Here is a 72,089-nt window from a genome sequence, read left to right as displayed (position 1 = left end):
TAACCACGTTCACAACCGCATTCATAACCGCGTTCAAACGCACTCCACCCGTGTTCGAACGCGACTTACAGAAAACTTATTTTTTTAGAAATTAAACATTAAAACAAGAAACAAAGACACTCCTAAAGTGTATCCATGCTTGAGACGACATCGGTGAAGTCCGAATCGTATCACAGTGATCCAACGAATTGGATGTTTCAAGTGGAGCAATACTTTGATTATCAAGGGATAGAGGAGGACACAAAGGTCCAGATGGCAAGCTTTCACCTCCAAGGAACGGCATTGTATTGGTATAGATTAGTTATTCATAGTGGAGGATTTACCAGTTGGGCTAACTTTTGTAGGAGGATTACATACAGATTTGGGACAGCGGCATATGAAGATTTTGCTGCCACATTAAGCAAGGTGGTTCAAAGGACAACCGTATTGAAGTACTAAGCTGAATTTGAAAGAGTTAGTAGTCGTTGTGAGCCACCTTGGCCCAAACCGACATTGATGAGCACATTCATTTCAGGGCTACGAGATGAGATATAGACAGATGTTCGTACTCTTTGTCCTACCACTCTTGAAGAGGCATTTGAGAAGGTCGTTAGGATAGAGCAAAAGCATAAGGCTCTCAAGATGGTAGCAAAAATAAGTTGGGGCAATCGAGATGGATGGTATGCACGTAGAATGCCGATTGGAAATTCTACGAGTTCAAAGACAATAGCTGCGAGTTCTAGACCACAACCACTTTTGCGACCTTCTTTTGATGTTAGAGTTGGCACAAGACCCCACGTTCAAACTCTCACACCTGCCTAGGTGGACGAGTGAAGAGCGAAGGGCCTTTGCTTTCGATGCGATGAATATTTCACCCTCGGTCATCAATGTTCTAAACCGATAGGGAGTATGACTCTCATCAACGGTCTTGAGGAGGATGATGAGGTTGTTGATGATGGAGAGTCTTCAGAGGACGTCCATAAGGAGGCTTTGGAGGAGGGCACGGAGGAAGATATCCAAGCTACAATATCGATGTATGTATATTTGGGTATTTCCACTCCGAGGACACTACGAGTAGACGGACTCGTTAGAAAGCATTCCATGCACATCCTCATCAATTCCGGGAGTACACACAACTTTCTAGGCGAGAGGTTAGTGAGGAGATTGGGCTTGGATGCTGAGCCAACCGCGGGGAGCTTGTGTCGCTGGGTCGATATACAGGTGCAAGGACATGACATCATTGTGGACTTGTATATGTTGGGGCTGCGAGAAGTAGACATTGTCCTAGGCACATAGTGATTACAAAGGTTGGGTGATACACTTAGTTAGGATCTTTTCTTATTGCATTAGGTGTTTATTTTCATTAAAATAAAATTTATGTAGGTCGCGTTCGAACGCCCTTGTGAACTCTTGTGAACGCCTTGTGAACGCCTGTGTTGCATTCGCAAATCCAGAGAAGGGACTTTTTGAGTGCGTTCGAACACGATCGGGCGCATTCGAACACGATCGATAGGAATCCTCTAGAATTAGGATATTGTTTTAGGACTTGTTGGCTAGCCTCTATAAATATGTGGATGGCAACCAACTTTATTATGCTATTGGATTCTTGATTTGTTGCCTCCTATCTTCTCTCTAAACTCCTTCCTCCTCCCTCTTCACCATCCTTCCACCTCTACCGTTGGCAAGATTTCTCCTCGCTTCTAATCTCCCTCGACTGCCGAGCCACCCCTCTTCTTTAGGATCTCGACCACTTTGTTCCCTTCATTTACTTCCCTTAATCACTTCCACAATCCACCCTATGGAGAGCACACCGACAAGGGAGGACTCAATGCACGATGATCCTAACCGTAAGACCGATTCCTTTAGAGCGACAACGGCAGGACCGAGTCAAACAACGTCCATGGGTTTGAATATGGATGAACTTAGGGGCATGTCCAAACATTGTTGCATAGAGTTGACAACATGCAAAAGGATCACAATGAATTCAAGGAATATGTTGTAAATCGATTAGGTTCGTCATCTTCTTGACGACGAACGAAGTTTCAAGAAGGACCAGTGGTGGGACCCAATAGAACTAATACTCCACAGGTCTAGGTGCGTCATATGAGTGTCAATGATCCCCTCCTACCTATGTCTTCACATCATCCCCCATCTCTATTACAAAACCCAAGATCGGCGGTGGTGGAACCCAAGAGGCGTGCGGCACCGATCCGCTTCGTCAATGAGGAGGATTGGCACTATGAGGATGAGGTTGATCCCTATGGAGTTGGTGATGGACGTGCTCGAGGATTTAGAGAAGGTGATCAATATGCACAAAAGTTTAGGCCTGAACCAAGGATCTTTCGCAAACCTGACAACGCTATTCGGGGGGGAACCGTACATTTGGACTTTCCAAAATTCCAAGGCGGTGATCCAACGGATTGGGTATTTCAAGTTGAACAATATTTTGATTGTCAAGGTACAACGGAAGATGCCAAAGTCCAGATGACAAGCTTTCACCACTAAGGATCGGCATTGCATTGGTATAGATCGATAATTCATGCTGATGGATTTATCAGATGAGCTAGGTTTTATAGGAGGATTACATACAGATTTGGGACAGCGACATATGAAGATTTTGCTGCCACATTAAGCAAGATGGTTCAAAGGACTACCATATTGGAATACCAAGCTGAGTTTGAAAGAGTAAGTAGTCGTTGTGAGCCACTCTGGCCCGAATGTACATTGATGAGTACATTTATTTCAGAACTGCGAGAGAAGATACAAGCGGATGTTCATGCTCTATGTCCTACTACTCTTAAGGAGACCTTTGAGAAGGTCATGAGGATGGAACAAAAGCATAAGGCTCTAAAGATGGCAGCGAAAAGCAATTGGGGCACTTAGAAATGCGTGGTTTGCACTTAGAACGCCGGTTGGAAATTCTACGGTTTCAAAAACAGCGACTGTGAGTACTAGATCACAACCACCTTTGAGACCTCCTTCCAATGTTAGAGGAGGCACTAGACCCCCTGTTTATACTCTCACACCTGCCTAGGTGGAGGAGCGCAGAGCGAAGTGCCTTTACTTTTGATGTGATGAGCGTTTCACCCCCGGTCATTGGTGTTTATAATCGATTGGGAGTGTGATGCTTATCGATGGTCCTGAGAGGGATGATGAGGTAGTTGACGATGGAGAGTGTCTAGAGGAGACTGTTGAGGAGGGTGTGGAGGAAGATATCCAAGCTGAAATATCGATGCATGCTTATTTGGGTACATCCTCGTAGAGGACGTTACGGGTAGACAGACTCGTTAGAAAGTATTATGTGCACATCCTTATCAATTCGGGGAGTACACACAAATTTCTAGACGAGAGGCTAGTGAGGAGATTGGGTTTGGATGCCGAACTGACTACGGGGTTTGACGTTGCTATTGGTGACAGCACGAAGTTTTGGGCGGAGAGCTTGTGCCACCGAGTTGGTATACGGGTGCAAGAACACGACATCATTGTGGACTTGTATCCATTGGCGTTGCAAGGAGCGGACATTGTCCTTGGTGATCAGTGGTTACAAAGTTTGGGATCCGTCACATTTGATTTTCGGAGCATGTGGATCAAATATAAATAAGGAAACAAAGATATGCGGCTTGATAGTGTTCGGACTTCGCCGATTCCTACGATGTAGCCTATGGTGGAGCTGCTTGGTGCGTATGATTTGGCCTATCTTCTTCAGTTAGGACCAGCAGGAGATGAGCCTCAAACGAGTTCAGGTACTACCATTAAATTTTCTAATTTATTAGATAACTTTTCTGGACTGTTTGAGGAGCCACAGGAGTTGCCACCGAGGAGAGTGGCGGACCATCACATAGAGATTGTACCCGGGGCTACACCAGGAAACGTGAGGCCATATCAGTATCCACATGTGCAAAAAGAAGTTATCTCAAAGATGGTAGCCGAGATGTTGGAGCAAGGCCTTATACAACCAAGTCATATCTCATACTCATCCCCCGTGCTTTTGGTGCGAAAAAGGATAGGACATGGCATTTTTGTGTCGACTACTGAGCACTAAACGCTATTACCGTCAAGGACCGGTATCCTATTCCAGTTATCGAGGAGTTGCTGGACAAGCTTGCATGGGCAACTATATTTAGTAAGCTTAACTTGAGGGCCGGGTATCATCACATTAGAGTTCACCAAGCGGATGTGCACAAAACTGCATTTCGAACTCCGAACGGGCATTATGAGTTCCGAGTGATGTCTTTTGGTCTCACTAATGCTCCAGCTACCTTTCAAATCCTCATGAATAATATATTTTGCCCAGGTATGTCTTTGTATTTTTTTGAGGATATTTTGGTGTATAATAGGACTGAATTGGAGCATTGGCGGTATTTGGAGAACGTGCTGAATTTGTTGAACAAAACCAATTGAAGATCAAGAAGTCCAAGTGCCTATGTGGAGTACCAAATGTGGAGTACCAAAGGTGGAGTATTTAGGCCACATCATTTCAGCAGATGGTGTAGTGGCGGATCCTCAAAAAGTTGCATGTATGAACTACTACCATCGGATTGAGATGATTTTTTGGGCTGACTGGTTATTATCGTCGATTCATTATCAGATATGGCAAGATCATTGCTCCTCTCACTTCTTTATTGAAGAAGGATTCTTTTAGATGGACGGAGGAAGCCACTTCAGCATTTGAAAAACTAAAAATAGCAATGACGATGGCACCCGTTCTAGCGCTATCGGACTTCACCAAAGAATAAATTGTTGAATGTGATGCATTGGGTGTTGGCATAGGAGCAGTACTAATGCAAGAAGGACGTCCCATTGCCTATCTTAGCAAGGCTTATGGCAAAAATCTCAGCAATTATTGACTTATGAGAGAGAGATGTTGGCAATTCTGCATGTGATGACAAAGTGGAGGCCTTATTTGATTAGTAAACGATTCATTATTCGAACCGATCAAAAGAGCCTTCTATACTTTATGGGACGGTGCATACACACTTCGGCATAGTAGCGATAGGTCACAAAATTGCTGGGGTATGATTATGAAATTCAATACAAGAAGGGAACGAAAAATAGAGCGACGAATGCACTATTACGCCAACCCGATACCGCCGAGCTTGCAGCCTATTCATCTCCTACCTTTCCTTTCCTTTACGAACTGAGGTATGCATGTATATCTGACCTAGATATTTTGAGATTATTGCAGGAGGTGATGGATGATCCCGAGCACTATCCCGAGTTAGAGAATCAAGGCGGTTTGTTGTTGGACCGTGGATGTATTCGGGTGTTGGAGCGTATTGGTCCGGTTGCATATATCCAGTACGATAACAAGTCAATGCATAACAGGAATTTAGGTGGAATAGGAATCAAGAGCAAAATGATGTAATGCAAACTCCAACCATGTATCTAACACATGCATACTCATGCTAATCTATTATATGCATACTCATGATAGAAATCATCCCAACATAAAACTATAACAGTATAATCATCTCCAATCATTTCTATATATCACTAATGTACTCATATCCCAGATCAGTCTAATCAAATGCATGATAAAATATGCGTGACTGAAATCATCTCTATATAAAGTCATATAATCATGCTGGAAGCCAAATTATGCATGTACATAATATGTAATATATCCTAATTTGAGAAAGGGATCTAGGGGATAAGACTACTCACACTGATTAGAAGATACAAACCACGTATCCCTTACATCCGCCCATCAACCGTGTGACATTTCTCGCTAGCAAGGACAACGGGGTCTCAAATAAGGGGTTCGGGATCTGAAAATGTTTAAGTAACATAAAGTTAGTTGTTTATCCCATTATAATCCGTTCGAGTAAAATATGATGATTTATTATATTTTAGAATTTCTACTTATTTTTATGATTGGCTAGATTTTAATTATAAATAAAATATAAATATAGATAAAAACCTAATTATATGTAAATAATGATAATTTACAAATCTATCTATTAATCTAATAGATATGTAAATAAATAAATAAATAAATGTAAGTATTACATATATTTATACCTAATTGATCATTAATTATAAAAATTATCATTAATAAAATTATATTGAAGGATATATAATATTATTAAAATAGTTCATGTCTAAATAATCTATTTGCATTAATTAAGAAGAAAAATACCTAAATAAATAACATAAATAAACTAATTAATTAATAAATTAATCACATCTGCCATCAGTGCTGGGCCGAGCCCAACACTGTGCAGAAAGAAAGAGAAGGAGCTGAGGAAGAAGGAGAAAAAGAAAGAAAGAAAGAAAGAAGGAAAGAAAGAAGAAGAAGAAGAAGAGGAAGAAGAAGAAGAAGAAGAACAGAAGAGAAAGAGAAGAAAGAGAGGAGGTGAGGGAGGCGGTTGCGGACCCGGGCCGGCGGGGAGGGCACCGGCCGCTGCTGGCCAGCCAGCGGTCGGCCTCTTGCCAGTGGCTCGGCTCCGACGAGCCCACCCTCGAGCAAGAAAGAGAGAGAGAGAGAGAGAGAGAGAGAGAGAGACGAGCCCACCCTCGAGCAAGAATGAGAGAGAGAGAGAGAGAGAGAGGAGCTCACCAGCGCTCGTGGAGGTGGTGACGGCAATGACCGGCCTCAGTGAGAGAGAGAGAGAGATAGAGAGAGAGCATCGAGAGAGAGAGAGAGATTTAAAGAGAGAGAGGGAAGGCGGTAGAGGAGAAGTAGTGGCGGCGCCGGGACCCGCCGGGGCCCACCTCGGCCAGCTGGCCGTAGCTGGTTGGCTGCGGTAGCGGCCGCAGGCGCGTGGCGCCCCACCAAGCTGCATGAGCAGCTGGCATGGGCACGAGGCTGGCCACAGTGTGGCCGGTCGCGTCATGCCCATGAAATTTTTTTTTTTTGGATTTGGTTGTTACAGAACCCCTGTGTCGCGTTCGCAAATCCAGAGAAGGGTCTTTTTGAGTGCGTTCGAACGTGATCAGGCGCGTTCGAACGCGATCGACGGGAATCCTCTAGAATTAGGATTTCATATTATTTTAGGACTTGTTGGCTAGCCTCTATAAATATATGGATGGCAACCAACTTCATTATGGAATTGGATTCTTAATTTATTGCCTCCTATCTTCCCTCTAGACTCCTCCCTCCTCCCTCTTCACCATCCTTCCACCTCTACCGTTGGCAAGGTTTCTACTCGCTTATAATCTCTCTCGTATGTCGAGCCACCCCTCTTCTTTGGAAGCTCGACCACTTCAGTCTCTTCGTCTTCTTCCCTTAATCACTTTCACAATCTACCCTCATCTCGATACCTATCCATAACCCTAACATCCACTCCACCCGTCACCACCACCATCACCCATGTTATTCCATATTTCCGTCCCTTCTACAGTTCGAATCTACAAAGGGCATAAATACAACAGTTATATATCAGGAAGTTATAGATCCAATCCAATTAGTTTCATAATTTTATGACTACCATAGAATATCTGACAAATATTTTCCCACGGTTGCGCAGACTGCTTCCTACAATAAATTTAGATCTTAAGGAATTGTTCCGTAGCCGATCTTTTGATTCCAAATCCATCAAATTGGTATCAGAGCCTATCAATAGGTATCAGAGCTTATCAAAGAAATCAAGAATCCAATTCCATGAAATACTACCATTGAGTTGTCTAATTTATTAGACAAATTTGCTAAACTGTTTGAGGAACCAAAAGAGTTGCCACCAAGAAGAACGGCGAACCATTGCATAGAGATTGTGCCCGGGGCTGCATTGGCGAATGTGAGGCCATATCAATATCCACATGTGCAAAAGGAAGTTATCTCTAAGATGGTAGCCGAGATGTTGGAGTAAGGCCTCATTTAACCAAGTCATAGCTCTTACTCTTCGCCCGTGCTATTGGTGCAAAAGGACGGGGACATAGCATTTTTATGTCGATTATCGGGCACTAAAAGCTATTACTGTCAAGTATCGGTATCCTATTCTAATTATAGAGGAGCTGCTGAACGAGCTTGTAGGGGCGACAATATTCAGTAAGCTTGACTTGAGGGCTAGGTATCATCAAATTAGAGTTCACTCGGCGGTTGTGTATAAGACTACATTTCAGACTCCTGATGGGCATTACGAGTTCAGGGTGATGCCTTTTGGTCTCACCAATACTCCAGCTACGTTTCAAGGCCTCATGAATGATATATTTCGGCTTCTATTGCGAAGGTATGTTTTGGTATTCTTGACGACATTTTGGTGTATAGCAGGACTTAATTAGAGCATTGGTAGCATTTGGAGGATGTGCTGAATTTGTTGAAGCAAAAGCAGCTAAAGATCAAGAAGTCCAAGTGCCTATGGGCAGTACCACAAGTAGAGTATTTAGGCCACATCATCTCAGCAAAAGGTGTAGCGGCGGATCCTCAAAACATACCATGCATGACCACTTGACTTATTCCTACTACCACCATAGGATTGCGAGGATTTTTAGGGCTAACCGGATATTATCGCCGGGTATGGCAAGATCGCTGCTCCTCTCACTTCTTTGTTGAAGAATGACTTTTTTAGATGGATGGATGAAGCCACTGTAGTCTTTGAAAAACTGAAAATAGCAATAATGACGACACCCGTTTTAGTGCTACCGGACTTCACCAAAGAGTTTATTATGGAATGTGATGCGTCAGGAGTTGGCATAGGAGCTGTACTAATTCAAGGAGGACGTCCCATTGCCTTTCTTAGCAAAGCTTTATTACAAAAATCTCAACAGTTATCGACTTACGAGAGAGAGAGAGAGAGAGAGAGAGAGAGAGAGAGAGAGAAGATTGGTAATTCTGCGTGTGGTGATAAAGTGAAGGCCTTATTTGATCGGTAGGTGATTCATTATCTGAACCGATCAAAGGAGCTTTCCATACTTTATGCGACAGCGTATATACACTCCGACACAATAGAGATGGGCCACAAAATTGCTGGGGCATGATTATAAAATTCAATATAAGAAAGGAACGAAAAATAGAGCAACGGATGCATTATCACGCCAACCCGATACCACCGAGCTTGCAGCCTATTCTTCTCCCACTTTCCCTTTTCTTGATGAGCTAAGGTATGCATGTACATCTGACCCAAATATTTTGAGATTGTTACAGGAAGTGATGGATGATCTGGATGGCGCTTCGGATCATCCAGCACGTCCTGCAATAATCTCAAAACATCTGGGTCAAATGTACATGCATATACCTCAGCTCGTCAAAGAAAGGGAAAGGTAAGAGAAGAATAGGCTATAAGTTCGGAGGTATCGGGTTTTCGCGATAGTGCATCCGCTGTTCTATTTTTCGTTCTCTTCTTGTATTAGATTTCATAATCATACCCTAACAATTTTGTGGCACATCTCTGCTGTGCCGGAGTGTGTATACGCTATCCCATAAAGTATAGAAGGCTCCTTTGATCGGTTCATATAATAAATCATCTACCGATCAAATAAGCCCTCCACTTTGTCACCGTATGCAGAATTGCCAACATCTCTTTCTCATAAGTTGATAATTAGTGGGATTTTTGTGACAAAGCCCTACTAAGAAAGGCTATGAGACATCCTCCTTGCATTAGTATAGCTCCCATGCCAACTCCCGACGCATCACATTCCATAATGAACTCTTTAGTGAAGTCCGGTAGCACTAGAACGAGCGCCGTCATTATTGCTGTTTTAAGTTTTTCAAAGGCTATAGTGGCTTCATCCGTCCATCTAAAAGAGTCCTTCAACAAAGAAGTGAGATGAGCAACGATCTTGCCATATCCGACGATGAAGCAGCGATAATATCCGGTCAGCCCCAAAATCCCCTTAATCCGATAGTGGTTCTTGCATGCCGTGATAAGGTAGAGATCATATTTGATCAAGAGGCAATTTGTGATCCAGACTGATCAAAGGAGCTTACCTTATTTTATGGGGCAGTGAATTTATATGCCCGCACAGTAGAGGTGAGTCACCATGCTATTGGGATATGACTACGAGCTGTAATATAAGAAAGGAGCAGAGAACAAGGCAATGGACACACTATGCCAATAACCCAAACCAGCTGAACTGGCAACCCTGACCGTGCCTGTCTTTTCCTTCTTAGATAACATATGAGTCACAAGCACTACTGATCTAGATATCTTGAAAATCTTGTAGGAGATAGAGGACGACCCTATGAGTCATCCTAGGATTATGAGCAAAAGTGGATTGCTATTGGACCATGGGCGCAACAAAGAGTGATGGAGCATTTTCATTCCATCCCTGAGGTAGGACACGAGGGGCTCCTACGGACTCACAAGAGACTACTATAGTGTTGTAGTGGTCTAGAGTACGACAGGAGCTAAGGGCATTCGTGCGTGCTTGTGAGGTATGCCAATAGGGAAAGACTGACTCACTGAGGCCAGCTGAACTACTCCAATCCTTGCTCGAGCTGAAGAGGATTTGCGAGGACATCTCCATGGATTTTATTAAGAGCTTACCTTTTGTGAGGGGGTACTTAATCATATTCATCGTGGTAGACAAGCTGAGTAAGTATGCTTACTTCTTAGCCCTAGCGCACTCATATCATATTTAGCAAGGACGGTGGTAGAGGTATTCGTGTGCGACATTGCTAAGCTTCACAGCATGCAACATTCGATTGTATCCAACCAAGGCTGAGTCTTCATCAGTGGCTTTTGGACCAAGTACTTTGCACTCCAGGGTACCCCGTTGAACCTTAGTTCAGCCTATCATCCACAAATAGATGGCCAAACTGAGATGGTGAACCGAGGCATAGAGCAGTACCTCCGGTGCTTTGTGGGCGAGAGACTGAGGAGATAGCTCGATTACTTACCGTGGGCAGAGTGGTCCTATAATATTGCATTTCACAGCACCATCGAGATAACACCATTCGAGGCAATGTATGATAGACCAGCACCTACCCTGAGGACATACGACCCTGAGGCATCAGTAGAGAGGACGAAGATAGAGATAGAGCTGGCAGATCGGGATGTAGTTCTACTGAGGTTACGGGAGCACATGACAGGTATATGACCGCCGACATTTGGAGTTGGAGTTTGAGGTCAGGGATCTTGTATTCATGCGAGTTTAGCCATATCGACAAGTTACCCTACGTCTGGTATGCAATCCCAAGTTAGCGCATCGATATTTTGGACCATTTCACATATTGGAGCAAGTGGGACTACTAGCATACAGATTAGAGTTGCCAAAGGGATCTTGGGTTCATCCCATGTTTCATGTATCGCTATTGTGGGCGAGAGTAGGGGCGGATCAGGCCATGGGCACACATATATCTGATCTAGTAGAGGAGATATAGGTATACGAGTCAGTACACGTGTTGGCGAGACGGAGGCGACGTAGAGAAGGGTGTTTAGAGAACCAATAACACGAGGGATGAGTATGAACTATGACTTGGTTGTCTGAGGCCTTGCTCCAACATCTCAGCTACCATCTTTAAGATAACTTCTTTTTGCACATGTGGACCGATATGGCCTCACGTTCACTGGTGTAGCCCCGGGTACAATCTCTATGCGATGGTCCGTTGCTCTCCTCGGTGGCAACTTTTGCGGCTCCTCAAATAGTCCAAAAAAGTTATCTAATAAATTAGACAATTCAATGGTAATGTCTGAACTCATTTGAGGCTCATCTCCTACTGGTTCTAACTAAAGAAGATAGGCCGAATCATACGCATAAGGCAGCCCCACCATAGGCTGCATCGCAGGAATCGGCAAAAACCGAACATCATCAAGCCGCCCATCTTTATTTCCTTGTTTATATTTCATCCACATGCATTGGAAATCAAATGTAACGGGTCCCAAACTCTGTAACCATTGAGCACCAAGAACAATGTCCGCTTCTCGCAGTGCCAACGGATACAAGTCCACAATGATGTCGTGTCCTTCCACCCGTATATCGACTTGGCGACACAAGCTCTCCGCCATAAGCTTCGTGTCGTCTCCAATAGCAATGTCAAACCCGTAGTTGGTTCGGCTTCCAAACCCAATCTCCTCACTAGCCTCTCATTTAGAAAGTCATGTGTACTTGCCGAATCGATGAGGATGTGCACACAATGCTTTCTAACGAGTCTGTCCACTCGTAATGTCCTTGGCATGGAAATATCCGAATATGCATGCATTGTTATTTCAGCTTGGATATTTTTCTCCACACCTTCATCAACTGTCTCCTCATGGGTCTCCTCTGGACACTCTCCATCATCAACTACCTCATCATCCTCCTTAGGACCATCGATAAGCATCACACTCCCGATCGGTTTAGAACACCGATGATCGAGGGTGAAATACTCATCACATCGAAAGCAAAGGCTATTCGCTCTTCACTCCTCCACCTAGGCAGGTGTGAGAGTTTGAACGAGGGGTCTTGTGCCTCCTCTAACATTGAAAGAAGGTCTTAAAGGTGGTCGTGGTCTAGTAGTAGCAGCCATTATTTTTGAAACCACAGAATTTCCAACCGGCATTCTAGGTACAAATCGCCCATCTCGGTTGCCCTAATTGGTTTTTGCTGCCATCTTTAAAGCCTTTTTTTTGTTCCATCATCACAGCCTTCTTAAAGGCCTCCTCAAGAGAAGTAGGACATAGAGCATGAACATCCGATTGTATCTCCTCTCGTAGCCCTGAAATAAATATACTTATCAAAGTAAGTTCGGGCCATAGTGGCTCACAACGATTACTAACTCTTTCAACTTCAACTTGGTACTCTAATACGATAGTCCTTTGAATCATCTTGCTAAATGTGGTAGTAAAATCTTCATATGCCGCTGTCCCAAATTTGTGTGTAGTCCTCTTACAAAAATCAGCCCATTCGATAAATCTACCACCATGAATTATCAATCAATACCAATGCAATGCCATTCCTTGGAGGTGAAAGCTTGCCATCTAGACTTCTGCATCTTCCGCTGTATCTTGACAATCAAAATATTGTTCAACTTGAAATACCCAATCTGTTGGATCACCGCCTTAGAATTTTGGAAAGTCCAATCGTGCGGTTCTCCCCCGAATAGCGTTGTCAGGTTTGCGAAAGATCCTTAGTTCAAGTCTAAACCTTTGTGCATGTTGATAACCTTCTCTAAATCCTCGAGCACATCCATCACCATCTCCATAGGGATCAACCTTATCCTCAAAGTGCCAATCCTCCTCATCGATGAAGCGCACCGGTGCCACACACCTCTCGGGTTCCACCACTACCGGTTTTGGGTTTTGTAACGAAGGTGGGGGATGATGTGAAGGCATAGGTAGGAGGGGATCATTGACACTCATATGACGCACCTGAACCTATAGGGTATTGGTTCCATAGGATCCCACCGTTAGTCCTTCTTGAAACTCCATTCGTCATCGAGGAGATGACAAACCCAATTGATTCACGACATATTCCTTGAATTCATTGTGATTCTTTTGTATGTTGTTAACTCTATGCAACAATATTTGGAACATGCCTCTTAGTTCATCCATATTCAAACCCATGGATATTGGTTGACTCAGTCCTGCCATGGTCACTACAAAGGAATCGGCCTTATAGTTAGGATCATCGTGCATTGAGTTCTCCCTTGTTGGTGTGCTCACCATAAGTCTCCTTGTTGATGTCATCTTTCTTGTTTCAACCATTAATAGAGGTCTGAGGTTCGCCTACTCTGATACCAAATTGATGAGATCTGGAATCCAAAGATCGACTATGGAATAATTCCTTAAGATCTGAATTTATTATAGGAAGCAGTCCGCACAACTGTGGAAAAATATTTGTCAGATATTCAACAATAGTCAGAAAATTACAAAACTAATTAGGATAGATCCGTATCTTCCTGTCTACAACTTTTGCATTTACGCCATTTACAGATTCAAACTTTAACAGGGACGAAAATACGGAATAATGTGGGTGAGGGTGGTGGTGACGGGTGAAGTGGATGTTAGGGTTATGGATGAGTATGGAGATGAGGGTGGATTGTGGAACTGATTAAAGGAAGTAGACGAAGGAAACAAAGTGGTCGAGATCCCAAAGAAGATGGGGGCTTAACAGTCGAGGGAGATTAGAAGTTAGGAGAAACATTGCCAACGGTAGAGATCAAAGGTTGGTGAAGAGGAGGTCCATGAGGGTGATCGGGAGTGTGATGCTTGACGATCTTGAGGAGGATGATGAGATTGTTGATGATGGAGATTGTCTAGAGGAGATCCATGAGGAGGTCGTTGTGGAGGGTGTGGGGGAAGATATCCAAGCTGAAATATCGATGCATGCATATTCGGATACTTCCGCGTTGAGGACGTTACGAGTAGACGGACTCGTTAGAAATTATTGTGTGCACATTCTCATCGATTCGAGGAGTACACAACTTTCTAGACGAGAGGTTAGTGAGGAGATTGGATTTGGATGCCGAACCAACTATAGGATTTGACGTTGCTATTGGAGATGGAACAAAGCTTAGGGCGGAGAGCTTGTGTCGCCAGGTCAATATACGAGTACAAGGACACGATATCATTATGGACTTGTATCCATTGGCGCTGCGAGGAGAGGACATTGTCCTTGGTACTCAGTGGTTATAGAGTTTGGGATCCGTCACATTTGATTATCGGAGCATGTGGATGAAATATAAGCAAGGAAACAAAGATGTGCGGCTTGATGGTATTCGGTCCTCGTCGATTTCTACAATGCAGCCTATGATGGGGCTGTCTTGTGAGTATGATTTGGCCTATCTTCTTCAGTTAGGACCAGCAGGAGATGAGCCTCAAACGAGTTCAGGTACTGCTATTGAATTGTCTAATTTATTAGATAACTTTTTTGAGGAGCCACAGGAGTTGCTAGATGAGCTTGCAGGGGCGACCATATTCAGCAAGCTTGACTTGAGGGCCGGGTATCATCAAATTAGAGTTCACCCGGCGGATGTGCACAAGACTGCATTTCGAACTTCGGACGGGCATTACGAGTTTCGAGTGATGCTCTTTGGTCTCATCGGTGCTCAAGCCCTCAAGAATGATATTTTTCAGCCTCTACTACTAAGGTATGTCTTGGTATTATTTGACGATATTTTAGTGTATAGCAAGACTAAATTGGAGCATTGGCGGCATTTGGAGGATGTGCTGAATTTGTTGAAGGAAAACTAGCTGAAGTTCAAGAAGTCCAAGTGCTAATGGGGAGTACCACAAGTGGAGTATTTAAGCCACATCATCTTAGCGAAAGGTCTAGCGGTGGATCCTCAAAATGTAGCATGCATGACCAGATATTATCCAAGCGTACAGAAATTTTGGGAAGTTCAAGTGTGCGGTTCTCCCTCGGATAGCATTGTCGGGTTTATGAAAGATCTTTGGTTCAGGTCTGAACCTTTGTGCTTGTTGATCTCCTTCTCTAAATCTTTGAGCACATCCATCACCATCTCTAAAAGGGATCAACCTTATCCTCAAAGTGCCAATCCTCTTTATCGACGAAGTGCATTGGTGTCGCTCGCTTCTCAGGTTCCACCACCGCCGGTCTTGGGTTTTGTAACGGAGGTGGGAGATAATATGTAGGTATAGATAAAAGAGGATCATTGACACTAACATGTCGCACCTGGACCTGTGGGGTAGTAGTTGGGTGTGGTCCCACCACTGGTCCATCTTGAGGCACCAATCTTCATTGAGAAGATGACGAAGTCGATCGATTCATGATATATTCCTTCAAAGCATTATGATCATTCTGTATTGCATCAGCTCTATCCAACAATGTTTGGAACATGCCCCTAAGTTCATCTGCTAAGCCCATATTCACACCCATGGACGTTGGTTGACTTGGTCTTATCGTGGTCGCTCCAAAGGAATCGGCCTCACGGTTAGGGTTATCATGGGTTGAGTCTTCCCTTGTCGGTGTGCTCTCTATTGGTCTCCTTGTTGACGTCATCTTCTTTATTTCAACCATTAATGGAGATTAGAGGTTCACTTGGCTCTGATACCAATGATAAGGCTACGGAACGATTCCTTCAAGATCTGATACACTTAGTTAGGGTCTTTTCTTATTGTATTAGTTATTTATTTTTATTAAAATAAATTTCACGTAGATCGCATTCGAATATGAAAGGGGTCGCGTTCAAATGGCTTTGCGTACGCCTGCATCAAGTTCGCAAAAACAGAGAACGTGAAATGCGCGTTCGAACACGGTAGGATGCGTTCGAATGCCAATATCGTGTTCGCATCGACAGAGAATGCATTTTGTGCGTTCGAATGCAATTGGTGGGAATCCTCTAAAATTAGGGTTAATAATTGTTATTTTGGCTTGTTGGCTACCCTCTATAAAGGTGTGGATGGTAGCCAAAATTATTATGCTATTGGATTATTGGTTTCTTGCCTCTTATCTTCTCTACCCTAATCTCCTTCCTCCCTCTTTACCAACCTACCATCTCTACTGCTGGCAAGGTTTCTCCTAACTTCTAATCTCCATCGTCTATCGAGTCCTCCCTCTTCTTTCGGATCTCGACCACTTCTTCCCCTTTGTCTTTATCCCTTAAACTACATCCACCATCCACCCTTATCTCTATTATCATCCATAACCCTAACATCCACTCCATCCGTCACCACCACCATCATCCGCACTATATCATATTTTCGTCCCAGTTGTAATTCGAATCTGCAAAGGGCATAAATACGAAAAAGTTAGATCAAGGAGGTACAGATCAATTTCACTTAGTTTCACAATTTTATAACTACAAGAGAATATCTAGTGAATATTTTTCCTTGATTGCACGGAGTGCTTTCTACAATAAATCCGGATCTTGAAGGAGTCGTTTCATAGCCTATCAGGATTTCATTGAAGGACTTCCCTAGGTTAGAGGACATACGGTGATAATGGTGGTGATCGACTGGTTGATGAAGAGTGTGCACTTTTCAGCTCTATCGCACCCGTACACTACAAAAAGGGTAGCAGAAATTTTTGTGAAGGAAATAGCTCGGTTGTATGGAATGCCGAAGTCAATAGTTTCAGACCATGATTCGATCTTTATGAGTCACTTTTGGCAAGAGTACTTCAAACAGTAAGGTACTAAACTAAAAATGAGTTTGGCATATCATCCGCAAACTGACGGGCAATCTAAAGTTGTTAATCGCTACCTCAAGCAATATTTGCGATGCTTCGCCGGAGAGCAACCGAAGAGATGGCTAGCTTACCTACCCTAGGCGGAGTACTCATACAACACGGCTCACCACACTGTTATTGGGATGATCCCCTTTAGGATTGTTTATGGGCGCGCGTCCCCAACATTGCAATTCTATGCCCAACTGAGTGCACCTGAATGAACCGACATAGATAAGGTGCTAGTAGAATGGGATGAAGTGCTCAAGCGGCTCAAGCTTCACCTAGTAGAACACTAGGAAAGAAGCTATGAAGTTGGTGAGTGGGTCTATGTTCAGCTTCAATCATATCGACAAATCTTGGTACGAATTATTCAGAACCAAAAGTTAGCACATCGCTTCTTTGGTCCATTTTAGATTTTAGAAAAGGTGGGAGTGATTGCATATAAGCTGCATCTACCCGAATTGTCCCAAGTTCACTCGGTCTTCTATGTATCTAACTTGAGAGCCTGAGTTAGTCCAATTGAGCAAGTTGTGACAGAACTACCCGAGCTTGAATTAGAGGCAGTTGAGCTCGCTCCAAAGAAAGTCCTAGCACAAAGGAGGGTCAGATATGAAGGACGAATAGTCACAAAGGTGTTGGTAAGCTAGGTCCGTCAAACACAGGAGCAAGCCACCTAGGAATCCAAGGCAACATTGATAAACTATTATCCTAAATTTGCACTTTGTGGATAAAGTGAGTGGAAGCATGGTGGAATGATGTGATTCAGATCACATTGAGTCATCTCGAGTATGGATACAACCTAGGGTGATCTATTTTATTTTTGTTCTAGTTGTTTTCTTCAGAAAAATAAGAATTCTATATGCCGCGATTCGAACGCGGGCGGGAGGTGAGAGGTTGCATTCAAATGCCTCTTGTGAATGCCTGCATGTGTTCGGCATCGATAAAGAATGCAATTTGTGAGTTCAAATGCACTCGACCCGTTCAAACGTGATCAGCAAGAATTTATTATTTCTAGGGTTATTATTTATTATTTTGGCTTGTTAGGTTAGCCTCTTAAGATATGGATGGCAACTTAAAGGATCATTATGAATGAATATTGATTTTCTATCCCTTCCCTTCCTCTTTACCCTAATTTTTCTCTCTCTTCATTTAAGCCCTAGCTGTGTGCCATCTCGACGTCGGTTACCTCTAATCCCTCTTAACTATCGAGTCCTCCCTCCTCCTTGGGATCTCAACCAACTTCACCCCCTCATTATTATACCCTCAACACCATGTGTCACCCAATCCATCACCATTATCATCTCTCTTACCCCATCATCACCATCAGCTGCCACCTCCACCTTTATCCCACTTTTGCATATTTTCATCCCAAGTGCAATCAAAATTTACAAAGGGCGTGAATACCAAAAATGTAGATCAAGAAGTTATGGATCGATTACCATTGATTTTGTAATTTTCTATCTATGGTAGAATATTTTATAATTATTTTTCTTTGGCTGTGTAGACTATTTTTCTACATCCGAACTTGATCGGGTAACAGACGCTCGATTCATATCAGTGCACAACCAAAAATTAGTGCACTAATACTTTGGATTGTTTTGCGTGCTTGAGCGACTGGACTAGGTGGCGTACAGATTGGCGTTACTAGAGGGGTCCTACTTCCATCCGGTGTTCCATGTCTCTGTCTTAAAGGCTCGAGTTAGGGCAAACTAGATCATAGACACTGACATACCTGACATAGTAGAGAAGACACATCTAGTGGATCCAATGAGGATCTTGGCTAAGAGGTGATGACGTAGAGACGGGAGAATATAGACTGAGGTTCTAGTGGAGTCGTTAGGTCAATGCTCTGATGGCGCTACATGGGAGCTTGATTCTAAGATAGCTGAGCGCCTTCCTGATTTTACAATTGAGCACAAGGTGGCAAAAGCGTGGTGGATTATTTTGAATTAGCTTAGATTTGATTGGTTTAGTCATGCGTCTTTCTATCCTGCATTTGGTTTAGTCAAGTCATATATTTACTTGGTGGGCTGGGTTGAGTCTACTTTAGTCATTTTAGCTTTACTTAGAGGGCAAATAACCTAAGCTTGGGTAGCCACTATACGAGATGTGGTGAGCACCTAACAGATCATGAATAGAATTACCCTAATTCCCTTCTCTCTCTCTCTCTCTCCTCACTCTATGCCCTCTTTACAATTGGCTCTTACAGAGGCTGCCAACCAAAATCACTCCCTTCCTCTAGCTATCTTCTTCTTCCCCCTCACCTAGCTCTCTCATTACTTCACCTTCCCTTAGTCTCATTAGCTCCTTGTCCAACCACAAGTCACTCGAGCTAATCACAACCCCATCATACTCCAGTCATAGCCAATCACTCAATCACCCTCATTGTATATATTATGTTGAAATATTAACTAATAGATCATATGAAAATCATGTAGATTTTAGCTACGCAATGGGCACGTATATTTGGTGGTGACTGTTATATGACCCAGCAATATAACAAAGAGATTTTCCCTCCGTTTTATTCTAATTTTTATTTTATTAATATAAAATTATATTTTTTTCATCTTAATTTAGTTTTAGGTGTTTGATTGAAAAAAAAAGAATAAGTGTTGGATAAAAATGTGAGAGAAAATGATGTTTGGTTGTGATTGTACGGATAAGACTAAAAATAATTAAATTGACCTTATTGCATTTCCTAGGTTATTGTAAATAGATATTTATTATTTTTTTATAGAATGATAAGAAATATGTTTAAAATTACATAGAAGTCATAATTTTATTTTACAACAACTTTTATCGTATCATGATTAGTTTTAGAATTTCATGCCTAAAATTAATTTAAATTAGTTCATCATAATATAAGTAATATTACAAACATATTTTAATATATTATATTACAGTAACTTTATAATTTAGTAATATATTCTAATATATTATAGTCATTACAAATGTGTATTGCAATTCGATAATTTGGCTTTTGGAGAGGGCTAAATTGTAATTTGACCTTTTAGGATATAGGGGTAGGATATCTCATTTTTTATCCGAATGAATCCATTTATACTTTTTTTTTATCCTAGCTCATTATCACTTATTCGGCAAGATTTTCTGTGATACAGAAGGGTTTATCTCGAATAAACCCCCTTATGCCACTTCTCCAAACAAGACATTGTTCATCATTTCCAAAATTATAAATTTAATAGTTGGATATACAATGGGATAATTCCTAGTTTCTCAAAAAGAAAATATATTGACATAGTATGATGAATTTTTGACCAAAATAGACTTTCTATGAATTTTATTTGCCATTTTGGACTATGTTTATTACAAAGGGGATCTTTTTTGGCTTGTTCAGCTACTATGTAGTAACTCAACAGTGAAACTGTTGAATAATTTAATAATTTATATAGAAGATAAATTTTTGAATTATTTAATATCTTTTTTACATAGTATACTGGGTACTTTATTTATTAAGCATTGAATATTTTATATGTGAATCGATGAACAATTAGCGGTACCATTATTGACTTACAATATAGCAGCTGAGTTGGACAAATCGTATGCCTCCATTTGTTAATAAATTTCATTGCCGGACTATTGTAATAAACAATATTTTATAACAGACTCATTTTGGTCAAAAACTCTAGTTCGACTCGAATTACTGTAATCATTCTAGCAATGACATACTATCAGACGACGGTTCACACCCACATTAGCGGCGGATAAGGAAATGAACGATACTATGTGCAGGACTAGAATGGAACAGATTCGGATCCGGGTTATAGGACCTGATTAGTTCTGTCGAAGTCTCGAAGAAGATAATATGATGGGTTGCCATCCTTGTCTCCAAGAGGCAACGGATGTAGCAGCTGAAAGCCTGAAACAGTAGGAGTGAGAGGTGCTGCGAGGCTCAAGCAAATCCGATACGCACCACTTTGTTGGCATTTGCGGGGCCGCAAGCTTAATTTGTGGCCCTGCTTTCATTCCCTATTATTATTATTATTATTTTTTGAGGCCTCTCTCTCTGTCTCTGTCTCTCTCGCATTCCACTTCACCCACTCCTCACTGTTTCTCTGCTCCTCATTCCCCAGTTCTATCTACTTAGGCGTTCAACTCTCCCCTCTCACTCTCCTATTCCCTACTTCGTGCTAACAGTAAGTTCTCTATTGGGTTGCGGTTTAATTCCTGTTTATTTTGTTTGCTCTGTTTGGTGTATATCCTTTATGGGTTAATTTTGCGTTTGCTTCATCCTTCTCCTATTTGTTTACATGCTTCTTATATTTAGACGATAACAACGGGGAATTTATCAATGTTTTCGTCCCTAAAATGTCTACTTTTAGATGATGAGATCACTATGTAGAAGCGACGTTTGCTTGGAATCCTTATTGAATTTGTCTGAGGTTTTCTGGTGTTGAATTTGGTCGTCTGTTGTGTCTATGGTTTCTTCTGCATATTTAGTCTTTGTAATTCGAGATTTTCTTGGACATATATGACTCAGGTAGGTACTATACTGAATATTGTTTTCAATTGGATATGATGATGGATATGCTATTTTCCCTATCAAGGAAGAAAATTTTGATTTAGGATTTCAAAGATTTTGACTTTTCACTGATGAGATCAGAATGTCTTATTTAGGCTGCATTTTCCCCAATCTGCCTAGTCTTGTACCATTGACGTTCTCAATATAAGCTTCAATTATGATTCTTACTGTCTATGACAAGGACAAAGAAAGTAGCTCTTATTTTTCTGAAAATGTTTGGAAATGCGCAAAGGATAGGCTAATGTTGTGTACTTGTGTGGATTCTATTAGATTGATTTTCTAGGCAAGGTTTTCCATCTTTTCTAATTTCATTATTCTTCATATTGTTTGTTTCCTTTTTTAAGTTAACTTTGGGGGTTATCTGATTTGTAACCTTGTTGGAGTTTTCCGTACTAGTGGTACACGTATCGGACGTTGAGACGGCATGGTAATTGAGGTGCCCATGCTTCCTAGACCCTTAAATCAATGCAAGTCTGTATGATGCTACAATTTCAAACAGTGTGATGTTCAATTATGTGATTTTGATCACCAAACTAATTGGTATAAGAGGAAAGAATTGAAGCAAAAATATCGAGACAAAAAAGATTTTGCAAACAAATTAAATAGAAGCAGTGTATTAAAAGGCTATCATGGTTGTAGCGATCACCTCAATATAGCGCCATGGTCTAGCATTTTTAATATCTTAAAATAATAAGTAATTCTATATGATATATAATGTATACTAATATAATATATAAAATTTTTAATAGTGCAATCAATAACCATAACAACAAAAATCACAATTCACAAATATGTATATATGTGTGTATGTAATGTATAAATGTACCTTATTAATGCATCTAAAATAAATTAATAATAGTGGATACATGTCAGTAGTGAGAGGAAAAGAGAGAACAGTGGATGAGGATGTGGCCTTTTATAAGCCACTAAATACCTTGTCATTTATGAGGTGCGAAAAATACTTTTGGCATTTCTATTGATAGCCTTCATCTCAAAATCTCTTTCTGATAGCTCTAACTTTTACACACACAGAGAGAGAGATATGATATGATTCGGACCTAATCGGATCACCTTGGAGGATATTGAGCTTGATAGATCAAATATATTTACCTTATTAGCTTATGTGATTTAGTTAGAGTCATAGTTGTTTAAGTCATTACTTATTTGCATGTGCTAGTTTTCTTAATTGATTGAGTAATAGTCCTAGTTTGTTAGAACTTATTTAAGTTAAATCTTCGTAATTCCGAAAAAAATATTTATAAGATATTCATAAGACGTCCAAATAATGTGAAACTGGATGGATAAAATCATTGACATCATGATCTTCAACTTTCATATTCATAATTTTTTCAGATCCGAAATCTATTTGTTGTAGAATGGAGAACCAATCTGAGGGAGATACGGAGAGTGGTTTAGCTAAATTTGTTAGTCTATTTTTTGTTCGGATTAAGATTCTTTTATTTTATTATCTATATTTAGGTTTGTATGGCTTGTAGCTTAGGCATACTTATGGAGTTAAATGAGTTTATCTTCCTTAATCTCTTTGTCTCTCTTCCTAGCTTTCTCCCCATCATCTAGTAAATCATTTTTTCCTTTGTTGCCCTCCACTCTTAGCGACTTTCACCTTCACCGCAACAATACTCTTTTTCACTATTTGTAATATTTTTGTCTCCGATTTCTTTCCCTTTATCTCTCTTTGCCTTAATTGCCTCTACCTCCCATATAGTTTTCATTTTTGTCCGTTATAATAATTGTAGGTTAATCTTAGCCTTCAACCATCTATTGTATTTGCATATGCATCTCATCCGCATCTGCAAGTCATCACTACCATATATTGTCGAACCACCTCCATCAATTTCTCAGCCTCTACTCCATTATTACCTTCATGACTAGCCTTCATCACTAGTCATCCTAAACCTTAGCCATGTTTCATAATCTATTGCATCACTGTTGAGCTATCATCTATCGACACTGCCGCTTGTCGCGTCGCTTGGGAGGAAGAGGAAGATGACTCAAATTGGAGAGAAAGGTGGCTTGAGTCACCAGCCTTTGCCAGCTTGATACTGCCAATCGTGCGTCTTCGCCGCTTGCCGCCACTTGAGAGAGGAGACGATCAAGAGAGGGAGTGAGAGGAGATGAGAAATATCAGGTTACGTTTAGACAGATTGGCAGAGAGGGAGAGGGAGAGAGAGAGAGAAGAAATTTGGGGAATTGTTTTACTTGAATTTGTTTACATGTTAGCATTATCCGCTCTACTGCCTAAGCAGGCTACAAGCTAGCTAGGCACTAAGGAACGCCAAGGAGGCCCATCTGCTTTGTGTGAGCCACATTTCGGATTGAGGCATGATCTTTGCACCACCCTATCAAGGCGGCAGCCTTTGACGCCATTCAAAACACTAAATAGGAGGCAGTTTCTGAGGGCACATCTTCTATGAGACTTCCATAGGGCACTAGAAGTCCAGCCTACTGAGCACCATTTAGAAATGATTTTAATATGTCAACAGTCTTGTGTCCCTATCCTCCAATGCATAGATATAAATGCTGCATTGTTTTTATAATTTGAAGTCCTAAGGTTTCAATTTTGATTTGAGCAAGGAAACAAATATTAGATGTTTGTGTTGGGATTGACATTACCATAGATTTCAAAGCATTTCTAATAGAGATCTGTTGCAACCGATATTTATGTGGATGTTCCAAATATGGAAAGATAGGAAAGAAAATCTTATCTTTTATAAGAGAAAATTACTGATAAATATTTCATGCTGTAAAGTCGAAACTATAAGAAAGAAGGGTATTTTAGTCATATACAAGCATTTGAGAACTTTAACAATTCTTTATTAGGAACATTCTATGAATATTCTGTTAAAAGCTGACCATAATACAATTTTGAAAGATCAAAAAGATTTTAGTGGCAATTATAATATTTTAGAAAATGCAATGGAAATTTATGATATTTTAAAAGTTTCCAATCGTAATTATGTAAAACCCTATATTTTTTTCATCTTTGATTTTTTTTTTTTGTTGGATCCATCCCTTCACTATGTCTATCGAATGTCGTAATCCATAGTAATCATTGGACTCACTAAACAAACTTGAATAAGTACATGTAATTTGCTACAGAAATGTGGTCTTCCTTGTTTGTCCATAGGAAATGTTGGAGGACTTATTAAGGGGTTTGGAAATGTTGCAGAAAGCTTGTGGGTTAATGTTTCAATCATGTGGAAATAGTAATATTTTCAGCAGATGTCATGTTGTTTAAGAGAGAAAAAATAATTGAGGATTTAATGCCTGTTTATTCAGTTTCTCTGGAGGCTAGATAATCTTATGAGTAAAATGAGTTCTCTCTGCTGTAATCATGTTTGTCTTAGGTTTTTTTTAATATAGAAATTGGAAACTGAATTAGCAGCCCATTGGGAGATTTGGCACTGTATACTACTATGCTTAATATAATATGTGTGTGCACTCTTATTTCACATATATTTATAGCAGATGTCCCATTGAGATGATCATTCTGTTTATTTCAGGTCAGAAATGATACTTTACAACAGTTAAACGAAGTACACGAATATGCTGCCTGGAAATATTCCCAGGATGATGTGCTCCCTTCTGAAAGTTTGCAGATGTCTCACTCATTGATTTGAATATTAATGATTTACGGTTAATGCCATCTATGGCTGCTAGGGTTGCTGGTGGTGCTGTGGCTATTGAAAGAAGCAGATATATTGAGAGACGTAGCTTTTCATGTTCAATGAAGTCATTATGTTATATAGGATCAACTTGTACATGCCAAAAGTTTGATTTGAGGAAATCAAGTCATGGACATCTTTTCACTGAGAGGCGCAGTCGAGCTGATGGAAGTTTTTGGCTTGTCAGTGGAAAGTCTTACTCGTGCATGTTCTCCAGAAGTCATGTTGTTTCATGCCATTCTGCTGGCACTCATAGTAGTGAAGCTAAGAAATGCACAAGGAGTTCTGAAGTTTGCACAGATGCTTACAGGTATGTGTGACCTTATACTAATACAATTTTGTTATTTTCCTTGTTTCCTCTTGCTTCTGATCTTGGTGGGTGAATAAAGAACACTAGAGAATGAGGTATCAATTTGAAATCGTCCTAGTCCTGATAGTCTTGGAGTTTCATATATTTTTTATGTAACAAATGCTAATAATTTTGCTGAAAAGTTTTATTCTACTTTGCTGTTCTATACTGCTATAATCCTGAGGGGAACTAATCGATCTAATGAATTTTTGTCCATGTTATATAGCTTGCTATACCTTTTCCCTTCTTTTTGTTTTTTGCCATAGCAGTCACAAAGCATCATAATCACCTAGTTATGAAGGTATATATTCTATAATGACACAGTACATCAAATATGTCTAGCTGTGTTTAAGGTCACTAGGGAAAAGATCGAAATCGTTAAAGCATAAGAACTTCTCCAAATGCTATAAAATTGTCAGAGAGGAGACTTGAAAATGACGAGTCCTTACCATAAAGTAGAAATCAACAGAGTATTTTACGTTCTATCATCTGATAAGCTTGAAGTTACAATGAATGTGATATGTAATTCAAAATTCAAACAAGTGAAGTATGGTGCTCAGTGTTATGTTTGACATGTTTACTTCCAATGGTTGTTAATGAAATGTACTTCACTAGCAAAAGTACTGTGATGAAGAAGGAAAGCCATAGTAGTGCTCTAGCAATTTGCTCTAGATGTACTGTAGCTGGTAATGTTTAGTTCTACTCATGCTACAGTACCAAGATAAAAGAGGGCGTAGTTTGTTGTGGGTTAGAAAGATGGTTAGTCACTATATGGGTTTGTTGGTGTACCACCTAATCTTATGTTATACGTTGGGGATATCGTATCACATGTATGATTTATATATATAACTCTTCTTAATGAGAAAGAGAAATAGAATTCCCTTTTGTATCATGGCATCGGATCAGATATCTTGAGTTCAAATCCTATCAGATCTATTTGTTATTTAAAATATAAAACCTCTATCTATTTAAATTAAGTCCACTTCTTGGCTCATAAAAAATGTTTAAGTCTATAAGTGTGGAGGAGTGTTAGAATATAAAATATAAAATCACTAATCTCTAATAGCTTAAGTTTTTAGAACAGTTTGTGAGTTAAATTAGAGCCATATAGGGCTTCCTTTTTGATCCTATTCACTTCTTGTTACTAGACCCCTAATATACGGAAGCCCCTTCCACTCTTCTCGTGCAGCCCATATATTTTCATCTCATGCGGAGGGATTTCACATGCAGCAGAACTTCTACAGCATGTACACATGAAAATTTCTCATGCAATAGCTGTGCAAATACAAGGGATTTCTCCTATATGGAATTGCACTTCTCAAGCTCCATGATCTCCTTCCTGAATTGGAGTCTTCTCACGCATTGAACTCTCCCTAATTTCATGAAATTTCTACCATGTTCGACATCCCTATCGTGAACTCTCAACACGTTGGGCTCTTTACAATTGCATTGAACTCTCCTCTCTACACAAGTCCTTTTGTCCATGCATAATGGATCCTCACTATCAAAATTAAATTTGTTCGTCCATAAGATGTTCGGTGAAATTACCAGACACACGGGTGCTTCAATTGCTATATTGCTGGTATAGTTGTTTGACAAAATTACTGACTGTAATTCAGAAGTGGATCTTCATCAATAAAATTAATTTAACACCCATAAGATGTTCAACGAAATTTTTGAATACACAGATGCTCTAGTTGCTGCACTGCTGGTATAGTTGATCACCGAAGTTACTGCTCTGTTTGACATAATTCAGCACTAAGAACAAACATGAGGGCATTTTTGGTAGCCATCTGACCATCTCGTCGCTACTTTAGAATCCTCGTTGGTGTCTATAGTTGTTATTATCTCGTCTAGTTGAGGATTGGTTTGCCAAAGGCACGCGCTGTCTTGATCATCGGTTAGCACAGGGCATGCCAGCTCAGCATGCCCTTGCATGCCAATGGCACGTATTAGCACGTCCCTAATACATTTTTTAGGGTATCCAGATATATCTTTGGTTTGAATGGAGTCCTCACCACAGAGTCGGGTCATTCTCCTACTCTATATAGATAATATGATTATTACTTGTGATGATTAGTCTTTTGTTAAACTTTTACACAATTACTTATCTCAAATTCAAATGAAGGATTTGGGGTTGTTGCATTACCTTTTTGGGCCTTGAGATTGCTCAATGCAAGAGATGCATACTTGTATGTCAACAAAAGTATCTTTCTGGTTTAATTAGTCGGGCTACTATATTTAATGACAAGACAATTGATACACCTCTTGTTCTTCATGTGAAGCTTGTTCAACAAATGGTGTGTTATTAACAGACTTCACTAGATATAAACATTTTGCTTGTTAGGTTGTTTACTTATGTATCACTAAACCAAATATCTCTTATGCTATGAAGCATAGTTAGACAAGCAGCTTGTAGTGACCCCTCGATCTATTCATTACGGGGCAGTTCCTTGGATTCTTATATGTGCAGGGGACCATTACTTGTTATCTTTTGGTGTCTGCATATTCTTCTTTTGTGCTTCGTTTCATGCCCTATATTCAGAAAGGGGACCCACCTCCACTACCTAAGATCTAGGCATGAGTTTAACCTCTATAAAACATTCTGCACATAGATCAAAATATTACACTATCATAACTTTATAAATAACCACAAAGTTTTAGTCAATAACTTTGGTTTTACAATAAAGCCATCTTCTCACACAACTGGAAAAATCCTGGAACTCTAATATGATTTGCCATCTGATCTCGTTCCATGCATGTACAATTTTGAATGGCTGAAAATTTTGAAGGAAGTGCTGAATGAGCTAATTGCTCAGTAGGAAATTATATTTGTAGAAAGGTGGCAGACAATCATCCATGTAAAAATAACTTACATTGGTGGATTCAAGTATTGGCTGATCCTGATCCACATCGCCGAAACGGATTGGCCGATACAGCTGATTTAGTCGATCCCCATAAATTAAACTGGTTGTTAAATGCTTAAGAAACATATAAAAGCTTAATATCTGCCAATAGTTTCTAAGAATAATCATAAATATTAGTAGGGAGGGAGAGCTTAGTATGTATGGATATCTTCCTTTTGTCTTAAACTAAAATTCAACTTTTACTATTCCCTTTTACTTATCATTAAGAGGTTACATTGGAACATGACATTGCTCCTACTTCACTGCTCAGATCTATTCAAATCATAAACATGTGTGCTTGGCTCAATTGCCAAGTACCCTAGCAATATATCTTTGGTAGTAACACACTTGCACTTGAGATAAACCTTTACTCATGCTAGGATAAGATTGAGCCTTGGATCTTTTGGACTAGAATGCCCAGGACCCACATTTTGTCTTGACCAAGCTGTGAACCCTTAGAAAGGTACTCATCCCCAATTGTCTAGCCATCAACTACTAAGGACAAACTACTTAAAACATTAGTGTGTGTAAATCTTATTACAAATGAACATATAATCAGTCATAATAAACATTCTTGCATGCTTTCCTTGGATTCTTCTGTGATGGAGGTAAACAAATGAGACTGTGTTCTTATTAACCTACTTTCATGAATCCTTTGCTTTATGATTACCTTAATGGTTCATAATAACCCAACTAGAGTAAGACTAAGTTAGTCTGACTAACAACTATCTTAGATTGTTTCAACTCTACCTATCGTGAAGATAAAAAGCAAATTATTGTTTAACTAGGTACAACCAAGAATCTTACTTTAGTCATGTAAAAGATAAACTAATAACTCAACTACCTTCATGGAGCATGCATGTAATAAGGGTTATTCAACCTATGCAATAAATGCACTACTTCTACAAGAAACTATGTACAACAACATTTGTAATTAAATATTATAAAATGTAGATTGTTTACTACTGCATTCTTTTTGTATAATCTTAATGAAATCTAAAAGCCATAATTATAAACACAAGCATATATACACTTGTAAATTGTAACATAAGTACATAACTATTCTTTACATCTACGATTTCTACCTATAAGGAATTTATAATGTAACTTAGATTGTTACTTTTATTATTTTCTACTACCATAAAGAAAATATGAATTTTTGCATAGTTATATTTTCTACTATATAAAGAATACATGAATTTATGCATAGCTATATTTTTACTATCATAAAGAATGCATAAATTTATGCATATCTATATTTTTACTACCATAAAGAATACATGAATTTATGCATATTTATATTTTTACCGCCATAAAGAATACATTCATTAATTGGGATTTTAATAGCTAAACGCCTAAACCAATTAGAAATTGATATAGCTTTGATACCAAATTGATAGGTTTTGGAACCCAAAGATCGGCTACGGAACAATTCCTTAAGATCTGAATTTATTGTAGAAAGCAGTTCGCGCAACTATGGGAAAATATTTGTCAGATATTTTACGGTAATCAGAAAATTACGAAACCAATTGGGTTGGATCTGTAACTTTTTTATTACAACTTTCGTATTTACGTCCTTCACAGATTCAAACTGTACTAGGGACGAAAACACGAAATAACGTGGGTAAGGGTGGTGGTGACGAGTGAAGTGGATGTTAGGGTTATGGATGAGTATGGAGATGAGGGTGGATTGTGGAAGTGATTAAGGAAAGTAGACAAGGGGAACGAAATGGTCGAAATCCCAAATAAGAGGGGTGGCTCGACAGTCGAGGGAGATTAGAAGCAAATAGAAACCTTGCCAACAGTAGATGTGGAAGGATGGTAAAGAGGGAGGAGGGAGAAGTCTAGAGAGAAGATAGGAGGCAAGAAATTAATAATCCAATAGTATAAAGAAGTTGGCTGCCTTCCACATATTTATAGAGGCTAGCCAACAAGTCCTAAAATAATATGAAACCCTAATTCTAGAGGATTCCCGTCGATCGCGTTCGAACGCACTCAAAAAGCTCCATCTCTGGATATGCGAACGCTATACAATCGTTCGAACCCGGGCGTTTGAACTTGCCCGATCGCGTTCGAACGCACAATACGCGTTCTCTGTATTTGCGAACCTGATGCAGGCGTTCACAAGGCATTTACAAGGGCGTTCGAATGCGACTCTACCTGCGTTCGAACGTGACCTACAGAAATTTTATTTTAATGAAAATAAACACATAATGCAATAAGAAAAGATCCTAACTAAGTGTATCAGGAAACTTTTAAAAAATTGTAATTTAGAGGGCTAAGCTAATTTGGAAACTTACCGAATCACATGCGATTTGACATTGTTTGTAGATCCTAAAATTTTGGGATGTTACACACTACGTGCTTATGTTGATGCTTGTTGGGCTGGAGATCCTACCAATTGTTGATCCACTACTGGGTTTTATTTATTTCTTAGTGACTCCTCTTGAGAAGCAAAGTAGGTTATCATCTCTCTTTCTAGTACTTAAGCAGAGTATCGAGAAATGTGCACTATTGTTAAGGAGATTATTCATCTTCATCGTCTATGATATGGTTTTGTCAACTCCAACACCTACTAATCTATATCTATGTAGATTACGAGCAACTTTGTTATTTCATGAGTGGACTAAGCATATTGAGTTGGACACCCCTTTTGCAAATAAGATTTTAGCTAGCATTATCAGCCTTGCTCACATATCTTCTACTAAGCAGATATTCGACCTTTTTAATTAGTCACATCCTTCTTGTCTTAAGTATATTGTAGGCAAACTACGTGTTTGATCCACCTTGAGTTTGAGGGCTGTTTGATTTATATATGTATATGCAATCTTATGTTATAATTTAGGGATACCATATCACATGTATGATGTAAATATATCTTTTCTTAATGAGAGAGAGAATAGAATTCCCTTTCATATTAGGGTTAAATGCAGACATTCATCATTCTGTATAACAGAATTTGTTGCCTAATGATTGTGTCCATTGGTTAGAATCTGACTGCTTACTCGTCTATTATATTACGTGTCACACTTTTCGGTCTTTGTGAGAAGAAGTACCCGAAAGTTTTATTACATGCAAAATCTTGAACCATCTGTTTTTGTCTTCTCATGTTGGGCATATAAAACACAACGGTGCACATGTTTCTACAATTATACTACACTTTATGGGTAAGAAAATGTTAGGGAACAAGCATCATCTTTTTAAGACAATCTAGATTACAATTACAAATCAAGGATTACTGAAGAGTAGAATAAGGAACTAACTACAATTTGCCATGTGTAGGATGGTAAGTTTTATGATAGACAAAAGACAACATTGTTGATTCAACTATAATGTGGATGTCCATAATGTAATTTGCTAATTTCTTTTCCATCATCTAAACTCTTAGCACTTGTATCATATTGTAAATTGACTAATTGTTTTAAAATCATTCTATTTCTTGTTGCAGTGATCAGCTTGAAGAAGAACTTTATGGAGAAAGTGGATCTCAATTGAATGGTCATCAATCTACATCTGGAAGTAAATCAATCTACTCCAGTCAAGGCTTGGCTGAAGCTTGTAAATTTGTTTACAATGATGCAAAGTTTGTCAATGAAAGGGCTCAAAATGACATTTTGTTGCTTTCACGGTACTTATACATACTGCCACAATGAGACACTTAATATGATATCCTACTCTCCATGAGTCAGTTTAAATTACTGAAAAACGATGTGGAAGAACTATTTTCATAACAAACTCTTGTGCTTTTGATAGGCTTCCAGATCAACGGTTAAGTTAGGAACTTACAGGAAAATGTCATGTCAGTGTATTAGTTTACTGTTTGAGATATCATGAACAATCTCTTCAAACCCGCGAGAAATTTTTTACTTGTGCCATCATTAAAATCTCAAATAAAATTCAGACACATTTTGTCCACCCTTTTAGTTATCCTATACTTTTTTCTTGAACTTCAAGAATGCATGAATATCCTCATCATTTTAACCTCCTTGATCTATGGTTTTTCATTTATTACCAACCAATATACTCTGTTTCTGATGAATGTTCCCCATTTGGAAAGAGATTGGTAGTGCAGAATATTTTTCATGTTAAGAAAGATCTTATAATTTGGGTTATAGATTGCTTATGATATTCTATTTGATATTTCCATCCACCTTCATTTATGGTATCCATCTTTGAATTCCATTGTCAATCCTTTTTCCAGTGGCATAACAAGGCTGAATGATCGTGCACGCCAAGATGTTGCTGTTTTAGGGCTGGGGTTTCTGAAGCTTGATGGTACGTAGTTGATCATTTTTATCTTATTTCTAGCCTTGCTTTCTTTTGATTCTTCCTATAACTTTAGTCTAATTTTTTTAATCTTGATGATGTTGGGAAGCTCGTGCAAGAAAGGACACTCAGAAGATTGACCGTGGTGTGAAGAAAAAAGCTGCTCATTTGAACTACATAGCCACAGTATGTTGTATTAGTACCTGGACAAATAATAAATTAAGATCTACATGCAGCTAAACATTGTGATACATATATTACATGCAGATATTAAAGGACAAAGCTCAGTCGGACTTGAAGCGAGTGGCAGAACAGCATTGGAGTGATGGGGCTTTAGAGGTACCTTTTTAACTCATTTGACTACTCTATATCAGTATTGGGACTTTCTAAATGGCTATATTTTGTTTTATCAACAAATGTAAAATATGTTTTCTTAACAATGGACACATGGAAGATTAAATAAGCATCTATTTTTAATGATAAGAATAACATATTCTTTTGATTAAGTATAAAATTAACATATTGATCATTTGTGTTTACGGAGGACAATTGCAGTTCTTGATAATATGAAATGTCTCCATTAATAATACATATATATTCTTTAATTGTAAGCTTGTGAAAAAACTAATGCTTTTCATCTCATCTTATTATATGTTAGCCTCAATACTTTGCAAAGTATTTCTAGCATGTCATCTGCATAGTAGCTATTATATGATAATTATCCTTTATGAAGATTCTTAAATATATTATATATCCTCCTAAGGCCTTTTAGATATGGAAACACAATATGAATAATTGCAAACTCTTAGCAAGCATGCAAATCTAGAGATCTATCAAATGTCTGATCTACAACTAGCAAGTATGATCTAGGAACCTACGCATACTAGTTGATCATGGCAATAGACATGTGTATGATTTTGAGCATAGTAGATAAGGTATGTAAACAAAGATCACACAATCATAACCCAAAAAAAGCAATTTTATGTGGAAAAATCTCTTGACACTCGAGAGAGAAGAAAACCACAAATCCAACCATAGACACTACAGATGTAGATATATGATTCACTTATGCTCCCCACACCTTGACATCTATGGCTGTTGATTGAAGTTCTTTTGTAAATTAATGTCTATTTGTGTTACTCTAGAATAATCTCCTAAGCAAGGATTGTCGTGCCAATTGGTGGCACTGTCCCTTCTGCTTCTAGCATTGTTCTGCAGCAATCTAGATAATATGTAGAGGTGGTAGAGTGATGGAGAACGAGGCGCAATATGTGCCATGCCTGCTGTTGGTAGCTAGCCAACACGCACTGTGCCAACAGCAAGGAAGTACTCTCTTTAGTGATATAATCAGTTATGCATAAGGCATCAAATAATGTATATCTTTTTACATGTTAAGAAAACATACAATTGATCAAATATAGTTCGCCTTCCTTTCTCTTCGTAACCAACTTCACCAAATGCTAATTGTCTAGGTTAGGCCTGCCTTAAGGGAATGGAGTTTCATTTGATCCATCCCCTCAGGTTTGAGTTTATCTAGTTTTAATCATGGTTTCCAAAATCGGCTAATTCCGAGTTGGATCGACCATGACTAGGGGTGAAAACGGATCAGATAGTGCTCAACCCATATCCGGATCCATATTTTTAGTCCGGATACGAATTCGGATACGGATATTTAACGGATAGTAAAATTTAAAACCATATCCTAACTAAACGGATACGGATAATTTTCGGATAAAAGATTGGATCTTAAACGGATATTGATTGAATTTAAAATAATTATAATATTTTATTTAGATATAATTAATACAAAATTATTAAGAGTTTTACAACAAATAATTTTTTTTGTATGTCAAATATATAAAATTAGAGAAATTAATCTCCATAAATAATATATAAAGTATTATTAGTAACAATATTAATATTTACTATTTAAATAAGAAAACTAAAAACTGTAAATCATTTAAAAAAATATGCAGATAAATGGATATCCGATATCCGTATCCGAATCCGAAAAATATATTCGACCCGTATCCGAATTCGTATCCGAATTTTTTTCAAAAATTCTATACGTATCCAAATCGGATAGAAATTTTTTATCCGAATCTGATCCGAGTCGGGTCGGATAGCCGGGTAGGTCGGAGTTAATCCGACCCGTTTTCACCCCTAACCATGACTGATCTTGATCTTGACATGACTGGTTTTGGTTTGGGATTGACTAGTTTTGGTTGTATCCATCGTATCAGCTGAATCTAGTCACTTTGCACTCCGATGAACTTGGGTGAGTATTTTTTTTCTCATTTCTCTTTTCTTTCTCACCCACTTTTTAACTCCCATATTTTTAGTGTTGTAAAATAATAGTAAAGAGAGATATCTCTCTCTACTATTGTTTTACAATAGTAATTTATTAGCATAAAAATTTGTCAAATTTAGATCAAAATTCATCATAGTTTTGAGTATTTTCTTTAGTTTTTAAACTTCATAGGTGATTAATTTTTATATTTTATATTTTTCTTTTTTTTCAAAATTAAAAAAATCTGTATTTTTAAATAATATTTATAATTTTATGTAATTGAAATAATCTGATGGCTTTGATCCAATACAGGCGGCCGATACAACTGATACATATTATATTTTCTATCGGCCAATCCCAATCCCGGTGCTGAGTTTTGCAACGTTAATTTTAAGTAAACAAGTATGTTGTTTGATCTCCATATAGATGCTAAAATGATTCTAAGAGTAAGGAATTTATTGTAGAATTGGTCAAAAAGGTGAGCATCATGTGTAGTGTTAGTATTTTTGGTTTATTTCTTTATCATCTAAGTGTTTAGCATTATTATATGCATGGCTGTTCTTATTTTCTGGGGATAACTGAAGTTTTGACATTATCTTTATGGTGTCTGAGAAACGGATCTAAGCTGTTAAATTAATTTCAGTAGGTTATCTGAATTTCGGAACTTGAGGTATTTTCATAAAAATAGCTGCTTACTTTAGTAGACCAACTGGCTGATTTACTACAATTCTCACATGTTAGACCAACGATGCTTGTTATATTTAGAATTTTATCATACACACACACACGCGCGCCCCGACAACACTTGTTATATTTAGTTTTTTTTTATCATATATAAATATATGTATGTTTGTGTCAATTTTTTTCAGACTAGAAAGCTCTGAAAGATTCTGACTCAACCATCTATTAACTATACCAGACATTTTCCTTATTTTGGTCTGATCTTCTTTGACTATCAATTTTCTGCCAGGCCGATCTTCGACGAGCCGACGTTGTTGTTAGACGCCGTGCCATGGAGGATGCATTCATGGCTCTGAAGGTAGATGGCATAATGATGTCAATAGATAATTAATGAGCATTTTAGTTCTTTCTGGACTGTAGTGACATTCCATTTTATATGTTACTACTTTCGTTATTAGAGGACATTCTTTTGCCATACTGTCATATGTAAGTTAAGAGGTGACTTCTGTGATAATCATCACAGGGCAACAATCAGCATGAAGAGATTTCTTTAACATAATGTATCACATAAAGCCTTATATATTATAGATAACAAGCTTCTCTGGAAACTACATTACAAGACATGTTCATTCTTTTTCTTTGTCTACTGCAGTTTGTTAAGGACATCCATGACATGATGGCAAACAAGTTGTATCAGCAGTGAGCTTCCTGTTGAACTCCTGATGGTTAACCATTTTATTCTGATGGTGTTTGAAGCCCTTATTATGTCTGATTGTTGTACATTCATTTGCAGTATAATGTCCTTTGTAATGCAGTTGTACTCATGGTGAAGCCATTTTTGCAGACCTCCAAAGGAAGGATCCATTTCTATTAGTAATACGATGGGTTTCATCACCCTTGAAAAGAATGGGAGGGCTGTTGATCTCTTTGCTCGAGAACTCTCTACTGACCGGGTCACTGCCATTGAGGTCTTTTCTAATTTAACCTATTTATGCAGTTGATAGTTCATTGTATTCAATTTTTGTATCAAATATTTCTTTGGTTCTTATTTAGGATGCATACTGGAGTATGGCATCTGCCTTATCTGAGGCTGATGGGATTGACTATACAGATCCTGAGGAGGTGAAATTTTGTATTTCTTTTTTGATATTGGATAATAATAATTCTTCTCCAATAATTCCCTCATTTTTACTCATTGTTAAATTGGTTTTTGATTTGGGAAGCTTGAATTGCTAGTAGCAACTCTTATTGACCTTGATGCAATGGATGGTAAAACCAGCGTTTCATTATTAGCTGAATGTTCGAGCTCTCCTGATGTTAATACCAGGTATTTTGTCTCAGCATTATTCTATTAAATAAATTGATTAATATTAAGCTTTGTCTATTTCACATGCAAATATATGTTTGCTGAGTCCATGATCCGGTTTTCCTATCTGCAGCATGATCCTTCCTCTGATTTGTTATACCTTCATGAATAGTTCTACCTTAAATCATTGAATTTGAAATATTATCTCGAGTACTTGCTTTTTGTGCAAAATTTGCACTTCAAAAATAGTAGATTGTAAAAGAATCACCCGTTGGATATGGATCACCTCCTCTTTAGTAATCAATCTTTTGCCTTTTGATACAGTCTCCTCTTGGGCTAAGGCTCGATCTATCCTAATTTTGAAAATAGATCCCGAAAGATGAAGCTGTCAGATCGATGTGAAATTTTGATATGTTGTAGCCCCAGAAAAAAGCTTTCTAACAAATTTAGTTTCGAGGAAATTGGACGATGGGATCTCGAGATATCATTCGATTAGTAGATGAACATTAAGGAGCTCATCTTTGGATCCGTGGATGGAAGCACGAGATCCTAGGTGATGAAGGATAATGATGGACCGACGGTAATGGAGTGGCACCGGTGAATACGTGGAGGTGGAAGGGTTATGGGGTGATGGTAGGGGTTAGGGCAAAGTGATAGATAGATTGAAAGAATGGGGAGGAGTGGACCGCCTCTAAAGGACTAGGGTGAGTGGCCGGTCGAGGGGGGTTAGAAGCGGCGTCGCCGGGAAACGAGAGAACGAGAGAAAAGAAGACGAAGGAGACAAGGCAAAACTTAATTCATTCAATAATATGATTCCATGGTTGCCATCCATACCTTTAGAGGCTAACCAAACAATTCAAAAATGACAATTATTAACCTTAAAATAGTAGATTTTCGTCGACTGCGTTCGAATTCAAACGCACATTTTGCATTCTCTATATGTGCGAAAGTGATGCTGGCGTTCAGAAGCGCGTTCGAACGCATATTTTGCACTCTCTGTATTTGCGAACCTGATGCAGGCGTTCGCAAGCACGTTCGAACGCACTCCACCCGCGTTCGAACGCGACATACAGAAAATTTATTTTTTTATGAATTAAACACTAAAACAAGAATAAAAGACACCCCTAAAATGTATCCATGCTCGGGACGATATCGGTGAAGCCCGAATCATATAAATGCACCACGCTTCTGCAACCTTGTCCTCAAGGTGTAAAATTGGGAAGCGATCCATGATATCTGAATCTAACTCCCAGGTAGATCCCTGGCGTCTCCTCCTACGACCTAAGACTCGGACCGATTCAGCTGGGCTATCTTCCTTTATTGGTTCGGGCAAGGCCGAACCCACCACATGGCTAGGCCCGATCTGGGCCTTCAATGCCAATACATGGAAAACCGGATAGATCCGTGTTCCCTCTGGTAGGTCCAATCGGTAAGCTATCGGTACGATTCGTTGTAGCACTCGATATAGCCCGTAGGACTTGTGACCTAGCTTCCGGTTCAAAATTGGCCTCAATGTGGATTGTCGATACGGTTGAGCTCGAACGAACACCAATTGATCCACCTCAAACTCTCGCTTACGCCGGCCTTTGTCATGAGTCTACTTCATGCAATTTTGGGCTGATGCTAGGTGAATCTTAAGCCATCTCAAGATTTCATCTCGATCCGCAAGTTTCAAGTCGAGTTTGGTTCGATCCGCCGCTGCGACTCTATCGTAGGCATGCAAGATAGGGCATAAACCGCTTCAAAGGGGGTCATGCTGATGCTAGAGTGATGAGCTGTATTGTATGACCACTCGGCCTATAGAAGGAATTTGACCCAATTCTTTGGTTGGTCAGCCACAAAGCATCACAAGTATTGCTTTAGTCCACGATTCACCACCTCGGTTTGGCCATCCGTTTCGGGGTGATAAGCTGAACTAAGGTTGACTCGAGTCCCTTACAATCTGAAGAATTCGAACCAAAACTCGCTGATGAAGATGCAATCCCGGTCCGACACGATCGTCCTAGGCATCCCATGCAAGTGCGCCACTTTCTGAACAAAAATTTCAGCAACCTTTTTCGTTGATACAGGTGCGTCAATGCTATGAAATGAGCATATTTGTTCAGCCTATCTACCACAACGAACACCACTGATTGTCCTTAAACCTCCAGCAACCCCTCGATGAAGTCCATGGAGATGTCCTCCCAAATATGCTTCGGTATAGGTAGTGGTTGCAACAGGTTGTTGGGCTTGAGTGTCTCCAATTTGACTCGTTAGCAGATTTGGCATTCACATACATACTTCTTCACGTCCGACTTCATCGCTGTTTATGTACAGTTTTGGGCTAGCCGCTTGTAGGTACATAAGATCCCTTCATGGCCTGCTATAGGAGTATCATGGAAGTGTGCTATCAATAGTCTCCATAGCTTTTCTTCCGCGGGTACCTTGATCCGCCGGCGCTCGAGTACCAACCCGTCACACTCCTCGTGCTTGGGGTGGCTTGATGGGTTCTCTCTGAGCTCCTCCATGAGTCTGACCAGATCACTATCCTCTGCGCACTCCACAAATCTGAGAAAAAAGGAAAGGTGATTGCCGAGAAAGAAGCAAGCTCACTTGCATCCCCTACACTTGGAAGTTTAAACAGCGGTTGATATCCATCCAACAGCACTCTCCGGTCATTCCTCTAAAATGTCAATGTGAGGTTTGTAAAGTCAAATGTCACGGGCCCCAAGCTTCGAAGCCATTGAGTCCTCAAGACAATGTCGGCACCTCGTAAGGCCAACAGATTTAAATCCAATGTGAAAGTTTGGCCTTACACCTTCAATTCCACACCTCCACAAATGAAATTTGCCCGTAATGTGGTGCTATCCCCAATCGTCACATCGAATTCTTACGTGGGTTCCGACTCAAGCTCAATCTTCCTAATGAGCCTCTTGTCAATGAAGTTGTGGGTGGACCCGGTGTTAGTCAAGATTCTCATTGTGGTTTTCTTAATTACACCGTTCACCCGCAAAGTCTTTGGCACGGCTGTCCCTGAATAGGCGTGGAGGGAGATTTCGGCTATCATGTCTTCCACGGGTTGCTCCTCAGCTACTCCTCCTTGCTATCCAGCCACACCTTCATCTTCAACTGCAATCTCATCCTCTACCTCCTTCAATCCATCTATTAGCATCATCGATCCCATCGGTTTAGCACAGCGATGTCCTAGTACAAACTTCTCATCACAACGAAAGCATAGGCTTTTGGCTCTTCATTTCTCCACTTGAGCAGGTGTGAGTCCTTGTCCCGGACCTCTAGGTGTGTACTTCACATCTTGGGAGGGCTTCAGGGGTGCTCAAGGAGGCACCATTGCAGCAGCGATTCTTGGTACGCCGATGACATTCTCTGCCGCTATGGTTGGTTAAGCTAGATTGTGGCTTCCTTGGCTCGTCCAGTTCTGTTTGAGGTGTAACTTCATGGCTCGATGTTTGTCTTCCATGAGTACTGCATCTTCGAAGGCCTCCTTTAAGGTTCTAGGCCTTAAAGCCCTCACGTTGGCTTGTATGTCTCCCCGTTGTCCGGAGATGAAAGTACTGCGAAGTTGCTGATCCGTCCATGGGGGTTGGCATCGGCTACTTATCCTCTCAAATTCTTCTTGGTATGCCCCAATCGTGGTCCTTTGCACCGTCTTTGAGAGGAGAGCATCGAAGTCTTCATACCCCGACGCTCCAAATCACCGCATGATATCGGCGCAAAAGTCGGCCCAAGTTTCAATCGTCTCATGGGCATTGGTTGCTCGAAACCAATGAGATGCCGCATCTTCAAGGTGGAAGCTCGCAAGCGTTGTCATGACCCGAAATAGGAATCATGACCGGCCATGCATCTCAATATGCTTGAGATACACGAAGCCTTATTAGTACTTTTTACGTGTACGATGACAAAATAAATAAATAAAATGAAGATCTACTTTATTAAATTTATACTAATTGTAATAAACATAAAACAATGTTAATGTTTTATAGTCTCTAAACGAAATAAATAAAACTTCTAATCTAAAGCATAAAATCCAAAAGAGCGAAAAAGTAAATAGGTGAATCTTAAGTGGAGGTGGAGTCCGGGTACATCTCGCTTAGTCACCCAGTTGACTATTACCTGAGATAAATAAATAAATACAAAAAAAAGAATCCATGAGCCAACAACTATAGTTCAGTGAGTGGAATCCACTCGAAAACCAAATAAATTTTTAATCATAATAATGCTGAATAAAATTAAACTAAAAGCAACAATATCCATAACAATATAAAATAGGCATGCTCTTTAAATAATAACAATGATAAATATAGAGAGAGTCACAACTTGTAACCTTGCATGGTTTCAACATATTAACATCTTTTTAATATTTATACTGTCATATGTCTCAATGGGTCTAAACCCTATGGATCCACATCAAGTAGAAGTCACCTCGAGATGACGCTTGGGACTTTTCTTCATAGCTGATCTGGTTAGGGTCATCAGATGGTATCACCATGTGATCAACACACTCTGTCTTTTCCTCTAACCGTTGAGAGAAGTTAGAGTCACCTAGAAAATTTCTCATTCATCCTAGGACTGTTCCCTAACTCTGCCAAAGTCACCTAAAAAAGTCACCGCAGTTATCTGATTTAGGACTTTCCCCTGGACTTCCAGATAAACTTGAGTCACCATGAAAAATCGCAAGCGATTTATACCGGGACTGTTCTCTAAGTCGTACCAATGCTAGTCTCATTTTTCTTTTCACAAATTTCAATATTTGCATAAAGTATGGTGATGCACTAAGTATAATAATTAAATGCACATAGAAAATATAACAATTAAATTTTCGCACGTACAGATGAAATAAATAGATTTGCACACAAAAATTATAACAATTAAATTTTGTACGTAAGGGTGAACTAAATAATTTGCACACAAAATTTATATGGTCTGACAAATGTACGAAATATAATAAAATAAATATGTAAGTGAACCCACTCACATGAGTCTAGGCAAGACAACTGAATCTCAAATCCCTAGCTCACGTGTTAAAAATCACCACCTTTAATAATAAATAACAATAACATTTTTAATAAAAAAGTATTAAAATTTTTCTACAATTTAACTCAATAATTATTAATTTGGGCTAAAATAAGCCCAAATCAGGCCCAATCCAATTAACTAATGGAATCGGGTCGGGTTCCTTGGATTCGGATCCAACCCGACTCGAATCCAAAAATAAAAAGGGAGAAGACCAGACTCTCCAAGCCGAAGAGAGAGAGAGAGAGAGAAAAAGAGAAAGGAAAAGAGAGGAAAAGAGAAAGAAGACACCGCTGTCGACCACCGCGGCGACGGTTCGTCGGCCGCACCCTCAGCTCCCCAACACCCACACGGTGTCGCCGTCCTCTCGAGGTGGAAGAGAACCCGCGAACGACGGTCAATCCTATGACCGACGGCGACCAGAGCCACGAAAGCTCCAACGATGAACGCCCACGGCATGAGGCCAACAGCAAGACGCTTCCAGATGGAGCGGCTACGACCCGAAGCTGCCGGCCGGCCTAATTCACCGGTGAAGCAGAAATCTCAAATTAGGTATTTTTGATTTACCCTATTATTTTAATTAAAATTAATGGGTAGGAGAGGGCTTACCAACGAGTCGTATGGTGGTCTTTGATTGCTCCGGCGATCCGATTCCACAGCGACGACTCCGACGGTGAGAGCAAATAAGAAAACGAAGGAGGGGAAGAAGAAGAGAGAGAAGGGGGCTGAGATGGTTAAGCAGAGAGAGGGGATTAGGGTTTTAATTTATAGATTAAAAGAAGATCAAATCAAATATGATTCGGATTAGATAAGATCTCTGCACCTCGTCACATGCCGGAAAGGGAGAGGGGAGGGGCTGCACATGCAGAGCACGTGCACCCTCCTCTCTTAACCCCCAATTAATTTTTTTTTTCTGGTTCTAACAAGCGTCACCTTATATTCTTCCGTTGTACCCTTGTATGCAAAGAATTGTTCCATCCTATACAACCAATCGATCGGATCATCACATTTGAACTTAGGAAATTCGAGACGCACGATTTGCCTACAGATACCGTTGTCTCGATCCGGATCATATACCAATCCCTGTCTAACTGGAGGAGGATGCATTATGAATGGTTGATGATCCCTTCTTCGATTTTGGTTGATTCAACGCGGTGTCGGTTTGTATTGCCTCGCCCACGGATCTAGATCTCCAAGACGATCTTCATAGTGGTTCGCTTGTCGGATGGGCTCACCTGCAACTGGGCCTGGTGGAACCATCCTTGCTTGTCTCTACCCATAGGGTGGTGGCAGCAGAGGCTCCTGTTGGTGCAAATTCTGAACTGGTGGCGGCGGGTTTATGGGGGTGGACTCGCGTCGTGGGGTCGATGATGCATTTCAGTTCGCCATGGCTTCTCTTGTCGCCCGTAATTCCCACATCATCTCCATTATCATCTAGTTGTTGATGGCCATTTGTTTGGAAAGAGACCCAAACATGGTTTGAACACTAGGCTCTTCTGTATTCAGGTTTGGTCGGGCGATTCCGCGGGTGGAAGTCCCCGCAACCGTTTCCCCCTCCTCTATTGGGGAAATATCTTTTTCCTCATCTCGCCGTGCAGCCATGACTCTGGTTGTCGTCATAGGAAGCACATGTTCGAGAAACGGTGGCTCTGATATTAAGTTGATACGATCTCTTCTTAGGCTAAGGCTCGATCTATCCTGATTTTCAGATCTGGGCAGGATCTGACACAGAATTTTGAAAATAGATCCCAAAAGATGAAGCTGTCGGATTGATGTGAAATTTTGATATGTTGTAGCCCCGGGAAAGAGCTTTTCAAAAAATCTAGTTTTGAGGAAATCAAACGGTGGGATCTCGAGATATCGTCCGATTAATATATGAACGTCAGGGAGTCCGTCTTTGGATCTGTGGATGGAGGCACGAGATCCTAGGTGATGAAGGATGGTGGTGGACCTGCGGTAATAGGGTGGCATCAGTGAATACGTTGAGGTGGAAGGGTTATGGGGTAATGGTAGGGGTTAGGGCAAAGTGATAGATAGATTGGAAGAAGGGGGTAGAGTGGGCCGCCTTAAGGGACTAAGGTGAGTGGCCAGTCGATGGGGGTTAGAAGCGGCGTCACCGGGGAACGAGAGAACGAGAGAAAAGAAGATTAGACAAGGCAAAACTCAATTCATTCAATAATATGATTCCATGGTTGCTATCCACACTTTTAGAGGCTAACCAAACAATTTAAAAATAACAATTAGTAACCCTTAAACAATAGATTTTCGCCGACCGCGTTCAAACACACATTTTGCGTTCTCTGTATGTGCGAATGTGAAGCAGGCATTTGGAAGCACGTTCGAACGCACATTTTGCACTCTTTGTATTTGCGAACCTGATGCAGACGTTCGCAAGCACATTCGAACGCACTCTACCCGCGTTCGAACGCAACATACAGAAAAATTATTTTTCTATGAATTAAACACTAAAACAAAAATAAAAGACACCCTTAAAGTGTATCCATGCTCGAGACGACATCGGTGAAGCCCGAATCGTATCACTTTTATAGAATTGTTGTCTATTTTTAAGTCCACTTTAGGGTAGAGGTGTAGATGAGCCAGTTTTGAGCAAGCTAACCCTGATGAGACTTGCCTCAAAATTCTGAAAAACTAAGCTTGAGCGTGGCCTTAAGTTCCGTCTCAAGGCTCACTCAAATATTGCTTGTTGTGGCTTGTTTCTTGGGTTGGCTTAATTGTCCAAATCTATATCGGGAGAGCTAATCTCTTTGTCTAGCTTATGATTAATCTACAAGCGCATATGATTTATTAACAAAAAAAATGAAAAAGAAAATAACAAGCTGGCTTAATATTAGCCCTCATTTGGCTTAGAGAGGTAACTAAACTGTGGTAAGGAATGATGAGCTTAGAACCTCATTCTACAAAAGAAGCAATAGATGATCCTTGGATCCAAGAGGATATATGAAGACTGATATTCAAGAACTTTTAGGTGATATGAGTATAAAGGAATGTCAAAATTATTTCCTGCATCAACTCAAATTTGGGGCTTGCAAAAAGAAAACCAAGCTGCTAGCGACACTTGAATCATGCTGCAATTAACACTAAGGTAGCTCTAGTGGCTCACAAGCTATTGAGGTCAAGGTTTTGAAATTAGAAAAATCACTCAAAAATTATAGAAAAACTCACTAGAAAACTTTGATGAATTCCAATTTGAATTTGGTAGAGTGGTTGAGAAAAAGAGAAGAGAAATAAGAAAAAAAAACGTTCACTCTAAGTTCACCAGAGTGCAGAGTAGCCAGAGGGGCTCATCTAATCAACCACCGGATGAGCTCAGTGAAGTGTGAGGGGTGGGAGGAGAGTGCGTGAGAGATAGAGGATAAAAACTGAAAATTTGAAGAAAGAAAAAAGACATCTGAGGATATTAATTATAGGTTAGATATATTTTAGGTTCCAACTGAATCTTAAAAAATTTATTTTTTACTAAGTTTCGGCTGATACAACCGAGTTTCGACTGATTCGTGATGCGAACCGGGTTAGTTCGAATCATATAATGGGAATACTGGGCTCAATTGATTGACTGTATCTAGTTTATCTGCTTTTATAGTTTAGTGAGAGTCTTAGTAGGTTAGGATTTTATTTAATTAGCTAAATCTAATTTTACACAATTTTGAAAAAATATTCATAAGATATTTGTTATATATTTAAATATTATAAATATTAGGAAACCACATAGATAAGATTGTCAATCTCATGATTTACAACTTTTGTATTTAAAGTTTTTTTAAATTTTGACTCTATCTGTAGTGAAACAAAGGGCTAATCCGAGAAGGATTAGGAAGATTAGTTTAGTTAAGTTTGTTTAGAGGTTTTATGTTTTATTTTCTATAAATAGTGTATTATAACTTGTATCTTAAGTATTCATGAATGAATCAAATTGAATGTTTAGTTTTGCCGTAAGACTCTTCTCCCTCATCTCCTCTCTCTCGTGCGACCTTGTTCTTCATCGTTGAGCCTCATTCTTAACTGCAATTAATGCTGGCATTGCCCTTCCTTTACATCCTCTCGTCCCCTGTCGTCCCTGAGAGTACAGTCCATTTCCCCCCCTCATCTAGTTTTATGCTTTATCCTACTTCCACTGCCATCTTCCACCTTCCATAACCCTAACCCTAGCTACAACTCTATTATCTACCTTCCATATCCATCTTGTTATCCCCTAACCTTTGATCAATATTCCTACCATATCTCTTGATCTACTCATCCGATCGATTTGATTCCAGTTGCATTGGATCCCTGACTTCTAGAGGACAACCTATCAGAATTTTAGGTCTTTTGGACGGGCTGAGCCTTACTCGTATCCCATCTCTTGTCTTTTTCTCTCTTTCCCTCCCAAGCAAATCGGTGCTTCTCTTTTATAGATCCATGTGGCCATCGACGTACGACGGACTCTTCTAACCTAGATCCAACTCTATCAACCTCCAACTGAAACTCACCCAATCCGAATTGAGTATCAGTTGGTATCTTACCAAAATAAGTCAATAAATCTCAATCCATTTTAACTTATACATATTTGGATCAGCCAAAACTAGGAACCTTGGTTTTATATTGGTAAGCAAAAATATGTAGGATTTGAACCCATGATCTCTTAATCTGATATTATGTTAACTCACCAACTACTCTAAAAGTTTAATCTATTTATAGAATGATTGCTTTATATTTACATTCTAACAACATAAAAAGCTAGATTATCAATATCTTTTTGATAAACATCTCACATTCATCTTCATAGAGATTTGGCTACAACAATCTCCGACGAGCTTGAGTGTGTTTCTTTTCTTTCTATTTGTTTTCTTTTATTGTTCTATTTTCTTTTTCTTTTTTCTCTCTTTCATCCAACTCCACTCTAATGCAGGACAACGTCTCGATTGTAGGGTTGAGAAGAAGTAGGGAAAAATAATCAAATCCGTGGAATCCACCAATCGGGGTGTCGGAATCCACCAATCGGGGTGTCGGAATCCACCGATGTTGGAATCCACCAACAAACACTCAATATGCAAAAGCTCTCAAAGTATTCATTAACCTATAAAAGATGATTACAAGCCTTTATATAGGCAAAATAAAGTAAAAGACAAAAAAAGAAAATAGCCCTAGAAGGTGACTAGTCATAACCCTCGTTAAGCCAAAGGGCCATGGGTGCAGCCCTTTTGTGCTTACGAGAATAAACGTGATGAAAAGTGGTGTCCCCACTAACTCTCCTAGGGTGGAAGAAATTCGAACCAGTCGAGTGGCTCTGATAGTACTCCAAAATGTCAGGGTCAAGATGCTGTAACTTTTCATGAGTGATCCACGTATAATCAGACTATGGTCGCTCGTGCTATCGGACGAGAAAACAGTGAACCCCTCTTTCTGCAGTAGATGTTATTTGATTATCCAAAATAGCGTCTATCTTTTTTTATGATGTGGATGGGAAAGGAGAAGTGGTATGTGGCACAGTAGGGATGTTTGGAAGGGTAGTAGATGTATCATAGGGTTCAGTGGGAATGTGCATAGGTGGTTGGTAGGCTGCTAGATTCTCAATATTAAAAGTACAACTAATGCCATAATCAGAGGGAATATCAATGACATAAGCACTAGCACCTACATGTTTTAGAACTTGGAAAGGTCTTGCACTACGGGCATGCAACTTCCGAACAGCTCCTGAAGGGAATCGTTCGGGTCTGAGACGAATCATAATATGATCTCCAACATCGAACTCTTGGGTATGTTTGTGCAAGTCGGCATGTATTTTATACTGGCGATTACTCGCTTCAATTCGCTTAGTGATTTCTTGCTGCAAAGAATGAACATGATGTGCAAATGCTTCAGCAGACTCAGAGACTCTAGAATGAGATGACATAGGCAACAGATCTAGAGGTTTGCGTACTTTAAAACTATGAACAATTTCAATTGGACTCATGCCAATAAACCTATTAATGGAGTTATTATATGCAAATTGGGCTATAGGAAGAATGACATCCTAGTTTTTGTTATGATTACCCACAAGACATTGCAAAAGATTTCCAAGACTACGATTAACGACCTCAGTTTGACCATCGGTTTGAGAATGATAGGCAGTAGAAAATTTTAATTTTGTGCCAACCTTGTGCCATAAGATTTTTCAAAAATAGCTCATAAAGTGAACATCCCGGTCGAAAACAATAGTTTTTGGAAGACCATATAACTTGACAATATGGGCAAAGTACAATTTGGTCATATGAGACGCATCAGAGGTCTTAGCAGGAATAAAATGGGTCATCATAGAGAAGCGATCTACAATCACGAGGATTGAATCATGTTTTCCAAATGTGCGAGGCAATCCTAGGACAAAATTTATACTAATGTATTGCCACGGGTGATTAGGCACAGGTAACGAGGTGTAAAATCCAATGTCTTGTTTTCTGTGCTTTGCTAACTGATAAGTCTTACATTGACCAACAAATTTTGCGACGTCACGTTTGACAATTGGCACTCCACTTCTTCAATGGTCTTATCACGTCCAAAATGACCTGATAGGCCACTGACATGGATCTCCTAAACAAGGAAGTCACGCACAGACGTACGGGGAACACAAAGCTTGTTAGCCTTAAATAGGTAACCGTTTTGGAGGGAATAACTGTCCAAAGCTAAGTTCAGATCAGTCAGCAAAGTGAGAACGATTTCGCCAAAGTCCGAGCAAGTTGTATAATCCTCCTTCATTTTGTCAAACCTAGTGACTTTGATGTTAATGGTAGACAAAAGGTTAACCCTTCGGCTAAGCGCATCAGTCGTCTTATTCTTAACCCCAACTCTATGTTTGAATACAAAAGTGTACTCCTGTAAAAACTCGATCCAACGAGCATGCCTCGAATTTAGTTTCTTCTGAGAATTTAGGAATCGAAGAGCTTCATGGTCGGAATAAAGCACGAACTCATGCGGAAGTAAATAATGGTGCCAATAGCATAAAATTCCTTATCGTAAGTGGAGTACTTTTGCTTGGCCTCATTTAGTTTTTCGCTGAAATAGGCAATATGATGGCGTTCCTGGCTAAGAACACCACTGATCCCGATGCCTAAGGCATCACATTCCACCTCGAAGGCTTTAGAAAAGTCAGGAAGATGCATTACAGGCGCTATTGTCATTTTCCTCTTAATTTTTTCAAAAGCCTTATTTGCTGCCTTACTCCAATGAAAATCTCCTTTCTTCAAGCAAGCAGTGATCGGCGACATGATAATACTAAACCCTCGAATGAAGCATCGATAAAAAGTAGCAAGGCCATGAAAGCTACGCACATTATGAATATTTCGTGGTTCCGACCAATCAACAATTGCTTTGATCTTTTCAGGGTCGGCGTGGACTCTTTTTGAAGTGACCACAAATCCTAAGAAGATGACTTGATCGACAATAAAAGAACACTTCCTATTGCCATAGAGTTGAGCAGCACGAAGCGCTAGACAGACTTGACACAAATGGTCTAAATGAAGCTCTTTTGATTGACTATATAAATTAAAATGTCATCAAAATACACCATAAGAAATTTTCCCATGAATAGGCGAAGCACTTGTGTCATAACACGCATAAAAGTGCTTGAAGCATTTGATAAATCGAAAGGTATTACCAACCATTCATACAACCCATCTTTCGTCTTAAAAGCAGTTTTTCATTCATCGCCTGGGCAAATTCTAACCACTTTTAAGATCGATCTTAGAGAAAATTGAAGCTCCCGCCATCATATCAAGCATGTCATCAAGTCGTGGAATGGGAAAATGATATTTGATTGTTATTCTATTAATGGCTCAACTATCGACATACATACGCCAGGACCTATCCTTCTTTGGCGTGAGCAAGGCAGACATCACAAGGGCTTAGGCTCTCACAGATGAAACCCTTCATAAGAAGTTTATTTACCTGATGTTGCAGTTCAGCATATTCTTTGGGGCTCATTTGATAGTGTGGGAAGTTTGGGAGAGAAGCTCCAGGGACAAAGTCAATTGCATGTTGGATATCGCGCAAAGAAGGCAATTGGTCCGACAGATTATCCGGGAACGCATCTTGAAACTTATTTAGTATAGGAGCAGATTCGTCAGATGATCGAGTGAAGGTAGTGCGCTCCCAACTTCACAAGCCATCAAGGCAAACACAATAGAGCCTTGGGTTGCTTCCTTTTTAAATTCTTTAGAATTTATTATGTGCAAACCCTTTTTACTTGGAGCATTTTTTTTGTTATCTTTATTTATTATTTTAGGGCGCATAGGATTTATCTTAATCTTTTTGCCTTCAAAAGTGAAGGAGCACGAATAGGAACGTCTAAAAATAGTTACATCATGATCAAACAACCAAGGGCGGCTTAAAATGATATGCCCTTCATCCATCGGCACAATGTCACACCACATCTTTCTTATAAGAAAGGAATGTGATAGAAACGAGACATCTCTCATTTATAGCAATGGAAGAATCATTTACCCAAGATACCTTATAAGGAGTTGGATAAGGTGTAGATTTTAACGCCAAGCGAGATATAACGCTAGAAGAGACGGCGTTAATATAGCTCCCACTATCGATGATAACTTTGCAATCTTTGGTTCCACATTTAATGTAAGTGTGGAATATTGCATTCCTTCGCCAATCATCGGTCTCCCGGGGTTGCGTCAAAACGCAACGAACAACACCAACATTATGGTCTCCATAATCATGATCTTCGTCACTATCTTGGACATCATCGGGTTCAGGTTCATAAACTTGTTCATCGAGCTCATTTTTCCCGATAGTGTCATTCTGTTCCCCAAGATAAAGGGTCTTTCGAGGATAGTTTGAGGTTACATGACCAACTTGTCTGCATTTGTTACATCGACGGGGGTCATTAATAGGTGCAGTTTTATGGAGGGGCCCCTTTCCTTTGTCAGGTTGGGCAGGTGCGGTAGTTTGGGTAGTTTTGGTAGGTACCGATGGTGGTGGAGCTTTTACGCCAGCAGGTGCGTAACTGGGAGGGGTGCGTCCAATTGGTCGCCTAAGCAATTGTTGCCTATTAACCATCTCGTAGTTCAACGCTAGTGTAAGCCTAATCCAAGGAGGTAACCTCCTGGAAAACTAACTCTTTTTGAATGTCATTGTTAAGGCCATGCCTAAAACGACTCAGTGTCATCTTCTCATCCTCCACAACATTACACCTCAGCATGTATTCCTTAAATTGGAAAACATAATCGTTCTTGTACCAAAAGGTCGGCTACAGAACAATTCCTTAAGATCTGAATTTATTGCAGAAAGCAGTCCACGCAACTATGGAAAAATATTCGTCAAATATTCTCCTGTAGTCAAAAAATTACGAAACCAAGTTAGTTAGATTTGTAACTTCCTAATCTACAATTTTCGTATTTACGCCCTTTACAAATTCAAACTGCAACTGGGACAAAAATATGGAATAACGTGGGTGATAGTAGTGGTGACGGGTGGAGTGGATGTTAGAGTTATGGATGGGTACGGAGATGAAAGTGGATGGTGGATGTGATTAAGAGATATAGACAAAGGGGAAGAAATGGTCGAGATCCTAAAGAAGAGGGATGGCTTGACAGTCGAGGGAGATTAAAAGTTAGGAGAAACCTTGCCAACGGTAGAGATGGAAGGATGGTGAAGAGGGAGGAGGAAGAGAGTCTAGAGAGAAGATATGAGGCAAGAAATCAATAATCTAATAGCATAATGAATTTGGCTGCCATCTACATATTTATAGAGGCTATCCAACAAGTCTTAAAACAATAAGTAATCCTAATTCTAGAGGATTCCCGCTGATCATCGTGTTCGAACACACAAAAGATGTTCTTTGCATGTGCGAACACGATGCTGGCGTTCGAATTCACTCAACCGCATTCGAATGCACTTTTCGTGTTCTCTGTATTTGCGAACCTGATGTAGACGTTTGCAAGGGCGTTTGAACGTGACCCTTCCTGCGTTTGAACGCGACCTACAGAAATTTTATTTTAATAAAAATAAACAACTAATGCAAAAAGAAAAGATCTTAACTAAACGTATCATTTTCTTTTAATTTTTCTTTCATTTTATACCAACGAATTATGGGAGGTTGGTTTTGTCGCATTGAAAGTTGCTCTATACTTTGCCAAAACAGTTTGGCTCGGACGACTAGTTTCATTTGGGCAAATCTAACGTGTCGGTTTTCCGGTAGATCATACCACTCAAATAAGTGGTCCATCTCATGGTGCCAGTCAGTAAATACAACAAGATCTAAGCGACCGTCAAAAGTTGGGGCATCCACTTTAATATTTTTTATAATTTGATCATCATAGTTTTGAGAACCTCCTATTATCGTGAAAATCAAATGTATCTTGACGCACCGACATCACTCCTGGTCTCATGTTAGTCACGAGATATCTCAATAGCCTCAAGACGAGCATTGAAGTCATCCAATCTGGTCGTAACGGTTTCAATGGATTCTTGTAAAAAGTGATGAAAATCTTCCATGGTATTGGGTTCCATAACAGACTGGGATAGAAGGTGAGAGACTTTCCTAACACTACGAAGGTTCATATAATGTGTCTCTACCATTAAAGAAATAAATGCAATAAATGAATGATGATATGCAAGCTAGGAGATCACAGCAACAGATAAAGGAGTAATAACCAGAATAACCACCAGCCACTTATGAAGTTTTAGTAAGAACCAGTCAGACTCAGCAGAAAAATTGCAAACCAATAGTACAAGCTCCCGAGATCGAGACGGGGACTGCAGATATGTCAAGACTTTCCCTCCAACCTAGCTAGTTCTACCGTTAATATTAATTGTTTTATTTTTTTTTAACAAGCAAAAGGAAGTAGGTAGGCAATAGGAGACTCAGGCGCTTGTCGAAATAAAACAAATGAATTAGGCAATGTAAATAGGTAGGCAATAGCAGGCAATAACAGGCTCAATATGGTTATGATCCACACCAACAGAAAGACAGTTGCTATTTTAAAACTAACAAATAATAGTAAAGAAAGGACGGATGTTACCGAATGTCGCACGTCCAGGGAGGCTAGTGGTCGTGACAACGGTGGCCGAAATCCGACAGTAGCGACGGTGGCGACGGCTACGATGGCAAGGATAGCGACGACGACTGGGGCTACAAGAATGGCTGCGGCGGTTGCAATGATGCAGTGGCAGGACCGCGCAAGGGTTGCAATGACAGTAGCAGCAGAGCGACGACGGTTGCAGTGGAGATGGGCTACGGCAGGAAGCGGGTGGCTGTGGCCGGGGCGGCCGTGGTAGGGGCTGCGGGGGCGGTTGCGGTAGGGGCTGCAGTGGCGGGGAGCAGCAGTAGGAGAGGTTGCGGTGATGTGCAGCAGCAGGGATTGCTGTGGCAGGGACTGCAGCGGCTGGGGGGGTTGCAACGACAGTGATAGGCAGCAACGGTGGTGAAGATGGTGGCACGGTAGAGCAAGGGCCGTGGAAATCAGTGGCGTCGTCGTCCGTGGAGGTCGGCGAACAGAGGAAGATAGGATAATGAATGTGAGTGACGGCTGGGGCTAAAGAGGAGGAAGATGACGATGGGTTTGGATCGGGTTGGTTCGGTTGGAGATTGGGTTTTAGTTAGGTGGGTGTGGGTTGTGGGTAAACGCGTCGGGTTTGGGTAGGTTTTTACCGATTCACTAAGGCTAAAAGATTGGCTAAGTTAAGCTGGTGGGCTTAGTTGGTTAGTGGTCTTTGGGTTTTGGAATGATGAGAGGTTTAGGCTAGTGGGTTAATGGGTTTAGATTTTTGGTTGGTTCGGATTAAGTTAGGAAGAAAGATAAGATAGGTATTAATCCTAAAGTTTGGGGAACTAATTTTCAAAAATTATGGAAACTACTCCTAAAATTGTGGAAACTAATTCCCAAAATTATGGAAACTACTCCCTAAAATTGTGGAAACTAATTCCCAAAATTATGGAAACTACTTAAAAGTATGAAAACTAATCCCCAAAATTAAGAAAATTAATCCTAAAATTATGGAAATTAATTTCCCAAAATTAAGGAAAGATAAATAAAAAAAATTATCTTCTAAATCTGAATTTCTAAATTTCTAAATTTTCAAAATTTAAAATTAAAGATAAAGATAAAACAAATAGACTGAATTTCGGATTTTTTTTTTCAAAGACGCTCTTTCTCCTTTTTTTTTTGTTTTTCAGAGACGCGCTTTTTTTTTCCCTTTTTTTTTGTGATCTAAAACGGGGAAAGAAAATCTATTGAATGATTTATTCAAATTTAGTGATGGTAATGGTTTATTATTTTCCTCGTTGAGAATGATCTCCTCGCGTAACTCGGATCCGGATCCTAATGTTATCGAGTGACGGATCTCGTAACGATCTGGTGTTCGTGGAGCAATTGATTTTATGAAGAAAAGATGAGGCGCTGCATAGAATCTAGGCGGTGGATCCTCTATAAACTAGGAAACGATCTGCTCTGATACCAAAGTTGATACTGGACATCGTCTCGATTGTAGAGTTGGGAAGTAGAGAAAAATAATCAAACCCGTGGAATCTACCAATTGGGGTGTTGAAATCCACCGACGTTGGAATCCATCAACAAACACTCAATATGCAAAAGCTCTCAAAATATTCATTAACCCATAAAAGATAATTACAAGCCTTTATATAGGCAAAATAAAGTAAAAGACAAAAGATAAAATAGCCCTAGAAGGTGACTAGTCACAACCCTCGTTAAGCCAAAGGGCCACGAGTGCAGCCCTTTTGTGCTTACGAGAATAAACGTGACAAAAAGTGGTGTCCCCACCACACTCCCTCTCTCCTTAGCCTCTCATTCTCTTTCTTTCGTTCTTTTTCTCCTCTCTCTGACTCTAAGACTGCTATAGTAACAGAGAGCTACAAAGAGGGGAGAGAGGGGGAGAGAGAGGGAGGAAGAAAGAAAGAGGAGGGGAGAAGCTAGAGGGAGAATAGAGAGTGACTAAAAGAAAGAAAATAAAAATGGGAGGGAGACGTGATAGTAGGGAGAGTGGGAGAGAATTAATTTTTTTTGTGAGAGAGTGTGTGGGAGATATGTAGCGTGTAGTATTCTTTCTAATTTTTAGATTTCATATGAAAGTTTTTATACTTATTTATGTATCTATTATTAATTTCTAAAATTTTGAACTCTTTCTAAATTTTAAGATACTGTTTAGAATTTTAACGTATTAAAAAATAGTTTGATACCAAAATCTGATACTGGCAGCCAATACAATCAATACGGCCAATATCTTTCTTTTTTTGGACGGCCAATGATAGGTTCTAGTACCAAAAGATAGGCTCTGATACCAATAATAGGCTACAGAACGATTTCTTCAAGATTTGGATTTATTGCAGGAAGCAGTTCACGCAACCGAGAGAAAATATTTACCAAATATTCTCCCGTAGTCAGAAAATTACGAAACCAAGTGAATCGATCTGTAACTCTTTGATCTACGATTTTCGTATTTATGCCCTTTACAGATTCGAACTGCAACTAGGACGAAATTACAATTTAGTGCGGAAGATGGTGGTGGTGGCGGATGGAGTGGATATTAGGGTTGTGGATGATAATAGAGATGAAGGTGAATGGGTAATGTTGTTTAAGTGACTAAGATGAAGTGGAAGAAGTGGTCGAGATCCCAAGGAAGAAGGAGGACTCGACAGACGAGGGTGATTAGAAGTTAGGCGAGACTTTGCCAACGGTAAAGGTAGTAGGTTGGTGAAGAGGGAGGAGGGAGATGAGGGTAGAGAAGATAGAGAGAAGATAGGAGGCAAAAAATCAATAATCTAATAGCATAATGATTTTGGCTGCCATCCACACCTTTATAAAGGCTAGCCAACAAGCCAAAATAACAATGATTAACTCTAATTCTAGAAGATTCCCGCTGATCGCATTCAATCGCGTTCGAACGCTCCTAAACGCATTCGAATACACGAAAGGCGTTCTCTGTCGATGCAAACATGATGTAGGCATTCGAAAGCCGCGTTCGAACTCGCCTAACCGCGTTCCAACGCGTATTTCGCGTTCTCTGTTTTTGCGAATCTGATGCAGGCGTTCACAAATGCATTCGAATGTGCCCCCAACCACGTTCGAATGTAACTTACATAAAATTTATTTTAATGAAAACAAATAAGTAAAAATAAGAAAAGATTCTAACTAAGTGTATCAGCTCACCACGTTTCCCCTACTTTGTCCCCAAGGTGAAAAGTCAGGAAAATGCTCCAAAATATCGTCCAACTCCTATGTCGCCTCATCGGATGGCTTGCTAAGCCACTCGACTAGAATCTCCTGCTCTGATCTAGTACCATGGCGTCGTCGATGCCTAGCAAGTATGCGATCTGGCTCTATGATCTCTGTCTCCTCCAATGGCTTCGGTAGAACTGATCCAACGATTTCATGATCTCTAATCCGCTCCCTCAGCAATGAAACATGAAAGACAAAATGCACTCTCGACCTCTTTGGCAGCTCCAAACGATATGCAACCGGACCAATACGCTCTAATACCCGAAACGGACTGAAGTAGTGATGTGCTAACTTCTAATTTCGCATCGGATGCAAGGTTACCTGTAGATACGGTTGCACCTTCACGAACACCCAACTGCCGATATCCAACTCCTACTCCCTATGGCTGCAATCATAAACTTGCTTCATGCGGCTTTGAGCAAGTTTAAGATGGGCACACAACCTCCATAATGTGACATCTCTATTTATCAAAGCTATGTCCACCTCCGTCCTATTTGCAGATGCCAATGGGTCATAAGCACATAATGTCGGAGCCGTGCGTCCATACATCACCTCGAACGGAGTCATGCCAATGCTATTATGGTAGGCGATGTTATAAGATCACTCCGCCCACGATAAGAACTCTAACCATCGTCTCGGCATCTCTCCAATAAAGCACCTCAAGTACTGCTCAATGCCTCGATTGACCACCTCGGTCTAGTCGTCCGTCTGTGGATGGTAGGCCAAACTAAAGTTCAATCGAGTCCCCTATAATCTAAAAAACTCCATCCAAAAGTCGCTCATAAATACACGATTACGGTCTGAGACAATCATACGTGGCATGCCATATAACCGAGCAACATCTCTCACAAAAATTTCAGCTAGTGACTTAGTTAAAATTAGATGTGACAATGCCGAAAAGTGCGCATACTTGCTTAACCTGTTAACGACTATAAAAATAACTGAATAACCATGTACCAGCGGAAGACTCTCTATAAAATCCATAGAAATATCTTCCCATACACTATTCAATATCAGTAGAGGCTGTAGTAATCCGGTCGGTTTCAATATGGTTACCTTAGCCCTTTGACAGACTTCGCAGGCACAGACAAAACTCCTCAATCCTGGCCACGTGCAACTCTGTGATATCCTCCTATAAGTCCCCAAGACACCTTTATGATCAGCCTCTAGAGTTTGGTGGAAGTGCTCCAACAATTTCTGCCGCAATCCATTATTTGAAGGCATCTGAATGCATCTGCGGTCCAGTAGCAAATCGCCTCAATTCTCCAACTCTAAATAGCGCTCCAAATCATCCAATACCTCCTGTAACAATCTCATAACATCGGGATCAGATGTACATGCATACCTAAGCTTATCAAGATAAGGAAAAGTAGGAGAAGAATAGGTTACAAGCTCGGCGGTATCGAGTTGGCGTGATAGTGCATCTGCAGCTCTATTTTTCATTCATTTCTTATATTAAATTTCATAATCATACCCCAGTAATTTTGTGACCCATCTCTGCTGTGCCAGAGTGTGAATACGCTGCCCCATAAAGTATGGAAGACTTCTTTGATCGATTCGGATAATGAATCTTCTATCGATCAAATAAGACTTCAACCGCATGCAGAAGTGTCAACATCTCTCTCACGTAGGTCGATAATTGCTGAGATTTTTGTGATAAAGCTTTGCTATGAAAGACTATGGGATGTCCTTGCATTAGTATAGCTCCTATACCAACTCTCGACGCATCACATTCTACAATGAATTCTTTGGTAAAGAGCACCGTTGTCATTGCTGTTTTTAGTTTTTCAAAGGCTGTAGTGGCTTCATCCGTCCATCTAAAGGAGTCCATTTTCAACAAAGAAGTGAGAGGAGTAGCGATCTTGCCATACCCGGCAATGAAGTGGCGATAATATCCGGTCAACCCTAAGAATCCTCACAATCCTGTGGTGGTAGTAGGAATCGGCCAAGCAATCATGCATGTTACCTTTTGAGGATCCGCCGCTATACCTTCCCCTAAGATGATATGGCCTAAATACTCCACTTGTGGTACTCCCCATAGGCACTTGGACTTCTTGATCTTCAGCTAGTTTTGCTTTAATAATTTCAGCACATCCTCCAAATGTCGCCAATGCTCCAATTCAGTCCTCTTATACACCAAAATGTCATCAAAGAATACTAATACATACCTTCGCAGTAGAGGTCGAAAAATATCATTCATGAGGCCTTGAAAGGTAGCTGGAGCATTGGTGAGACCAAAAGGCATCACCCAAAACTCGTAATATCCGTTCGGAGTTCGAAATGCAGTCTTGTGCACATCTGCCGGGTGAACTTTAATTTGATGATATCCGGCCCTCAAGTCAAGCTTGTTAAATATGATCGCCCCTGCAAGCTCGTCCAGCAGCTCCTCTATAACCGGAATGGGATACTGGTCCTTGACGGTAATAGTGGTTAGTGCTCGATAGTCAAAACAAAAACGCCATGTCCCGTCCTTCTTTCGCACTAATAGAAAGAGCGATGAGTAAGAGCTATGATTTGGTTGTATGAGGCCTTGCTCCAACATCTCGGCTACTATCTTGAAGATAACTTTGTTTTGCATATATAGATATCGATATGGCCTCACAATCGTCGGTGCAACCCCGGGCATAATCTTTATGCGATGGTCCGCCGTTCGCCTTGGTGGTAACTCCTTTGGTTCTTCAAACAGTCCAGTAAATTTATCTAGTAAATTAAACAACTCAATAGTAGTATCTGAACTCATTTGAGGATCATCTCCTGCTAGTCCTAACTGAAGAAGATAGGCCAAATCACTCGCACATTGTAGCCCCACCATCAGCTGTATCGCTGGAATTGGCGGAAAACGAACGCTATCAAGCCGCACCTCTTTGTTTCCTTGCTTAAATTTCATCCACATACTCTAGAAATCATAAGTGACGGGTTCCAATCTTTGTAACCATTTTGTGCCTAGAACAATGTCGGCTCCTCGTAACGTCAACGGATACAAGTCCACAATGATGTCTTGTCCTTGCACCCGTATACCGACCCGACGACACAAGCTCTCCGCCTTAAGCTTCGTGTCATTTCCAATAGCAACGTCAAACCTCGTGGTTAGTTCAGCATCCAAGCCCAATCTCTTCACTAACCTCTCATCTAGAAAGTTGTATTTACTCCCAGAATCGATGAAGATGTGCACACAATGCTTTCTAACGAGTCCGTCTACCCGTAACGTCCTCGGTACGGAAATACCCGAATATGCATGCATCGATATTTCAGCTTGGATATTTTCCTTCGCGCCCTCAACAGCCTCCTTATGGACCTCCTCTAAACACTCTCTATAATCAACAACCTTCTCATCCTTCTCGAGATCATCGATGAGCATCACACTTACAATCGGTTTGGAACACAAATGATCGGGGGTGAAACGTTCATCACATCGAAAGCAAAGGCTCTTCATTCTTTGCTCCTCTACCTGGGCAGGTGTGAGAGTTCGAACGGGGGGTCTTGCGCTTCCTTTAATATCGGAAGGTCTCAAAGGTGGTTGTGGTCTAGTACTAGCAGCCGCTGTTTTTGAGCCTGTAGAAGTTTTAGCTGGGGCTCTAGGTGCAAACCGCCCATCTAAGATGCCCTAACTTATTTTCGCTGCCATCTTGAGAGTCTTATGATTTTGCTCCATCCTCACAGTCTTTTCAAAGGCCTCCTCAAGAGTGGTAGGACAAAGAGCACGAACATCCGCCTGTATCTCATCTCGCAGCCCTGAAATGCATATTCTCATCAATGTCGATTCGGGCCAAGGTGGCTCACAACGACTACTAGCTCTTTCAAATTCAACTTGATACTCTAAAACGGTCGTCTTCTGAACCATCTTGCTTAAAGTGGCAGCAAAATCTTCATATGCTGCTATCCAAATCTACGTGTAATCCTCCTACAAAAGTCAGCCCAATCGATAAATCCTCCACCACGGATAGCTGATCTGTACTAATACAATGTCGTTCCTTGGAGATGAAAGTTTGCCATCTGGACATTTGCGTCATTTACTGTCCCTTGACAATCAAAGTATTGTTCCATTTGAAACACCCAATCCGTCGGATTGCCGCCTTGAAATTTTGGGAAGTCCAAGCGTGCAGTTCTTAGATAGCATGGTCGAGTTCGGGAAAGATCCTTAGTTCAGGTCTGAACCTTTATGTTTGTTGATCTCCTTCTCTTAATTCTCGAGCACGTCCATCACCATCTCCGAAGGGATCATCAACATCATCCTCTAAGTGCCAATCCTCTTCATCGACGAAGCGCATTGGTGTTGCACGCCTCTTGGGTTCCACTATCGCCGGTCTTGGGTTGTGTATCGGAGGTGAGGGATGATGTATAGGAATAGGTAAAAGAGAATTATTGACGTTAGCATATCGCACTTAGACCTATGGGGTATTAGTTAGGTATGGTCCCACCGTTGGTCCTTCTTGAGGTACGAAGCCGATCGGTTCATGACATAAACCTTTAAAATATTATGATCATTCTGCATTGCGTCAACCCTATGCAACAATATTTGGAACATGTCTTTAAGCTCATCTACCAAGCACATGTTCACACCCATGGACGTTGGTTGACTCGGTCCTGCCGTGTTCGCTCCGAAGGAATCGGCCTCACGGTTAGGGTTATCGTGGATTGAGTCTTTCCTTGTTGGTATGTTTTTCATTGGTCTCTTTGTTGATGCCATCTTTCTTGTTTCAATCATTAATGGAGGTCTGAGGTTCGTCTAGCTCTATTACCAATGATAGGTTCTACAGTACCAAAAGATAGGCTCTGTTACCAATGATAGGTTCTACGATACTAAAAGATAGGCTCTGATACCAATGATAGGCTACGGAATGATTTCTTTAAAATCTAGATTTATTGAAGAAAGTACTTCGCGCAATTGAGGGAAAATATTCACCAAATATTCTTCCGTAGTCAGAAAATTACAAACCAAGTGAAATCGATCTGTAACTCTTTGATCTATGATTTCTGTATTTACGTCTTTCGCAAATTCGAACTACAACTAGGACGAAATTACGATTTAGTGCGGATGATGGTTGTGGTGACGGGTGGAGTGGATGTTAAGGTTATGGATGATAATGGAGATTAGGGTGGATGAGTGATGTTGTATAAGTGATTAAGACGAAGGGGAAGAAGTGGTTGAGATCCCAAGGAAGAGGAATGACTCAATAGACGAGGGTGATTAAAAGTTAGGAGAGACCTTGCCAACAGTAGAGGTGGTAGGTTGGTGAAGAGGGAGGAGAGCGATTAGGGTAGAGAAGATAGAGAGAAGATAAGAGGCAAGAAATTAATAATCTAATAGCATAATAATTTTGGCTGCCATCCACACCTTTATAAAGATTAGCCAACAAGCCAAAATAACAATGATTAACTCTAAATCTAGAAAATTCCCGTCAATCGCGTTCGAATGCGCCCAATTGCATTCGAACGCAAAAAAGGTGTTCTCTGTTGATGCGAACGCGATGTAGACGTTAGAACATCGCATTCGAACGCGCATTTCGCGTTCTCTGTTTTTGCGAACCTAATGCAGGCGTTCACAAATGTGTTCAAACGCGCCCCCAACCTCGTTCGAACGCAACCTATAGAAAATTTATTTTAATAAAAATAAATAACTAATGTAATAAGACTCTAACTAAGTGTATCAGCCAACTCCGATCCCGACTCCAATATTTTGACTATTGGTTGAAATCATATTCATCTGATGCGCATAATGTTTTTATCTGAGCAGATTCATCAAAATCAACTTGATTGTACCAATTGGGGTATAAATGAAGTTGAATAAATTTGAGCTTGAGTCAAGCTCGAGTTGGAAACAAGCCAAGAAAATAGGAGGAAGAGAGAAAGAGGAAGGAGAGTATAGAAGTTAACGCAAGCCTATTCGCTCTCACTAGCATCGTTCTAATTTAGAGCAATGGAAGAATGAGGAGAGATGAGAGGAAAAGAGAGTTAGAGAATGAAAGAGAGATGAGAGGGTAAGAAATTGAGAGAGGGAGGGAGAAAGAGGAGTTACTAGGAGAATAGTGACATGGATGCGAGGAGGGTTGTGGTGGCCGCAGCATTGAGAAGAAGGCCGTCGACGATGCTGCAATTTTAGGTTGAAGAAGAGTGAAAACGAGATGGGGAAGGAGAATATGATCGGTTTGTCATAAGGAGAAAGCAAAGGATAGATAAAATAAGAAAATAAATGTGAGTCAGAATAATTGATTAAATGAGATAGAATGAGTGAAAAGATAGGATAGGTCATACAAAAAAGAAGAAAGTACTAACATAAAATAAGTAACAAAATTTGAGTGGCTAGCAAAATGATAGAGGAGAGAGAAGATAGGATAAAAATAAATAGATAAGGACAAGGTATTAAAATAAAGCATAAGGACAAAGTATCAAAATAAAGTTACTGAAAGATAGCTATTAAATTAAAATCCAACTACTATAACTTTTATATAATATAACTTAATATATATTAATAATTTTGAGCTTTTCGAGCTGAGGCTGAGCGAGCTGAGGACTGAGCGAGCCAACCTGTGCTCAAGCTCTGCTCGAAATTTATTCAAGCTGACAAGTGAGCCATAGCCGAGCTGAGCCTGAGTCAAGCTGTAGCTGAGCTCTAGCTGCTTGTTTATTTTGACAGCCCTATATACTAGTGATCACATTTGGAAGTTGAATGTACATCTTTTTTGAAACCATTGGTAAATCCTGCTATTTCGAACTTTGTTCTTATGTGGCACCTATTAATGATAACGGCAAGCTTTGAAATAAGTTTGTTATAGTAGTTACTATTCTCACATTGATTATGCCCAAGTAATGTTGCAAAGTTCAGACCACACAGCCTAGGGAAAGCATGGCCAATTGTTGGATTATGCACCTGCTGTTCAAGCTTCATATCTCTCTTTAAGTTTAATTTGACAATCCATATGGTTCTACAAGTGATAGTACAACATGAAAGCTCAAAGGTATTTACTTGGTAGCAGGTTTACTGTCGAAGAGGAAACATCACGCAGGAAATTATCTTTTGCATGTTAGGTTGACAGCACTTTCAAGTGAAATGAACTATGCATGCTTGACCTGTGTCTCGATATTCATTTTGCAGGAAAGCTTTGGCAAATGCCTTGGCAGTGGCTCCATCTATGTGGATTCTTGGGAATGCCGGGATGGGTGCTTTGCAGGTAAGGAAAGAAGTTCCTCTTTCTAGGAATGTCAATCATCATTAATATCCATGTTATCTTCATCGACTATGGGGCTAACTATAGAGCACAAAGTTAATGATGAAAAGACTTAAAAGAATATTCCAAAATTAAACTAGTAGGGATCACCAATCTACTGGAAGAGTCAAAAGGGCTAACTATAGAGCACCAATCTACTGGAAGAGTCAAATGGGCATTTAGACAATAATTCTCCCTTATGATTTCACTGTCATGTTGGGAGCCCTTTTGGATTCTGTAGCTGGATATACATGTTAGCTTTCTTTTATAAGTGTTCCAATTCAAGAAATTGAGCACAGAATTAGTCTATTTCATGTTTCCTATGCAGAGATTAGCACAAGATTGCAACCCTGCTGTTTCTGCTGCTGCATCTAAAGCCATTAATGAACTGAAGAAGCAATGGGAACTTGAAGAAGGTGATAGTTTGAGGTTTATGATGAATCAACTTTCAGAGGGTAAGAAGAGGGATGATGCTGATTCTGATGCTAGCGATCTGTCATGACACGATACACAGGTGAATTCTTGGGTGGTAACCTACAGCTAATGCAGGATATTAGACAATATCTACAGATAATGTGGGATAATCAAAATACATATTTCATACAATTTACGTTATCCAAGTCATCTGCTCTAGAACTGTAAAACGAAATATCTCCCAGCACTTGAAAAGAAACAGTTTTGAAACATAATTACGATGGAAAACTTTTATAATGACATCATAATTACTACATAATTTAGCAGACTTTTGAGGTTAATTACACCACGAACCAATTGTAAACTAGGTTGAAATGAAAGAATATCTAAGACCAAAAAAATACATCTTAACATTATATAGAGACCAATTGATAGAGCAAAGGACTGTTCTATACCAGGACAATTAAGATGATAGTTACCGAGTGCATGAGTTGTTTTCTATGAGCTGATGATTAGGTTTTTCTCTAGGTTGAGAGCTAAAAAGATTTCCCGTGAGATACACCGTATGATACAATTAGTCTTGCGTTATGAGTAGTAGTTGAAACTCTCAAAGCATAGAGAGTTATCATCTGGGGTGATCAACTAAATAAAATTTCCGAGAGGTGACTAACTTTGTCAAACACCACTGATTGCCTTATAAGGTAATAGAATGGGATGGTGCTCTAATGGTTAAAGGGGTTCATGTTGGAAGAGTACTTTTTAAATTCCAATTATTTCTCAGAAAAAATAGGTAATAACAGTGAACTCCAATTCCAAGCACTAAACAATTAGGGTAAGGCCCCCCTTTTGGGACTAGGTCAGCAAAATATGGAAGCATCATGATTCATGAGTTGACTCTATTTCAAGTTTGCATATCAATAGATGTACTGAAGTAGATGTGTTACAAATTTATTTCTAGTCCACGTGGACATAGCGCTGCATTAGGTAATTTACCCACGAGTATAAAAAAATCACTAAACTGATTCCTCCACGAGTGATTTTGGTTATACACAGATATGAGAGCATCTATCTGCTGAACGAGCTAACAACCTCTTAAATTTGTGACAGGTATTAAAACCACTTGTTGTGTTACCGATTTTTATTTAATAAAATTTCTATCTCTGAAAGCAATTTTTCTTGACATACTTACGTAGCATTTATATGGATTATAAGTCTTAGTAAAAAAGCTTGAACTCACCTATTTAGGTATAATGCCTAGTGGGCAAACTCCTAGAATGGTCAAAAACTCTGATTCGCTACTACAACTCTCATTAGACAGATCACTTTTCTCTATGATTGTTCCACTAGGAACTTGTTATTTGAAAGCATGATAAAGTAGCGAATATACTTATGATAATAAGTTTATCTAGGTTCTTAAATGTTGGAGACATTAAATATTAAAAAGTTTGTTTATATCCTAATAATCAAGATTTGAGATATTTCAATTGAAATAGCATGTTCTTGGAGGAAAAATAAATAAGTTGGGGGCGTTTTCATTTATCTAATAAATTTATAAGAAGAAGGGTGTTATAGTAAAACTACATAGTGGTATGTTTGTAATAATAGGAAATGTTAGGTACATTTGACAAGCAAATCTCACCGGGCTAAGCAGACCCCCAGTTTGTCATGTGATGCTTCTATTAATTTATTTGTCCCATTTACGTATTATGAGTCGAAGCCACTTAACTTTAAGCGTCGTGCCCCTCCCTAAAGAGGAGTTCTATCTGTGCCAAATCACCACATTTGTTGTGGACATTTGCATCTCATCTTTTCTCCCTATTATATTGAAGCATCCACTAATCTATAATTAAAGGGGTTCAAAAGTGTTATGCAGCGTTATATTTTCTTTTGCACACTTTTTAACTTTCCAAACAACGTACTAAGAATGTAGCACTACCAAACGTATCCAAAGTAATGCGGAAGATATACCAACCATGACAATGCCCTCCTGGCTGAGAGAAGCTAAAGCTCTCGTAAGGGGCACTTGAGGCTTGCGTCCTCTCGAACTGTGACTTCACCCTCCCTATCTATAACCACTTATCCACTCGCTTGGGCATTATATCAATCTCACCCTGTGGAGAACCACTCGTGTCCCAGCCTCTCTTCGGTTAGGCCTCCACTCAGCTTCTCGCCTTCACCTGGTGGAAATTTTGGAGCGAATGCAACCTGCGAGTCTTCCATTTCACTACCTACCTTGAATACCTACCAAAGCTCTCTCCTGTAGAGGAAATAAGCAAGAACCTGCTGTCCTTTTCGATTTTTCTGGCCTCTATGGTCCACAGTTTTCCCCCTCCCTCCTCATGTACAATTTTTAGTTCTAATATAATTGGGTTTCTACACTTTTTGGTTTTCTCAAAAGATTAAAAAATAAAACAAAAGTCAATTCAAGAAAACTAGAAGTAGACTACAAGTCGTCTTCTAAATATATAAAATTAAGGGCTCATCTCCTATTTATCATCCTTATCCTTCTTTTTTGACATAACAAAAATATTATGGCAGCAGCCAATACCAACATAGTTGTGACTCCCATTGCCTTAAGCTTGTCACCTCCGGGTAATCAAACTCCCCACCACTTCCACCACTACCTGTCTCCTCTTGGGGTAACGCCCTCCCCCTTCGCCAACTCCGTAGCTTCTACCAACTCATGGAGCTCAAGGCTCGCCGTCCTCCGCCGCTCAAACATTCTCCTTCGAGCACTTGCTTTCCTCCTCTCCTTCGCCTCGGCCTTATCCCTTGCCGCCCCACCTCCACACGCCGCCGAAGGTCCGCAGGCGGCTTTCAACTTTCAAGACCACCCTGAGTTCAGGTGAGAGCTAATCAATCATTTGTATATACTCCTTTTTCCTTCCAACGAAGGGAATATTAAAGATGATATATATATATATATATGTTGCAGTTACTGCCTAAGCGCAGTGATAGTTACATCAATATACTCAGCTCTTCAGTTGTTCAAAAGCATATGGGATATAGCTTTTAAGGGGGTCATTTTGCCTGAGAAGATATCTGATTACATCACCTTCTTCCTTGATCAGGTAATTTATTACTTGTTCAATTTTTTTTTTTTTTTTGTTACTACTGCTTTAATTTGTAATAAGAGTTTATTTTTCGATCAGGTAGTTGCCTATCTTCTTATATCTTCGTCTTCAATATCGATGCTTGCTACGGTTAGAATTCCACCACAGAGATATAGAGCAGCTGCTATCGTTTCGACCATCGCATCCTTGGCTGCCTTCTTTGCTATCGCTGCCTCGGCTATCATCTCGGGATACAAGCTGTGCAAGAGGATTATCTGGTGACTCTACTAGTTTGTGTAAAATCCTAATTAATTATACTCCGATCGTAATCGATCATAGGGATTAATCCTTTTGCTATTATTTTCGATTATCTCTTACACGACATGTAAGAGTTCTGCCAACAAATACTACTGACTGGACTCAGTCAAACAGTAAGCATAGCCATGATAATTTTCCATTTAAAAATGGAAGCAATTTGATGGGCAACAAGGGATTTCCACCAAAATACAGAACATTGAGTAGGCAAATTAAAGATCTTTGCCCACAGACAAAAGTCTAACCAGATTTTAATTGGATAAAACAATATGCCCATTCCTAGGTGGTGTTTGAACCCTACTTAAGATATATTTATTTATAAATTAGATTTTTTTAGAAAACAATAATTTTATAATTAAATATTTATATATGTTTTCATTAAATCTTGTATAAAGTAAATCATACCATAAATTATGCACGTTTGCTATCCAGAATTTCTATTATTAATTAATTTATTTATTATAACTAAACATAAATTATTATATAAATTTATTCAAATTTATAATTAAATAAATAAATTATGAGTAAAATTATAAATATACATAATTACATTTAAGAGCTGTGTATGAAATTTTTTTAAAATATCTTATGCATGAACCAAACAAGGCCCTTGTGTTGAATATGTTTTGTATTTGATTAACTAGATTAGTGTGTTTTAGATTGTTAAAAAAAATGTATTTTTTGGTGTGAAAATGAGTTTAGGTTGACAAGGGTATTTGGGTAATATTTTTAGGACAGTTAACTTAACTAAAGAGTTTGATTTTATTTTGTTAATAAATATAGCAGCAGGATGTGTTTTGTAAATATTAGATAAAACGCTTAATGTGATTTTCAAATATTAAAAATATAAGATCTAAACTATAAATTTTTCTTAAAAAAAAGTAGGGTTTAAATCATAGTTTCTCTATATTCCTACTCTTTCGTATTATATTGGCAGTGATGTGGGTTGTTAGGTGAGCTGTCTTGCGACTATTACAGGATAAGGATGACATGAATTTTTGTTTGGTGATAATTGAATCAATATTTCAAATCTAAATAAATAATGTCATAAGGCTCATTTTTTTAAGCTTGAATTGAGCTTCAGTAGACTTCTTTAATTACAATTCCTCTCGTTCGAGCCAATAATCAAAATTAGACACCAATCAGATGATACCGTTCTCCGAAAGATGGGTAAAATACATAGATGAAGTGACTGCGAAGTCTTTGTATGACTACCCTGAGAGCTCAGGATAAAAAGAATATTCCTGATCACAGATAATAAATATTATATATTGGATCTTAATTTCAAACAGGAATTTGAGAAACCATCCTTGTGGCTAGAAAATTGATCTTATTTGGGCGATTTTCACATAAACTAAAATAATATTTGATTTTGCCTAATAGTTTTACTTTGCAGCTTCACCCAAATTTTTTTTGAAAGTACCAAACTTACCCCTGCACTAATTTTGAGAATATCCTAAATGTAGAGATATCTCATTTGTAAAGTATTAAAAAAATAGTTTTTTATCTAGTTCTCTTTCTTCACTAGTAAAAGAAATTAAAATATCTTGAATATTATTTTCATGACTAATCTTCTTCATATTGCAAACCACTAAAATCCTTAGTATATTTTTTGAACCCACCTTTGGTTGCGACAAATAAAAGAGGCACCAATGCGTGCGACCAAGCCTTCCCCTTCCTTTAGTAAGAATGTGATGTGGTTCGGCCTGATTGAGTCATCTCATAGGAAATATTAGGTTTACTAAGTTGAACTTAAAATATCATTAGGACTTTTATTTCAGTACTAGTAACCTTGGGTTTAGACATTCGAAAGCCCAAAAAGGTCGTTCGAATGTCTTAGCCTTTTTCAAATACGGAAAAGAAGAAAGTACTAACATAAAATAAGTAACAAAATGGAGGGCAGATCCACTAACTAGCCACTCATTGTCAATAAGCTTGCTGTCAGTAGCAAGGGTTCACCCAGCTCGAGGCTATTTTTAGAGAGAAGGGGCCCCCTTGGGCTCCCACTCAATGACTTACATAGGCTTCACGTGGAAAATTGAAGAATGAAATGGTTCTATTTTTGTTGTGATTAAAGATACACACTGTAATAACCCAGAAAAAATAAAATAATAATAAGATCCACGCCCTTCCTTCCTTCTCCTTCTCTTCTTCTTTTCTTCTTCTTCTTTCTTCTTTCTTTCTTTCTCTTCTTCTTCCTTTCTTCTTCTTCTCCATTCTTGGTCCCTCCTCCTCTTGCTGTGTAGCAGACAGTGCAGGAAGAGGACTATTATTATTTTTATATATAAGTATTTCCTAATGATAGGTAATGTAGTCTATTTAGGTAATTAATTATTTTGATAATTTATACGCACTAATATAATTTTACTAAGCATTTTAATATAATAATTTATTAATTACAATTATAAATATTGCCTATAAATTTATTTAGAGTTTTAGTTATTATTTATTAGTTAATATATGTAGTCTTATTGATAATAATCTTATATTTATATTTAATTTATATTTTATATGCCTATTTTTAGTATATTAGTGTTGTCTAATAGTTTGTATAAAATGGAATACGAGACTTGCACATTATTTTTGTATAATAGGATAATGATTATTTTACGTATAATTTAGGATTAGTTAAATAAGAGTAACTATTACAAAATAACTATTAATAATATTATTTTATAATTATATTTTTATTAAATCATATATATATATAATCGTCTTGGTTATTTATAAAAAGGAGATAAATTACTATATACTTATTTTCTATAATTAGTAAATTAGGATTTTATTAAATAAATATAAATAGCATATTAATATTGTCACAATTAAATTTATCCTATAAATCTAATCAATATTAATCCTAATAAAATATCTTATTTTACTCGAATGAATTATAATCAGATAAACAACTTACTTTATATTACTTAAAACATTTTCAGACTCTAAACTACCTTATTCGAGACCCCGGAGATCTCACCAGCGTCGAGTGGCGGTTTATTGATGGACCTGAGGGATACGTGTGTTAGGTCTTCTGATAAGATGTGAGTAGTCTTATCCCCTAGACGCCTTTTTCAAATTAGGATATATCATATATTATGTACATGCATGTTTTGGCCTCCAACATGATTATATGACTTTATCTAGAGATGATTTCAATCAAGCATATTTTATCATGCATGTGATTAGGCTGATCTGAGATATGAGTACTTTGGTGATATATAGAGATGATTGGAGATGATTTTACTACTATAATTGTATACCGAGATAATCTATAGCATGCGTGTGCATGTGATAGACTAACGGGAGTATGCATGTGTTAGATACATGATTCGAGACTACATTGCATCATTTTTCTCTTGATTCCTGTTCCACTTAAAATTCATGTTATGCATTGACTTGTTATCGCATTGGATATATGCATATGATCTGGCATTTAGAAAAAAAACATGAAATGTGATTGATAGGATAGTTAATAGAAAGCGTGAGGATACCCAAGTAGGCGCTAGGGTTAAGGGTGCCTGGAGTGATGATTTTGGTCGCTGATATGCGATATCTCGTGGCCCATGTCCGAGGTTAGTTGAGTCTGTGCGCACAAACAATCGGACACATGCCGTTCGCCAGGGCATATGTGGCAAGTTATCCTCACGGGGTTTCTATCAGCTAGGAAGGTGCCTGATCTGGATGGATTTTGATATATCCTTAGCGTATGATAGGGTATGATTATGACTGAGATACCCTTAGCGTATGGCAGGGTATGCTTTGAGCCTACAGATAGGATGTTAAGATCGGGTACCGGGTGTTGACTGTGCATAGTGGTCTAGTATGATGATGACATATAGAGATGACATTGGTGACTAAGATGTTGAGAAATGCATGTGATTTCATTATCATCTGAGTACCTGATTATCAAGTGGTCAATATACATCATATATGGTTGCGTTTGATATCATAGCATGGTCATGGTCGGCATGCATCATGTGTCATATTTGAGAGAAAGTTATGATGATAGTATGACATGGAGATTTGTTTACTCATTGTTGAGGATTATATACTTTTATCAGTTGTGTCATGGTTGGCATGTTCATTTTTCTTCTAATCCCCTCAGATATGTGGTACGTAATAGCGACTTGAGATATCTTGAGAAGATATTTTAGAGCGATACTGAGGTGAGCTATAGATGCGAGACGATATAGATGATAGTTTATATATAAATTGAGTTGTACCGGTATTTGATATTTGTATTCTTTTATATTAGACGATGACTTGTATAGTACATGTTAGATTATAGTACACTCGTGTATCAGTTGTTTAGTTGTATCTTGATGGTTTGTTATGGCCTGTGTGGGTCCTGCCAGATTAAGTAGTGGTCTAGTGTATATTATTGTGAATTTGGATATTCAGATGTTAATAGATTTATAATTTAGTTGGTTTTGGATTATGTGAGTATGCATATGTTAGCAAGTATTATTTGAAGATGCCCTGATTATATGTGCACAGGAGTATATCTGTGCGTGACGGGCCACGTCCGACTAGTCACGTGTGCCGCGCGTGCTGTGTGGGCACGTGGCCTGTGCACGTGCTCGTACCGGGAGAGGGCGTTACACACACCAAGGCACAAATATGCTTGATAAGCGACGACGATGATGATTTTGGATGATGAGATTGAAGTTGAGGAGGAAGAACCAATAGGAGGCAAACCAGAAGACCAACTTGAAGACTAAGAACCATTGGAGGATCTGATGTGAACTGGGTTAGGTCGAATTACATCATGGGGATATTGAGCTCGATGGATCAAGTCTAGTTATTTTATTTATTCTATTTATATGGTTTAGTTAGAGTCTAATAGGTTAGAGTTTATTTAATTAGCTAAATTCAATTCAATTAAGT

The 72,089-nt window shown here is 39.4% G+C and overlaps 2 protein-coding genes across 2 annotated transcripts; both read left to right on the top strand.

Moving 5' to 3' along the window:
* Positions 1-20,964: 20,964 nt before the first annotated feature.
* On the top strand, positions 20,965-64,112 carry LOC140765184 (senescence-associated protein OSA15, chloroplastic). The gene is made up of 13 exons (XM_073104132.1): positions 20,965-21,119; positions 25,030-25,501; positions 31,895-32,074; positions 32,648-32,721; positions 32,822-32,898; positions 32,980-33,051; positions 35,973-36,041; positions 36,336-36,382; positions 36,528-36,651; positions 36,737-36,805; positions 36,907-37,010; positions 63,312-63,387; positions 63,752-64,112. The coding sequence occupies exons 2-13, from the start codon at positions 25,167-25,169 to the stop codon at positions 63,923-63,925; spliced, it is 1,401 nt and encodes a 466-aa protein (XP_072960233.1). The 5' UTR covers positions 20,965-21,119; positions 25,030-25,166; the 3' UTR covers positions 63,926-64,112.
* Positions 64,113-66,297: 2,185 nt separating this feature from the next.
* LOC140765534 (CASP-like protein 4A4) lies at positions 66,298-67,364 on the top strand. The gene is made up of 3 exons (XM_073104673.1): positions 66,298-66,682; positions 66,773-66,908; positions 66,990-67,364. Exons 1-3 carry the CDS (start codon positions 66,369-66,371, stop codon positions 67,170-67,172), a joined length of 633 nt encoding a protein of 210 aa, XP_072960774.1. The 5' UTR covers positions 66,298-66,368; the 3' UTR covers positions 67,173-67,364.
* The last annotated feature ends 4,725 nt before the right edge of the window (positions 67,365-72,089 follow it).

Source organism: Typha angustifolia, chromosome 8 (genome assembly GCF_048772165.1).
Source record: "Typha angustifolia cultivar Huaian chromosome 8, ASM4877216v1, whole genome shotgun sequence".
NCBI classification, from domain to species: Eukaryota; Viridiplantae; Streptophyta; class Magnoliopsida; order Poales; family Typhaceae; genus Typha; species Typha angustifolia.
This window is presented reverse-complemented; position numbering and strand designations above follow the sequence as displayed.

Coding starts and splice junctions, on each gene's coding strand:
- LOC140765534 (XM_073104673.1), top strand. CDS start 66,369: ATGGCAGCAGCCAATACCAACATAGTTGTGACTCCCATTGCCTTAAGC. Junction 66,683..66,772: donor CAAGACCACCCTGAGTTCAG/GTGAGAGCTAAT, acceptor TATATGTTGCAG/TTACTGCCTAAGCGCAGTGA. Junction 66,909..66,989: donor TCACCTTCTTCCTTGATCAG/GTAATTTATTAC, acceptor TTTTTCGATCAG/GTAGTTGCCTATCTTCTTAT.
- LOC140765184 (XM_073104132.1), top strand. CDS start 25,167: ATGCCATCTATGGCTGCTAGGGTTGCTGGTGGTGCTGTGGCTATTGAA. Junction 32,075..32,647: donor GACATTTTGTTGCTTTCACG/GTACTTATACAT, acceptor TCCTTTTTCCAG/TGGCATAACAAGGCTGAATG. Junction 36,042..36,335: donor ATGCATTCATGGCTCTGAAG/GTAGATGGCATA, acceptor TGTCTACTGCAG/TTTGTTAAGGACATCCATGA.